Source organism: Anabrus simplex, chromosome 1 (genome assembly GCF_040414725.1).
Source record: "Anabrus simplex isolate iqAnaSimp1 chromosome 1, ASM4041472v1, whole genome shotgun sequence".
NCBI classification, from domain to species: Eukaryota; Metazoa; Arthropoda; class Insecta; order Orthoptera; family Tettigoniidae; genus Anabrus; species Anabrus simplex.
In genome coordinates, this window is record NC_090265.1 from 611,153,014 (window position 1) to 611,225,102 (window position 72,089).

The window sequence follows — 72,089 nt, forward strand, 5'->3', positions numbered from 1 at the left end:
CTCTTTAGCGTCTGGGATGTAGGCAGCCGAAATTAATCACCGCAGACCTATGGTTCGTTTGTTGACAGTACTTGTATCTGTACCATCTAACACTTCCTTAATTTAAGAAACAAAGTTTTCCTTTGCCTTGTACGTTGAACTTACGATTGTTCTATAAAGGCCCATTCGCAATGCAAGCGCAACCGTAAACTGAACGACGTAACGTGACCGTAAAATTAACGTAAAATTTGTGGTATTTACAATGGAGGAACGTAACATGAATGTTAAAGAGTATAGAGCAGCCAATCAAAACACTGCCATGTTATTTAGCACGGAAGTCGGGTTTTGAGCTATCTCCCAGTTTTATATTTTTATACATCGATGGAATCAAACAACGTGGTAGCGGAATTCATATTACTTCAAACATCTCTGCTTTGCTCCTGGGAGCTATGTACCTGAAAAAAAAAAAGAACTAAACAACGGTACAGAAAATGGGTTCATCCCTTGAATCAAAGAAGGTCATCTCAGGGCGATTTCGGTGATCTACTGTAAGAAATGATCCTCATCAGTTCGTTTTGTGCGTGTGGATGAAACCTGAACTGTTTGACACTATCTTACGATTTGATTCCCTTTTTCTAATAAAAAGAAGTGTATGATCTCCTTTTCGACATCTATGCCCCTAGCTATCACACCCCGATGACATGTTTGGATCTAATTGTTTGGATGATATCGTTTCGTAAACTAGTAGTCTGTCATAATGTTAAGAAATATACAGGGACACTGTTTTATCTATGACAGGGATTGTCACTCACCCGGTCGCCAGCGCTGCGAGCTTGTCTCGCCATTTACTGTCAGATTGCATTGCTACAACATATTTACGTACTCTCTGTCAGTAGAGCGTCTTTGTAATTTTTTTCCTTTTATCATACATACACACAAAGATTATTTTGAAAGAGGATTACAAGTGTTTCGTCGAAAGAAGTAATTATTTCGCGCACAAAATACAATGTTTATGTCTGCTCTGATTGGCTGGTTATTAAACTTAACGTAAAATTAACCGCAAGAGCTTGGAGTTTGCAATCTCTTAATTTTATGGACTCGCAGTTAAGTTTACGTCGGCGCATTGTGAATGGCTCCATCAGATAACACGGCCGCAAACTTCTAAGTTAACGGTAATTTTAAGTTTACGTTACGTTACGTTTACGTTGTGAATGGGGCTTAAGGGACAGTCAAATGAAAACCGAATACCGGCTATAACACACATTCCGTGCGAAAGAAATCCAAAGCTGTTCACGCAATTTCCAGTAAAGTCAAGATGACCAACTTCTTTGACTGCAGGGGCCCTCTGTTTGTCGACTTCCTCCAGCGTGGAACCACAATCAATGCGCAGCGCTATGAAGACACTTAGCAGAAATTACGAAGTGCCATAAAGCCAAAACGCCCTGGAATGCTGTCGGACGGAGTCATCCTATTGCATGATTATTGCTCACCCCCATACTTCCAATTCGGAGAAAGCTACGCTTCATTGATTTCATTGGGTAACACTTCAACATCCTTCGTATAGCCCGGATATGCACATTTCGCCTTGTAATTTTCACATTTTTGGTGACCTGTAGAAAGACATTCATGGGCGTCGGTTTCATTCTGACGGGGGAGTGAAAGAGTGGGTGCCGTTGTGGATCCGCCAGCGACCTACCTATTTCTACAAAACTGGAATTGATCGTCTCGTCCTCCAGTGGGCTAAATCTAGTAAGGCTTTTGGTAATTACTTTTGAATAAAACCATACCATGGTCACGTTGTAGTGGGTGTTCGGTTTTCATTTTACTACCCCGTACATTTTATTTTCGTCTGTTCCCCTTGATTGAAAGCAAATCAGTAAACCTTTGTCTCTCTCTCTCTCTCTCTCTCTCTCTCTCTCTCTCTCTCTCTCTCTCTCTCTCTCTCTCTGTGTGTGGGCAGAGAGGATTTTGGTTCTCATAATGCAGTTTAACAAAAGTCTCCTTTGCTGCTCATCTAGAGAAAACAATTCTTTCGCCACTAAAGAAGAAAGACATAGATATTACGGAGGAAATGTGGTACACTACATCTCTCCTTTGGAATCTCCTTGAGCTTGAAGTGTTTGATTCACCATTAATAAGCAATAACATAATTTGACGGTTTTGATGACATTATTATTATTATTATTATTATTATTATTATTATTATTATTATTATTATTATTATTATTAGTAGTAGTAGTAGTAGTCGCTTTACGTCACATCGACACAGATAGTTCTTATGGCGACGATGGGTTAGGAAAGGGCTAGGAGTGGTAAGGAAGTAACCGTGGCCTTAATTGAGGTACAGCCCAGCTTTTGCCTCGTGTGAAAATGGGAAACCACGGAAAACCATATTCAGGGCTGCCGACGGTGGGGTTCGAACTCACTCGGGCGTTAATTGAATTCTTAGCGTCTGGGATGTAGGCAGCTGAAATGAATCACCGCAGATGTATGATACGTTTGTTGACAGTACTTGTATGTGTACCATCTAACACTTCTTTAATGTACGAAACAACGTTTTTCTGTGCCCTGTATATTGAACTTACGATTGTTCTATAAGTGACAGTCAAATGAAAACCGAACACCGGCTATAACACGCATTCCGCGCGAAAGATGGCTACACTGTTTTTACGTATCGATACTGCCATCGCTATGGTAGGGAGGATTGCATAGTGATAACTCACAGGTGCGCGCAGTTGATGGGTATGTCTTCATTGGTGCGCGGAATAGTCTAGTGCAGGGATGGCGAACCTTTTCCAACTAATGTGCCATTTTAAGTATGGTTTATTATTCTCGACTGTATACTGTGCCACTTGTTAATTTCTTTGATATGACTACAAACACCCATCGCCCACCTCTCCATCCCCGAATTCTATCCTTAATTCCAAATTATGCTTCATATCACGTTATTACATATATATTGTAAAATAATACATTTGATTGCAAGTTTCGTGGTCGTATTTTGTCAATCCGCAATAATACATTTTTAAATATGTAAGTTTTAAGAATACCCAACATTAATTGTAAAAAAAATGTACATTGTAACACCCTTCGTCATTAGTATTAATAGATATAGAAATCAAATATATTAATATTGCAAAAGGACTTTAAGTGGAATATCGTTCTCAACTTTCGCGTGAAACTTGTTGCTAAATCTTAGTAGCCATGTCATTTATGTTAGGTTCGTAACTTGTTGTCTTCAGTAACACCCAAGAAGCACTTAGGTCTGAACCAAAACGGTTTTTTACTCTTGACTTCACAAGGTTCATTTTAGAAAACAACTGCTCGCAGGCGAACGATGACACAAACAAAGTAAGTAGTGCTGAAGCAAGTCTCTTCATGACCGAAAACATTTGTAGGAGGCTGTTCTACTGTTCAAGTATTAAGTTCTCCGGCTTCTGGAGAGAGTATTCACCGTCAACATCACACTCGATTTTCACCAATGTACGAATTTGTTCACCCATATACTGCCTTCATGAAATTCAGTCAACTCCATTTGTAAACTGTCAGTTTCTAACCACACACACACACACACACACACACACACACACACACACACACACACACACACACACACACACACACACACACACACACACACACACACACACACACACACACACACACACACACACACACACACGCGCGCGCGCGCGCACAAAAAATGACCTTAATATCACTCATTTATGCAATATGAGATTTTGAATTAAAGTGCGATAGTTTCTCCAAATCTCGAAATTGGAATTATATCTTGGCAACTATTTGTCTCACAAAATTCAAAACAATAAACAGTTACTCACTAAGAATAATTACCCGCTGCTAGCAACCACACACAAGCCAAAGTTCACTAATTGACTGGTGTGGGCGAGCGAACGGCTCTCCGGCCGCATCTGACATTTATCTCACTTGACTTTCGGACCTATCAGTATTGCCATAATACACTTCCGAATGGAACTAGAATTTGTATTTTTGGTATTTGTTTATTAAACCTGAAACACTATGACTTCTGTAAGATGCACGAGATATGTTAGTCTATAATACAAGACCTATATAAAAACGTTAATATGTGCATATTGTGTGCCACCGAAATCGTGTTCGCGTGTCATCTAGTGACACGCGTGGCATAGGTTCGCCGTCGCCCTGGCCCTGTTTCATAAAACATCTTTCACTAATATTATTAGTAAGAAACCAATAATATTAACTAATAATATTAGTATTATGTTTCATAAAATTATTAGTTAATAATATTAGTTATTAGTTTATGAGTCAAAATTATTAGTAGATGTTCCTAATAATATTAGTAAATTGTTTCATAGTCCGCCTCTGTGGTGTAGTGGTTAGCGTGATTAGCTGCCACCCCTGGAGGCCCGGGTTCGATTCCCGGCTCTGCCACGAAATTTGAAAAGTGGTATGAGGGCTGGAACGGGGTCCACTCAGCCTCGGGAGGTCAACTGAGTAGAGGTGGGTTCGATTCCCACCTCAGCCATCCTGGAAGTGGTTTTCCGTGGTTTCCCACTTCTCCTCCAGGCGAATGCCGGGATGGTACCTAACATAAGGCCACGGCCGCTTCCTTCCCTCTTCCTTGCCTATCCCTTCCCATCTTCCCATCCCTCCACAAGGCCCCTGTTCAGCATAGCAGGTGAGGCCGCCTGGGCGAGGTACTGGTCATTCTCCCCAGTTGTATCCCCGACCAAGAGTCTGAAGCTCCAGGACACTGCCCTTAAGGCGGTAGAGGTGGGATCCCTCGCTGTGTCCGAGGGAAAAGCCGACCCTGGAGGGTAAACAGATGATGATGATGATGATGATGAAATTGTTTCATAGACAACATGACTAATAAAAGTTACTCATATTATTAGGATTATTTCCATGAGTGTATTTTGACTCATAATTCATATTATTAGTGAAACCAAAGTGAGCGGTATTTTAATATTTTGGCTTAAAATCATGAAGATCACTGAAACGGTCGACTCTGATTCAAATATTGATAAGGAATGAGTGTAGGCATTCACCGTTCAATAAATGTTACGTCAAAAACAGCCTGTACTGACATGTAACAAACATATGAATACCGGTACAATGGGAGATTTAGGTTAGATTACATAACTTTTGAGTATTTGCTTGATAGGATTGGTAGGTAATAGAACGTTCCACTGCAAGGAATGAAGCATAACCTTAAAATAGCAGCTTCGCATTGCACTCCACCGGTTGGTAGTGATACACAGTATCATTGTGTTTCTCTAGTGCAGTTCTGCTCGGACACTCCTAGTATCTTTTAAAATCTTGGCTTATATCACCAGTAAACCAAGATGATGCTGGTGATGATTATTGTTTTAAGAGGAAGTAGGCTACAACTAGGCAACCATCATCTATAATAACACTAATCAGATAGAAAAATGGAAAGGATCCGACATTTTGAAAAATGAAGGTATCGGATAAAGAAAGAGAAGGGCGTGAAAATGAAGGACTCTCTCGGCCTCGCAACCTAATACTGTCAGGGTTGGAAAAGAAGAAGCGTTGACCAAGGGAGGTCAGATAGGATAGATGGAAGTGAGGAGCCTGGCAGAAGTAAGTTGAAGCAATGGCAGGACTCATCTCAGTTCCCCATGTTCGCCAACACACGCTCCCAAGTTGAGAGCCCTGGGACCCCTTTTAGTCGCCTCTTACGACAGGCAGGGGATACCGTGGCTGTTATTCTACCACCCCCACCAACAGGGGTAGTAAACAAAGATTTCGCTAGTCCATCTCAACAGAGATTTTTAAGAGCACATGAAATAATAATAATAATAATAATAATAATAATAATAATAATAATAATAATAATAATAATAATAATAATAATAATAATAATAATAAGTAAAAGGAACAAGGAGAGTTATAGTGTGCAAAAGGCTGGAAATAGGTGACAATTTAACTCAATCACTTTCCGCAAAGAAATTTTCTTCTCTCACATTATTTTCACTTCTTTTATTCATTTTCGTATGTATTCAAGTCACAACAACGAAAATATCAAGTGAGCCTTTTGAACATGTGGATTAATAGTTGGTTGTAGTCAAGCATTAGCCTACTGCTAGGAACAAACCCAAACCAAGAACATATGCAACAGACCGATTCTAACCTCCATTTTTATCAGTTGACTAATGAACTAATATTACTAGTGATTAGTCATATGTAAATCTTTATGAAACAGAATTTGGTTAACTAATAATTATTTTTATGAGTTCTAATATTATTAGCAAATATTATTAGTTAGTTTTATGAAACAGAGTGTTCGTCCAGCTGTAGAAATACATATAATAAACATAAAATAAACGCAATTATTAACCGAAATGTCCGGAATTTGGAAGCCAGAGTTCACAAAAATGGATCCCTCGAATTTTTATAGAGCATGATCATTCTCTTTCCCAGGGCGTGCACATAACGCTGCGCGCTGGTACATCTGCTTCGGGCCTTGCCTAACCGTCTGAAAACGATTAAAGAGGTAGGAACTGCACTTAGGTTCTCCAATAACTTTTCCACTGATTCTAAAATAACTGTATTCTGACTTGTATCAGAGCATAAGTACTTTATCAATAAAAACTCTGCACTTCACACTCTAATTATTAACAACTACTGGAAGACTCCCAAATGCACATTGAGAATTTCAAGAAGAAAAGTAATGAGAAACGACAGCGAGGACTGTGCTAGCATTTGTAGTGAGCCCGATGACCAATAGTTATATATATATATAGATATAGATCTATAGATATAGATAGAACCCTTCACCTTTTTTGTGTATCAACACAATTTGCCGGCTCTCGCCATCAACACATGGTATACCACTTTCATACTGTACCGCTTTAAGCAGTAACACTTGATTTTAGAGACACTTCCTCTTGCACAAACACACGCTGTTGGTCTATGCCTTGAAACCAGGCAATAGATCACCGAAAGTTGCCATGAGATATAGACGACCAAGTACATGTACTAGCTCAGTACACAAAAACAAGCGCTGTATAAGAATTCGTACATTCTTCAAACGTAAATTGTTAATAGTTCGCCGGGTCGCGTCCTTCATACGCATAAATAGACTTCCTCATCCTCTACTAAGTGTTATTAGCTGCCGTCCTCGGAGGCCCTGGTTCGATTCCCGGTACTGCCAGAAATTTAAGAACGGCAGGAGGGCTGGTATGTGGTTGAAATGGTGCATGCAACTCACCTCCATTGGGGGTGTGCCTAAAAAGAGCTGCACAACCTCGGGATGAGGATACGAATTTACGTTATTAAGTCTCGATATCGTTCGGTGTGTCTGTCCAATCATGAGAGAGAGATTTCCAGCTCAATGGTACCCACGTGGCTATTTATTAACCACACGCGAAGCATAGACTACTTGATTCGTAGCTACCTACGAGGTTGACCAGTATATCTATGTCCCAGACCAAAGACTTAAATACACTGACTGACAGAGCAAATGCAACACCAAGAAGGAGTGGTCAGAACTTTATGCCAATTGCAGGGTAGACTGACGTCACTGAGGTATGCTCATGATGTGAAATGCGCCGCTGTGCTGCGCACGTAGCGAACGATAAATGGGACACAGCGTTGGCGAATGGCCCACTTCGTACCGTGATTTCTCAGCCGACAGTCATTGTAGAACGTGTTATCGTGTGCCACAGGACACGTGTATAGCTAAGAATGCCAGGCCACCGTCAACGGAGGCATTTCCAGCAGACAGACGACTTTACGAGGGGTATGGTGATGGGGCTGAGAAGGGCAGGTTGGTCGCTTCGTCAAATCGCAGCCGATACCCATAGGGATGTGTCCACGGTGCAGCGCCTGTGGCGAAGATGGTTGGCGCAGGGACATGTGGCACTTGCGAGGGGTCCAGGCGCAGCCCGAGTGACGTCAGCACGCGAGGATCGGCGCATCCGCCGCCAAGCGGTGGCAGCCCCGCACGCCACGTCAACCGCCATTCTTCAGCATGTGCAAGACACCCTGGCTGTTCCAATATCGACCAGAACAATTTCCCGTCGATTGGTTGAAGGAGGCCTGCACTCCCGGCGTCCGCTCAGAAGACTACCATTGACTCCACAGCATAGACGTGCACGCCTGGCATGGTGCCGGGCTAGAGCGACTTGGATGAGGGAATGGCGGAACGTCGTGTTCTCCGATGAGTCACGCTTCTGTTCTGTCAGTGATAGTCACCGCAGACGAGTGTGGCGTCGGCATGGAGAAAGGTCAAATCCGGCAGTAACTGTGGAGCGCCCTACCACTAGACAACGCGGCATCATGGTTTGGGGCGCTATTGCGTATGATTCCACGTCACCTCTAGTGCGTATTCAAGGCACGTTAAATGCCCACCGCTACGTGCAGCATGTGCTGCAGCCGGTGGCACTCCCGTACCTTCAGGGGCTGCCCAATGCTCTGTTTCAGCAGGATAATGCCCGCCCACACACTGCTCGCATCTCCCAACAGGCTCTACGAGGTGTACAGATGCTTCCGTGGCCAGCGTACTCTCCGGATCTCTCACCAATCGAACACGTGTGGGATCTCATTGGACGCCGTTTGCAAACTCTGCCCCAGCCTCGTACGGACGACCAACTGTGGCAAATGGTTGACAGAGAATGGAGAACCATCCCTCAGGACACCATCCGCACTCTTATTGACTCTGTACCTCGACGTGTTTCTGCGTGCATCGCCGCTCGCGGTGGTCCTACATCCTACTGAGTCGATGCCGTGCGCATTGTGTAACCTGCACATCGGTTTGAAATAAACATCAAGTATTCATCCGTGCCGTCTCTGTTTTTTCCCCAACTTTCATCCATTTCGAACCACTCCTCCTTGGTGTTGCATTGTCACTGTCAGTCAGTGTATTACTTATCCAGACTCACAGAGCGCGCTGATGCTAAGCGGAATATTGAACACTTTCGCGCATCGCCATGTTGCGGGCGCTTCAGCTTCGAATACATGGCTAGCACGTGGTAATGCTTACAGACTCTTGCATATTTTCGATTTGAATCATGCCTGTTAGTGGATCTGGTTTGGTATTATATGTGACGGAGTGTTAATATATTGTCAAATATTTTCAAGGAATGTGGGAGCTGATACATTACGTTAGTTAAATTGAACGGCAATATTAGGCCTTACCTGTGGAATAGAAAGATATTCACGAGGGTGAATTCGTGTGCAGTCTTCATTTGTACAGATTGATTTCAGAAGGGATCTGGTATTTCTTTTCACATGTGAGTAGAAATTGAACTGTTAAAAATAACTTTCATTTACCATAATCGAGAACTAAACAGGTTATAGGGTGGTTGATTCAGAGAACGCATGGACATGAAATTTAGAATATTTAGGCTTCTTTTTCTTGTTTGGCTTTTTCCAGTTCTTGGGGATAATTGTTTAGAACTAAAATGCTGTGTAGCGGTATTATAAATTTGAGAAACCTGGGCCAAGAATCCGTAAGATATGATTGATACAACTTGATGAAACCTTCTAATATTACGGCAAGGTATTGCTTCAAATTATCAATTATCTGAAAAATGATTTATTAGTATCGTATTTTTCCCACTTGCTTTATAATAAAAAAAAAATACACTTGTTAATACGCTATTCCAGAAAAATCTGACAATATAAAGTCTAAACAAAGCTCATTACAATCTTGTCAATCCTAGTATGCATTAGAAAACGGTAATCAAATTAACTTTTCACTATGATATTAATCTTTTTTGTTTGCAAGTGCTTTACTTTCTATTTCATTTTATTTTCTTTCTGGTGTAAATCATGGTGCTCATATTAGAGAAAAATTAGAACGCACTTTCAACTTTTATGTGGTCAGATAATGTTCATTCAGAATGAGTTTTTAAAAGGAGTAATATTTAAGATAGTATTATGAGGAGGGTTTTACGTCTTAAATGATAACATTCTTACTTAAGCCTAACCGGGCGAGTTGGCCGTACGGTTAGGATCGCGCAGCTGTGAGCTTGCATCCGGGATATAGTGGGTTTGAACCCCACTCTCGGCAGCACTGAAGATGGTTTTCCGTGGTTTCCCACGTTCACACCTGCCAAATGCTGGGGCTGTACTTTTAATTAAGGCCACGGGCTCTTCCTTTCCATTCCTAGGCCTTTCCTATCCCATCGTCGCAATAAGACCTATCTGTGCCGGTGCGACGTAAAGCAAATTCTAAAAAATAAAACTTAAGCCTAAACCACGCAGAGAAACTCAAACTAACCCTAGGTATTAATTTCATTTTAAGAAATACACAATAGAAGACCAGCACCAGTGTAACGAATGTCAGGCAGCATTTAACTTAACTAAATCCAAACCACACAAATATGATAATTCAACTTCTACTCATCCAATTACGTTATATCATATCCAAACCAAACCAAACCCCATAGCACAACAGGCCAGAAAGGCCATGGCATACCAAGCGACCGCTGCTCAGCTTGAAGGCCTGCAGATTACGAGGTGTCATGTGGTCAGCACGGCGAATCCTCTCGGCCGTTGTCACCGTCAGATAGCTCCGCAACTGTAATCACGTATGCTGAGTGGACCTCGAACCAGCACTCAGATCCAGGTACAAATCTCTGACCTGGCCAGGGACTGAACCCGGAGCCTCCGGGTAAGAAGTAGACACGCTACCCCTAAACCGCAGAGCCGGCATTTCATATTCAGAAAATGATAAAACAAGTATCTGATTGTTTTAGAAAGATTTCTTCAGTCAGGTACTTTTTAAACAATCTGTTCAGATAATTGAGTAAAATTTGCTGTAATGACTTATCAGAGAGGAATCATATGTACCTTTCATAATTTAATTTTATTTCACAGGTTTCCTTTTTTGTTGATATTGACGATTATTGTTATCGGTACAGGAGTTTGTAAATATTTAATTTATGTGTTTTCCAGTCAGCTGAGAGACAGGTAACTTTTATCTCATGATATGTAATTGTACTGAAGTTGTACACAGCTTTTTGAACATGTCTTCATATTTTCAATGAAGCTAAATAGTTGTTGATCCTAGGTTTCTCAAGAGACAGATTGCCACGTTATTCTCGTCCTTTGAGTCTGGCCTTTTTGCCATACGTACAATGTTCGAACACATCAGTTACAAACATGACCCTTATATTATATTAACAGGGAACTGGAAATCAAGTAGGGATGACATAAAATTGTTAGTGTTAAACTGTAGAAGTATTGTAAAGAAAGGAATAGAATTAAGTAATTTAATAGATATGTATTTACCAGATATTGTAATAGGAGTTGAAGCATGGCTGAGAAATGATATAATGGATGGAGAAATTTTCTCACAGCACTGGAGTGTGTATCGTAGAGATAGGATGGGAATGGTGGGAGGGGGAGTGTTCATTCTGGTGAAAGAAGAATTTGTAAGCTACGAAAAAGTTAAAGACGAGACACATGAAATTCTAGGTGTAAGGCTCATTTCTAAAGATAATAGGCAACTTGATATATTTGGAGTGTACAGATCGGGAAAGGGTAGCACTGACGCGGATTCGGAATTATTTGATAGGATAGTCGGCTATGTGGGAAACGACATGGAAAGAAATGTGATTGTAGCGGGAGATCTGAATTTGCCAGATGTCAATTGGGAAGGAAATGCGAACGACAGGAAGCATGACCAACAAATGACAAATAAGTTAATATGTGAAGGACAGCTGATTCAGAAAGTGATGGAACCACCCAGAGGTAAAAATATCCTGGATGTGGTGCTGATAAAACCAGATGAGCTCTATAGGGAAACTGAAGTAATAGATGGTATTAGTGATCATGAAGCTGTTTTTGTGGTAGTTAAAATTAAATGTGATAGAAAGGAAGGTCTTAAAAGTAGGACTGTTAGGCAGTACCATATGGCTGATAAAGCAGGTATGAGGCAGTTTCTAAAAAGTAACTATGATCGGTGGAAAACGGTAAATAAAAATGTAAACAGACTCTGGGAGGGGTTTAAAGAAATTGTTGAGGAATGCGAAAACAGGTTTGTACCTTTAAGGGTGGTAAGGAATGGTAAAGACCCACCTCATTATAATAGAGAAATAAAGAAACTAAGAAGGAGGTGTAGACTGGAAAGAAATAGAGTTAGAAATGGCTGTGGAAGTAAGGAGAAATTGAAGGAACTTACTAGAAAATTGAATCTAGCAAAGAAGTCAGCTAAGGATAACATGATGGCAAGCATAATTGGCAGTCATACAAATTTTAGTGAAAAATGGAATGGTATGTATAGGTATTTTAAGGCAGAAACAGATTCCAAGAAGGACATTCCAGGAATAACTAATGAACAAGGGGAGTGTGTATGTAAGGATCTTCAAAAGGCGGAAGTATTCAGTCAGCAGTATGTAAAGATTGTTGGTTACAAGGATAATGTCGAGATAGAGGAAGAGACTAAGGCCAAAGAAGTAATAAAATTTACATATGATAACAATGACATTTACAATAAGTTACACAAGTTGAAAACTAGAAAAGCCGCTGGAATTGATCAGATTTCTGGGGATATACTAAAGACAATGGGTTGGGATATAGTACCATATCTGAAGTACTTATTTGATTGTTGTTTGGTCGGAGGAGCTATACCAGATGAATGGAGAGTTGCTATAGTAGCCCCTGTGTATAAAGGAAAGGGTGATAGACACAAAGCTGAAAATTACAGGCCAGTAAGTTTCACATGCATTGTATGTAGGCTTTGGGAAGGCATTCTTTCTGATTATATTAGACATGTTTGTGAAATTAATAACTGGTTCGATAGAAGGCAATTCGGTTTTAGAAAAGGTTATTCCACTGAAGCTCAACTTGTAGGATTCCAGCAAGATACAGCAGATATCTTGGATTCTGGAGGTCAAATGGACTGTATCCTGATTGACCTGTCTAAAGCATTTGATAGGGTGAATCACGGGAGACTACTGGCAAAAATGAGTGCAATTGGACTCGACAAAAGAGTGACTGAATGGGTTGCTATATTTCTAGAAAATAGATCTCAGAGAATTAGAGTAGGTGAAGCTTTATCTGACCCATTAATTATTAAGAGGGGAATTCCTCAAGGCAGTATTATCGGACCTTTATGTTTTCTTATATATATATAAATGATATGAGTGAAGGAGTGGAATCGGAGGTAAGGCTTTTTGCGGATGATACAATGATAAATAAGTTACAAGATTGTGAGCAACTGCAACGTGACCTCGAAAATGTTGTGAGATGGACAGCAGACAATGGTATGTTGATAAACGGGGTTACAAGTCTGGTTGTGAGTATCACAAATAGGAAAAGTACTCTCAGTTTTAATTACTGCGTGAAAGTTTCTTTTGGGATCATTGTAAGTATCTAGGTGTTAATATAAGGAAAGATCTTCATTGGGGTAATCACATAAATATGATTGTAAATAAAGGGTACATATCTCTGCACATGGTTATGAGGGTGTTTAAGGGTTGTGGTAAGGATGTAAAGGAGAGGGCATATAAGTCTCTGGTAAGACCCCAACTAGAGTATGGTTCCAGTGTATGGGACCCTCACCAGGATTACCTGATTCAAGAACTGGAAAAAATCCAAAGAAAAGCAGCTCGATTTGTTCTGGATGATTTCCGACAAAAGAGTAGCTTTACAAAAATGTTGCAAAGTTTGGGTTGGGAAGAACTGAGAGAAAGAAGAAGAGCTGCTCGACTAAGTGGTATGTTCCGAGCTGTCAGCTGAGAGATGGCGTGGAATGACATTAGTAGACGAATAAGTTTGAATGGCGTTTATAAAAGTAGGAAAGATCACAATATGAAGATAAAGTTGGAATGCAAGAGGACAAACTGGGGCAAATATTCATTTATAGGAAGAGGAGTTACGGATTGGAATAACTTACCAAGGGAGACGTTCAATAAATTTCCAATTTCTTTGAAATCATTTAGGAAAAGGCTAGGAAAGCAACAGATAGGGAATCTGCCACCTGGGCGACTGCCCTAAATGCAGATCAGTATTGATTGATTGAAAGTGAGCGACATGATCATTTTCGAGGTACCGCTGGTGTATTTTTGTAGTGGTGTATTTTTCAGTCTTCTTATTCAGTCCGCTAAAGTTTTCTTTTTAGGTGCGCCACCTATAAGCTATCCAAAGGATTGTTCAGTTTTACACAGAAGTATATTTTAATATTTCCACAGTCTTAATATTATGTATATTTATTGTGTGTGTACACGGTAGTCGGTGTAGGCTGTCATTAATTTTATAAGGCGAATGTTTTCATGTGTGCGAAATGTAAGTTAAAGCATGAATTCCATACGATCTCCGCGTCAACTGAGGAGCGCCCGCAACATGGCGGTACGCGCATGGACATGTCTTCCCCAGGTACACGCTTCTGCGCAGCCAACGGTGTGGGGCCTTGTCCTAGACTTGGATTCTCCGTATAATTCACTAAAACATTCTCTGGATGTATTTCCAAACCTCGAAATAGCTGCTGTGTTTCCCAACTGTCTGTTCAAAATAAACTACTAGTATCTAATATGGAGACCTTCCAGCTTGAAATAATCCTACATTAACACACGAATATAATAATAATAATAATAATAATAATAATAATAATAATAATAATAATAATAATAATAATAATAATAATAATAATAATAATAAAAAATGAAAATGAAAATCCACAGCCTATTACCAGTCATTTGACCGGGCCAGGAATGGAATGAATTAAGCCCTCATCTAGCGGCGAGGCTAGGAAATGTGCCGGCTGCCGAAGACTTTCGCACTCCTCTGGGGTAATGATAAATGACTGACAGATGAAATGAAATGTTAATGGAGAGAGTTGCTGTAATGAAAGTTGACAGAGAAAACCAGAGTACCCGGAGAAAAACCTGTCCGGCCTCCGCTTTGTCCAGCACAAATCTCACATGGAGTGACCGGAATTTGAACCACGCTATACAGCGGTGAGAGGCCGGCGCGCTGCCGCCTAAGCAACGGAGGCAATAATAATAATAATAATAATAATAATAATAATAATAATAATAATAATAATAATAATAATAATAATACGTTATATGATCAATAAAGGGCGGAGGTGCTGTATATGCACCATCACATTATTTCTGTCTTAAATGGAAGATAATAATTGTCTTAGGGACAACCACCAAATTCGGTGACGCTTAATAAATATTATTAACACAGAAATATATACTCCTATGTATATACGACAAATATTTCACTGCAGAAGCGACTTTCTTCTGTGGAATTGTGCTTGATTGTGCCGTCTTTTGTTACCCATCTCTTGGGGTTCAGGGCTGGCAGAAACGAATGCCGAGTGCTATGTCTGAGAATTCTAAATATCCTTATCCATCATGATTAGCGTGGAAAGTTCAAAGCGAAAATGGAGGTGAGAAGTGTCGAGGGTATTGCAACAACCTTATTTAGCAGGGACAATGAGCGCATTTTACGAAAATTGCAAGACATAAGACCAAATGATGTGTTTTACCAACAATAGGACGACCCCTGGATCAATAATATTATTTACTGAAATATGGACACATGTCAGGAGATCGGCAAGGATCGGAAATCTCAATTGCAGAAAGGCTTCAGAAACAGAAGTCCAATACATACTAAAGCGCAGTGATGTAATAAGTTGCGATGTACAGTCTAAAGTTCGTATGTATACATTTGTATTTTAATATTATTTAGAAAGCGTCACCGAGTTTTACTCTTGATTTATCTGGAAACAATTATCTTCCATTTAAGACAGAAATAACAATGAAATTCAATGTATACTATGCGCTCATGTAACCGTGAAATGTAGAAGTTTGGCATTAACGGCGCTTTGCTAAACAACGTATGACTCGCATACGCTTTTGACGTTAATTAAGCTAACCACCGAGCTCGATAGCTGCAGTCGCTTAATTGCGGCCAGTATCCAGTATTCGGGAGATAGTAGGTTCGAACCCCAATATCGGCAGCCCTGAAAATGGTTTTCCGTGGTTTCCCATTTTCACACCAGGCAAATGCTGGGGCTGTACCTTAATTAAGGCCACGGCCGATTCCTTCCCACTCCTAGCCCTTCCCAGTCCCATCGTCGCCATAAGACCTATCTGAGTCGGTGCGACGTAAAGCAACTAGCAAAAAAAAAAAAAAAAAAAAAAAGCTAACCATGGGTATTACATATTACAAAGAGCTATTTGAAAGGGAGATTGAAAGCAATGAGCAAAATATAAGAAAAATATGAAATATATTTCTAGAAATATAGTGCCTCGTCTGGATTAGGTAGAGCAGTAGGATTAGATACATCTTAATGTAAACCACTTCTGCTGGTTCATTAATTTCTTTTTTACCGTTCGTCTTCCCCAGACCAACAATCAGTTTCGCATCTATCCGATTCACAAGTAGCTCATGAATCTTCGCTTGGATCATACGTATCGCTGGGTTTTGTATATATCGGAACTTCCAAATTTTTAGGCTCATATGACTGGCTTTAACTAGAACTTTCCGGAGGTATTTGGAAAGGTCTCCACTGAAAATCATCATCATGTGTCTCATGAGTACTTTCAGTTTTCGAAGTTATATTTCCTTCAGAAGAAATATCTTCTTCTTCTTCTTGTTCATCTTCATCTTCATCTGGAGATTTACTGTTTCTGTTCCATCCAGTTGGTCGCCTGCCTCTTATGGGTTTCCTTCCGCCAGATTCATCTGATTGTTCAGTCTCATCTATTGCTGGTATATTAGTTTGTGGAGTACCGGCAGGCATCTCTTTACGAAATCTGTTTGCAAATCGATCCCAGAAAGGTTTTCTACTAGTAGGAGTACGGGGATCGCTTTCGACTGACGTAGAAATGATACCAGTGCTGTCGGTCGGCTCTTCTGATGAATACTCAGGGACTGCTGTTTCGATCTGATCATCTTTCATATGGACATGTTTATTACTTCTCACTGATCCTGCTTCTGAGGTTGTAAGTGTAGGAGCAATCGTTGAGGTATCGTCTACTGTATCAGTATATTCTTCCGGCTTATTATTACTAGAAGTTCGAGATGTCCTCTCTGTTGTATCAAGATCATATGGAGGTGCTCGATATAAGGAAATAGGCGTTTTCTTCTCAGTCACATCAGGATATCTCGAAGATGAGTGACTTTCAGACATTGGTGAGGTCTTGTCTGTCACACTAGGCTCTGCATACGTTTGAGGCGAAGTATACGTAGGTGACACTTTCGACAGTTTGTCTGCTGAATGTGGATGTTGTCTTAGAGGAGTGGTATGCTCTGGAGGTGACACCACGTTCTTTGGTGCATTAGGAGCTTTTCGAAGTGGAGTGAACTTGGAAGGTGAAGACATCATGTCTGCTGAATATGGGTATCTCAAAAAAGAGGTGGCCAACGTCCTTTCAATAGGAGCAGACGCAGTAACCTTGGGTAATTCCGTTTCTTCACCTTCTGGAATCTTGTTAAGTTGTTTTTCTGCGTAGCGATCGGGAATCTGGCTTGGATCAGAAGAAACGTCTCCTGAAACGGTTGTAGAAGGAAGATCCTTAGGCGGGAGTAACGCCTCAGTAGACGTTTCCGATTTGACATCTTGTTTCTCAACCTTTTCCTCGTGACAAACGACAGAATCGGCAGTTGGCAATTCTGGATCGACCATTGTTCGTGAAAAACAGACTTGTGCAATCTGAAAAGAAAACAGGCCAGAAAAACCTTATCACATAGTGTAGAGGTTATACAGATTTTTTTTTATAAGTCCGGTACATATTGTTACGTGCTCATGCAACCGCTCGAAACCCCTTTCTGCATTTCCCAGAAAGAATGAGTGAGTCAGGCCGGAGATATCCAGCCGTCCTGAGGGTATATGACGTCTTCTCCTTACATTTTATCTTTTGTCTGATATCTCCGTGGACTTTCTGGAAGGAGAAAATAGAAGGTTACTATCCTGGGCGCTCCTCGGAAGTATCAGAACTTCCTTCACCAGGCATATAAAACAGGATCGCCGCGGCAGAGTGAATTTTAGTTGGAGCAGCGAAGTAAGTGTTGAGAGAGTGTCCTCATGGGGAAGTGTTGAAGCAGTTGTTGTTGTTGTTGTTGTTGTTGTTGTTGAGTGTGTCGTTGAGTGTTGGAGAGCAGCTGAAATAGTGCTATGTTGCTTGTCGAGTGATACGTGTTGAGCAGTTCATTGTGTGGAGCCTCATGAATTGTTTGTGTGAGTTATCGGCCTTGTCTGGAGTTGAGCCAGTGTACAGTCGTCATGGTGCGTGATATAAGACTTTGTTCGAACCTATCTGTGGGGAACTTCTGAGCGAACATTCTATTACTGTATTTATTTATTAATTTATTTATTTACTTATTTATTTATTTCTTCTTCTTGTTTTCGAATAGGTCTACTATGGACCACGTTAAGCATCATTCATTTACGGTTCTTCCTCTTTCGATCGGCCCAGTACTTCTTCATCCTTTCGGAGTGGGCTTCTTTACGTTCTCGTGACCAGTTGTTGCCAGTCCGTTTTTTGCTACTTTGATCTTGGAATCCCTTAATTTTGTTGATGATTTTTCTGTATTCCTGTCTGTTGTATACTGCCTGCTGTGATATATTATTTTCCTCCATATCCTCCTTGACCCCTTTAAGCCAGCTAGTTTGTGTCTTCCTGTTCTCCATGTATTCCAGAATTCGCTTGGCTGTTCTCTCTGGTGGCATTCTTTTAATGTGTCCGTAGAAGCAGAGTCTTCTCTTCTTGAAGGATGTTGTGATTTTTTCGGTCCTTTTGTATAGTTCCTCATTTGGCCGCAGTCTAAATTCTTGACCCACTTTCCTGGGCCCTAGTATCTTCCTCAAGATCTTCCTTTCTGTCTTTTCAATGTTTTCTAGTAAGCCCTTCCTGTTCAGTGGAATACATTCGATCGCATATAGACTTTCTGGTTTGATGACAGTGTTGTAATGTCTGATTTTTGCAGTGAATGAAACTGATTTTTTATTGTAGACATTTCGACATAACTGGTATGCTGCTTCCATCTTTCTTGCCCTTTCCTGTAATGCTATTCCTGGTAGTCCTGTTGGGGTTATCCATTCCCCTAGATATTTAAACTTCTGTACTCTTTTAATTGTTCCATATTTGGTGACAATATTTTGTGTCGGATCCTTTTTGTCCTGAATCATTAGTTCCGTCTTTTCGAAGGATATCTGAAGTCCCGTCTTTACAGCAGTCTCTTGAAGTGTTTCAATTTGTACCTTGGCTGTTTCAGTGTCTTCTGCCAGTATTGCCATATCATCTGCGAATGCTAGACAGTCAATTTTGATTCCAGATCTTCCCAGTGATATTCCATTTTTCACCCCTAATTCCATCAGTCTCTTCCTCCACTCTCTGACCACTTTTTCAAGTATAACATTAAACAGAAGTGGTGACATCCCGTCCCCTTGTCGGACACCTGTTTCGATCTTGAATGGTTTTGACAACATACCCATAAACTTAACCTGTGATGTAGTGTCAGTGATGGTTTCTTTGATTAAATTTCTAGTTTTTTTATCTATCCCAAACTCTTCTAACGTGCTTATCAAGGTTGCTCTGTCGACTGAATCATAGGCTTTCTTAAAATCCACAAATACAATCACTAGATTTTTGGCTGTGAGTGCACGTAGTTGTATTATGGAGATTAGGTTGAAAATTTGCTCGCTGCATGATCTCCCTTTCCGGAATCCTGCCTGGTATTCACCAAGTTCTTTTTCTATTATCCCTTCAGTCCTGTTTTGTAGTGCCTTGGATAGAATTTTAGAGGCAACTGGTGGCAATGATATTCCTCTGTAATTGTTAACGTTTGTTCTGTCTCCTTTTTTGTGCAGCGGGTGTATTAATGATGTCTTCCATTCCTTTGGGATGCTCTCCGTCTGCCAAATCTCCTCAAACAGTGCTTCTAGCTGAGTCACTAAGTGTTCTCCGGCATATTTCAATAACTCTGCAACTATTGAATCTTCACCTGACGTCTTATTGTTCTTCAGTCCTGTTATTATTCCCCTGATTTCTTCTTTATTAGGTGGTTCTGAGTCCGGTGTCTGGTTCTTGGGTTTCTCAAACATTAGAGTTTCCTCTGGTTTTTTACAGTTCAGTAGTTTCTGGAAATAATTTGCAAGGTGTTGGCAATTCTGTTCATTTCCAGTGATTAGATTTCCTTCGTCATCTTTGAAGCATAGGGTTGGCGGTTTGTATCTTGTTAAGTTCCTCCTGAATGTCTGGTAGAAATTACGTGTATTGTTTTTCACGAAATCTTCTTCTAGTTTCTTTAGTTGCTGTGTGTCATAATGTTTTCGTTCACCTCTTATGGTTTTAGCTGTTGTTTTCCTTTGTGCTTTGAATGACTCCCAGTCTTCTGGTTTCTTAGTTGAGTTCCATTTCTTCCATGTCTGAGCCCTTCTTTGTAGTGCTTCTTCGCAAACTTCATTCCACCAAGGATGTTTCTTCTTTTTACTTCGTAGGATTGTTTGTTCCGCTGCTTGTTGTATTGATGTTGCCATCTCAGTCCAACTGTGACTTTGAATCTTATTTATCCTGTTCTGGTATTCATTCACAGTCTGCTGATTGAACTTCAGATCTTCTATTCTGTATCTTGTAATTTTTGTACCACTACTTTTTCTCCTTTCTGGTGTTAATTTCATCTTAATTTTTGTCAGATAGTGGTCAGAGTCGAAGTTTGCTCCTCTAGCTACATGTACATCTTGAATTTCTCTGGAGTTTTCATAACTGATTGCAACATGGTCAATCTGAAATTCGCCCAATAATTTGTTAGGTGATATCCATGTTGTTTGTTTCTTTGGCTTCTTCTGGAACTTGGTGGTCATGATGTTCAAACTGAATTTTTCACACAACTCTATCAACCTCTTACCATTCATGTTTGTCTTGCTGTGAGCCGTGAATTTTCCTGTGGTTCTTGATGGTTCATTCCTTCCAATTTGTGCATTGAAGTCTCCTAGCAGAATTACAACATTTTTCTCTGGAGTATTTCCTAGAATTTCTTCCAGACCTTCCCAAAATTTTTCTACTTTCTGTGGATTTTGTTGGTTGTCCTTATTTATTGGTGCATGTGCATTTATTATTGTGCATTTCTTGTTCTTGTTTTTGAAAGTTAGTGTTGACATCCTTGGTGAGGTGGATTTGAATTCCGTTATCTTGTCTGCCATTGAATTGTGTACTACAAATGCTGTTCCAAACATCCAGAGACCTTTAGTGTTTTGTATTTTCTCTGCTGGTTTACCTTTATAAATCCTGTAGTTGTGTGTTTGTACCGTATTTTCGTCTTGGTATCTTGTTTCTTGTATAGCTAATATTTTCATCTCTTGTTCATCCATCATTTTAGTCAGTTCCATTTGTTTCCCTATTTTCAACATCGAGTTTACATTCAGTGTCCCTATGAACGTTCTGTGTTTACATTTGTGATTTGTCTTTGGGATTCTAAGACCCTCCGACTGGTCTTGACTTGCGCAATGCTGCTGGACCCCCGGATCCGAATGCCCAGCTTCGGTAGCTTCGCCACCACGAGGATATGAGTTACTCATTGCACCTTTCATGACTGATACTTGTTTAGAGCTTGTGCTTCTAGAAATTTGCATTTCCATCTGCTACGACTTGGTTCGCTGCACCAAGAAGTTTTCCAGGCCGCCCCTAACATGGGGAACAGACGCTACGGGAATGGCAGAGTGCTTTTTAGGCGGCACTCACTCGCCTTGTCACATTGCCGTCACTGGATATATGTGGCATTTTTTAGAGACTATGGTGCCCTCCACAGTCCCACCACATCCTGGTGGCAATGCCGCTGTTGGTCCGGGACTGCTTATTTGTCAGGTTTCCCTGCTTATATCGCAGCTGCCCTCCATATCTGGAGGGATGCCCACTATCCGCCACCTGTGGACCCGCCTGGTCGCAGTCAGCTCTGCGTCCCATACACTGGGCAGGTATTTATTTATTTATTTATTTATTTATTTATTTATTTATTTAAGGTCCGTGGCTCAGGCGGCAGCACGCTAGCCTCTCACGGCTGGGTTTCGTGGTACAAATCCGGGTCACTCCATGTGTAATGAATAGATTAAAATGAAAAGGAGAATCACTTCCAGTCAAATGTGCTACCATTTTATTTCAAAGAATCTATACTAGATGATACAACAACATATCCTAACAATGCTCGTAGATGTTCAGAGAACACAAGTCCCTGTCATAGAGAATGCAAAAATGGATCAGTTTCAAACTCCCACATCCTCCCCACCCTGGTCGACCTCCAGTGGGATGACCAACTGCACTGGACGTGTAATCTGATGTCCGTCAGTCGTGCGGAGTATCAGTGTCCTGATGTGGCCGTCTCATCCTTCTCGTAACTCTTGGATGAGTGCTTTCTCCCACATATGATGGCTGTGTGAGTCGTTTTGTTGAAGAACTACATCTCCCACTTGTAAAGGAACGGATTTTCCACGTGTCTGCCGGACATGATGATAGTTTCTCAGTTCCAAGAGATATTCTTTGGTCCATCTTTTCATAAGATTGTTTGTTGCCTGTTGCTGAAGTCTGAATTGACGTTTCAAGTTTTTGTGCAGAAGTGGTTCAGATCCAGTAGGGATATAAATCAATCGTCTTCCGAGGTTTAGGAAGTGAGCAGGAGTTAAAGTGCTAGGGCCTTCATCCTGGAGTAATGGACGTGAATTTATTGCGGCCTCCACACTGGCCAGAATTGTATTAAGTGTTTCATGGTCTACTTGTCTGCGTCCTAAGACCTTTCTAATACACCGCTTAACTGTGCAGATCATACGTTCCCACCATCCTCCCCACCAAGCAGCACGTGGAGCAATGCATTTCCAGTTAATTCCATTGGTTGCAAAGTATTGGGAAGTTTTGTTTTTGTTGAAGGATAGTAGTTACTTCTCTGAGTTCCTTATTGGCTGCATGGAAGGTAGTAGCGTTGTCTGAATACACTGTGTGTGGAATTCGTCTACGACTGGTGAAGCGTTGAAAGGCGAGTAAGAATTTGTCTACAGTCATGTCGGAAGTAAGTTTCAGGTGAACAGTTCGAGTAGTGGCACAAGTGAGTAATAACATACATACATACATACATACATAATCATCGAGCACGATAGCTGCAGTCGCTTAATTGCGGCCAGTATCCAGTAATCGGGAGATCGTGCGTTCGAGCCCCACTGTCGGCAGCCCTGAAGATGATTTTCCGTGGTTTCCCATTTTCACACCAGGCAAATGCCGAGGCTGTACCTTAATTAAGGCCACGGTCGCTTCCTTCCGCTTCCTAGGCCTTTCCTATCCCATCGTCGCCGTAAGACATATCTGTGTCGGTGCGACGTAAAGCAAATAGCAAAAAAATAAAAAAAAATAAAAAAATACATACATAATCATTATAGACTGTTATGCCTTTCAGCGTTCAGTCTGCAAGCCTCTGTGAATTTACTAAACGTCGCTACAATCGTCGATTTGCAACTAGTGTTGTGGCCTCATTTAGTTCTATACCTCTTATCTTTAAATCGTTAGAAACTGAGTCTAACCATCGTCGTCTTGGTCTACCTCTACTTCTCTTACCCTCCATAACAGAGTCTATTATTCTCCTAGGTAACCTATCCTCATCCATTCGCCTCACATGACCCCACTACCGAAGCTGGTTTATGCGTACAGCTTCATCCATCGGGTTCATTCCTAAATTAGCCTTTATCTCCTCATTCCGAGTACCCTCCTGCCATTGTTCCCACCTGTTTGTACCAGCAATCACTCTTGCTACTTTCATGTCTGTTACTTCTAACTTATGAATGAGATATCCTGAGTCCACCCAGCTTTCGCTCCCGCACAGCAAAGTTGGTCTGAAAACAGACTGATGTAAAGATCATTTCGTCTGGGAGCTGACTTCCTACAGAGCTCGATAGCTGCAGTCGTTTAAGTGCGGCCAGTATCCAGTATTCGAGAAATAGTAGGTTCGAACCCCACTGTCGGCAGCCCTGGAGATGGTTTTCCGTGGTTTCCCATTTTCACACCAGGGAACAATTGTCGAATGACTTGGAACAGGCTGTAGATTTTCATGTACTTTTTTATTTATACTTCCCTAAAATTGTACATGTACAATCTAAGTAGGGGATAGAGAAAGGGCAAGCCCCACATACACTTAAGTGCCTCCATCCCCATCCCCTTGTGCATGCATAGTGAAGTCAATCAAGATTACAGAAGGATCGGCCGTTCATAGTGCAAACTGCCAGGCCGGAGATGTGCTGTGGGGGCTAGAGAGTTTGTAAGTAGTCACTAATTACTGAACTCTTGTCATTCTTTGTCAAGATAAATATGTGTATATGCGCATGTTCTACCTAAAATAATTAGGTCAATGAAACAGTGAAGTTTTTATTCGTAACAACACATCGAATAGCATATAGGTGTGGTAACTGACGAAAGTTTGTTTCTTCATCGGAGATTTAGACATACGTAGAACGATTAATGAGACCATAAATCATGCTATTATCCCATGATTTATTTTGTCTTTGAGAACCTACTCAAATCCAGATTAGAACTCGAAAAGCTGCAACTTCATTATATTGTACCCTTCCAAAAGGTACCTTATGAGAACGAAAGGATATTTGATTTACTTTGCATTTTATTCATGCATACGCACGGCCTAGTTATCAGCTGATGGCCAGACCGTCCCGTTGAGGGTATTGTGAGCTGGAACTGGGTTGAGCGGTCATGGGCACGTGGGCTACGTCACAAAGGTGTGCTAACGTCATGCGAGAAGTTTGGAGAAAGAGGTGTCTGAATTCTAGAAAGATCCGTGCTCTCGTAAGAGGGAACCAATCACAGTTAAGTTGAAATCTCGACCAATAGTAACTCTAATTGGGAGATTACGTCACTGTACTAGTTCATTGGTCGAGAGGTATAATGTTAAGACAGTGTCATGCAACGAACATTCTTCTTCTTTTCTCTTTCTGAAGGAGTAAGAAGATTTTTGAGACACTCTAGATGATATAACTTCGTCTTGTATATTACATCTGGAAACTTTGAATACGTCTACGTAATCTTATGGACTTGGTCTGTAAATGTCTTAATGTCTTTGAGTTTGAATTTCGTTCTACGATTTCGTGTGGATTACTTCGTTCTGAAGTAAACTTGGGACATTTAAAGTCGTTGGGAAGAAATGATTATTTCACGAGTGAACTTGTGAAGCCGGCCCCGTGGTGTAGAGGTAGCGTGCCTGCCTCTCACCCGGAGGCCCCGGGTTCGATTCCCGGCCAGGTCAGGGATTTTTCTCTCGACCGGAGGGCTGGTTCGAGGTCCACTCAGCCTACGTGATTAGAATTGAGGAGCTATCTGACGGTGAGATGGCGGCCCCGGTCTTTTCTCTTTCTGAAGAAGTAAGAAGATGTGAAGGAACGAACATTCTCTTTTTGAGACACTCTAGATCAGGGCTGTCCAACATTCGTTTCTACGCGAGCACATTCACATGATAACTAAGGGTATGCGGGCGGCAGGTACGATTCCACTAATTCGACTACTGTTATCGGTACTACAACGACTATATAATAATAATAATAATAATAATAATAATAATAATAATAATAATAATAATAATAATAATAATAATAATAAATCTAGAATTAAAAATTATATGAAAATATATTTACTCACATAATTAATGTGAAATCTGGCACTGCATGCTCGCTGCAAGTTGAGGAAAGTCTGGTGTGTAACTGGAACAGGCTGCTCTTAACGCGTCATACAGGTGTGAGTCTGTCAGGCAGGATCGGTATTTGTTTTTTATTATGTTCATAGTCGAAAACGCGACTTCACAAAGATAGGTTGAACCAAAACAAGATTGCATCTTCAGAGCAACACTGCGGGTAATGGGATATTTTTTGCCGTCCACCAGAGTCCAGAAATTGGTACATGTTGCTTAGGAGGATTTCAAAGAAAGGTCTGACTGAAGGCTTAAAATTTACATTTCTAATTCTTCAGGATTATAATTTTCGAATATTTCACACACCCCTCCTTCCAAGCTCACAACCATCAACAGAAGCGAAGGAATTATTGACAAACATGATCACTGATTCAAGCATTGCAAACTGGCTAAATCTACTACCGAATTCTGACCCAAGAGTTTCAAGATGTTTAGCAAGATATGAAAAATCATGCTTGCCGCCATTTACTGTATCTGCCATAGATTTCAAATTTGGAAAATGTGAAAGGAAATGTCTATTTAAATGGACAATCCATACCTTAAGTTTCTTTTCAAATGCATTGACAATACTTATAATACCTGAAATATTATGATCTTTTTCTTGCAATTCGAGATTTAATTCATTTAATTTTGAGGTGATGTCTGCCAAGAATGCTAATTCGATTAGCCAAGATATATCATCAAGTTCATGATAATATTTCCCAAGGGATGATTTCATAAAGTAGCGTATCTCATCCAACAGGCAGCAAAACCGTTCGAGTGTTTTCCCCTTACGTCTGCATGAAGGATGACGTCACCATACTCCGAATCTGACATACTTAAAATATTTCTGAACAATCGATGACGAGTAGATGACGATCTTATATAATTCACGACATGAGTTACAATTTTCATGACATGATCGAACTTTAAAACATTTGCGCATAAAGCTTCTTGGTGAATAATACAATGATAAGAAAGAAATTTTGGAAATGATTCATCCTTAGCGCAAAGAGAAAGAAATCCATTATTTCTACCAGCCATGAGACGGTGCCCCATCTGTTGTTATAGCGACAAGCTTTGACAGTGGTAAGTTACTCTCTTTGGTGAATTTAACGAAAGCATTAAATATGTCTTCTCCCCTACTACGTCCATGAAGTGGCAATAGCTTGACAAATTCTTCCTTTACTACAAAATCATTAAAAACCATTCTAGCAAATACACACAACTCAGCAGTGTCAGACATATCAGCACTTTCATCAAACTGGAGTGAACAATGTTCACACGATTTCGAATCCTGATGTAATTGAGATTCCATATTATTAGAAATCTGTTCAACCCGCCTAGCAACAGTTTGGTGAGACAACTGAAGTCCTTTGATTGAAGATATCAGTTCAGATGTATCTTTGTGAGATTCGAGCAGAGATTCAGCGGCATTTAGCATAGCTTCTTTCACTACTTCCCCATCACTGAAAGCTTTTTTCCTTTTAGCTAGGACGTAACAAACTTTGTAAAAAGCTATTGTCACGTTACGCGTTTGCTGAACTGGCTTCTTAAACGCACATTGTTGCAATGCTAATTTAGATTTTAGGTCTTTCACTTTGTGTTTTCTTAGTTCAGAATTAACAGGAAATTCACTGTCAAATTCTTTGTGATTAGTCAAAAAATGTCGCTGTACATTACTTCTTTTAGAACCAGACACACTAGCATTACACAATAAACACAGACTTTCCTTTGTTTTCAATAAAGTAATACTGGTCCTCCCATTCACTGTTAAAATTATAATTTCTTTGCCTTTTAGCCATGTTAAGAAGAGTTATGTTTAATGAAATATAACTGATTATAAACTGAATCATTTAAAGTTTAAATAGTAATGAAAAAAAAAAGCACACGAAACATGTTGAATGTACAACTTATCACAACACAAGGCACTCAAAACGTATTCTATAAGCCCTGCATAAGCTCACAAGTAATACTGAATTTTCGCCTGAAAGCTAGGAACTGGGAATATTCCAATTGCAAGACTTTCATAAATCGTTTGTTCATTGTTTACGGCACAGCTTTGTTGGGATTAAAGTTACTTTGCGGGTAAATTGGGTGTCCCATTGTCGTCCTGGTGAAACTCTGTCATGGTAGGTAGTTTATGGCATTGCAATCAAGTGAATCATAAGGAAGCGGTTCTGTTTGGCAGAATAAATATGCGGCTATATTTGGCTCCGTGAGTAGAGAGGGCCTTACACCTGGCGCTAGCCCCCCACAGTGAGAGGTTTGTGGAGGATTTCCCTTTGTCGCAACTACTTACATGTCGAATAGCTCTCTTTCTGAACCTTTCTTCTATCTCTTCACTAATTGCGGACACGAGTCAGTTAGGCCTAGATCATATTTATGGCTTACTCAAAGCTCTTTGTGTATTCGGAGGTACGGATATAACAAATTTCCTGACTTTGAGGACGGCATTTTTAAGAGAAAAGTAAGAATATTTATTGAAATGCAAAAGTATTGTTTACAATAATTCTTCACACCGCGGAAGCTTCACTTCTAAGATACGAAACCTTTACGGGGAGGATATTCTCAAAGCTACTAGACAGTTCGACAACCTTCGAAAGAAAATGAGTAACTACCTGGCTCAACTCGCCTTTCTGAAACGCTGCAGGGACAACAGCATTATACCAGCATGTGTGAGACTGAAATATCACACCAAGAACCGACGGACTGACCGTATTCTTCACGAAACCAGCATATAACTCCTCAGGGAACGGATCAGTGACACAAGACAGACTCTGGACTACCTCAACAATAAATTATTTCATCTCCACCTGCAACTTGCCAGCACTTTGTCGCTCAATGACTGGACCACGTTAGACAGCATTAGCAACACACAATCCCAGCGTACACTGGAACTAGCCACTGCCAAGCAAAACAAGAAATTCAACCACCTCTTACTAAAACAGAAACCGAAATCACCTGCTCCACTGAAGAAGAATGTAATAGTAAACCTCACAGACAAGCCACTCAGTGAACCTACTACCTCGGTCTTGAGAAAAGGACTCAACTACGCAGTAGCTCCGAATAGTATACCGGTAGAAGAAATAATTAGCAAAGTAGAAATTGCAATCCGGCACCTTCCTACCGAATCTGCAGAGGAGATCAAACAGGATATATCATGTCTACTGAGATCCACAAAGCCGCCGCCATCCAATTTGACTAAAGAAGAAATTCATACCCTAAAAACACTACGTCAAGATACCCGCAGATAAAGGCAACGCTACGGTGATAATGACACGCACAGACTACACTCGGAAAATAGAACAATTACTCATCGATTCTACATACAGGAAAATTAGGAACCCTACCAACCGCATTAAGAACAAACTCCACACACTAGTAAAAAATTCCAGTATCCCAGCCGAAATACAGAAGAAACTGGTATCCTCGGACCCGATACCTCCAAAATTGTATTGCCTGCCTAAAATACACAAAGAAGGCATACCTCTGCGACCTATTGTGAGTGCTATAGGCTCTCCCACGCACGATATCGCCCGTTACCTAGCTGGACTACTTCAGCCACATACAGGAAACACTGGAACCTACGTGAAGGACTCCCGACATTTCATCCAGCTCCTTAAGGACCAATCAATTGAAAGTACGGACCTATTAGTAAGTTTTGACGTCACGTCACTTTTCACCAAGGTGCCGCTAAACAGAAGTATTCCCGCTATTAGACCAGAAACTTCCAGAAGACCTGTCAACACTAGCTAAAGAATGCCTTAGCGCCACTTATTTCTATTTCAACGGGGAGTTCTACGAACAGACAGAAGGGGCCGCGGTGGGGTCGCCACTCTCTCCAATAATAGCAAACATGTATATGGAACACTTCGAACAGAAAGCCTTAGCTACATCTGCCCTGAAACCGAAATGTTTTCTCCGTTTTGTGGACGACACTTTTGTAATCTGGCCTCACGGGAGCAATAACCTACAGCTATTTCTCGACCATCTCAACTCCATACACGTAAATATTCAGTTCACCATGGAAATAGTAGACGGAAAACTACCGTTCCTGGATGTGCTAGTAATACGTAACCCCAATGGGACGCTGAGTCGCGCAGTATACAGGAAACCCACTCACACAGACAGGTACCTACACGCCTCGTCTCATCATCACCCATCACAAAAGCAGGCTGTCCTAACATCACTAGTGAACAGGGCCATAGAGATATCTGACGCAGAGCACCTCGAGGAAGAAAAAGAACACCTCACGGAAACCCTTAGGAAAAATGGCAACTCGTTCAATAACATCCGACGAGTCCTTAAAAAATCAGAAGAGAACAAAGAAAAGGCCGCCGCAGGAGAAAACAACGCTAAAGAAGAACTGACCCGCCAGAAAACAGCGATACTGCCATACATAAGAAACACTACAGACAGGATCGGCAAGATACTGGACAAATACAACATAAAAACTATCTATAAGCCTCACCGTAAGCTAGCCCGTTATCTACCACCAGTAAAAGACACAATAGAATTACAGGCCCCTGGAGTGTATCACATTGAATGTAGCTGCGGAGCTTGTTATGTAGGTGAGACAAAACGTCTGATCTCCACCCGCCTAAAAGAACATATCCGTCACAGCAAGAACCAAAACACAGATATTTCAGCAGTAGCCAAGCATTCCTACGAAACTAGGCACGGTATATCATTTGACAAGACCAAGATCCTAGCAGCTATCCCTTGGAATCTGGAAAGGAAAATCCGCGAGGCTATCGAAATCAAGAAACATCCGAACAACATAAATTTAGAAGAAGGATACAAAATCAGTAATTCTTGGATGCCTATCATTCATAGTTTAAGACATACAGACCACAACATAAACACACGGGCCGCAACCCCATTACATAACAGCGCGGGCAAGCCCCCACTACCTGGCTCTACATATAGGCCTACCTTCCAGAACGCTCACGAGACAGCCAGGGCTTACGTCAGCCAGAAAGGCTAGGATATAAAAGGCCAAGATCAAGGCCACTCTAGTAGTGTAATTTCTGCCTGGGAGACTGATTACCTCGGATCGAGTAGGGGTATTTCAGTCGCCTTGACAAAGAATACTGCAATGTATTCGAAACGTCGGCAAACTGTACGTGATATGCGTACAAGTACAACACGGTTCATCCCGGAAATTAAATTAAATAAGTAAAATTTAATTTGGAAATTAATTGCGAAGGGCTCCATAAAAGGGCATCTCGGGCGCCGCGTTGGACAGGGGTGCTCTAGATGATATAACTTCGTCTTGTATATTACATCTGGAAACTTTGAATACGTCTACGTAATCTTATGGACTTGGTCCATTACGAACCCTCGTAATCTGCAGGCCTTCGGGCTGAGCAGCGGTCGCTGGGCAGGCCAAGGCCCTTTCAAGGGCGTTAAGTGCCGTAGGGTTTGGTATTTGGTTTGGAACTTATGAACCCGTTAAACATGAAGTGGATCAACATAGAAGACTTCCGCAGTGCGTGTCAGCTAGAGACAATTTCAAGCAGCGTGTGGCGAGTGTTCTGTAATTGTAGGACATTGAATCGAGATATTAGCTAGGAGTTATACGTACTGGACATTATTTCAAGGTGCCAGATGATAAATGGAGTGTTAAATGTTGTACAGTACATGTTTGCGTCAAGAAATATACAAGTTAAGTATAATAGTGCACAACTTAGTGATGTAATGCAAGTGGATCAAATTTCTAATTTGAATCTTAGTCTCAGCCTAACTACGAGGGCAAGATCATCAGTCATGGATCGGCGAGGGGCGATCTCCACAATAATTTCATGGAATTATCGCCACAACTTCGTATTGCTTGACTTTGTGGAAATCATGTTGCGTACTTCTAAGCTGTGATTGTGTAAGCCAGCACAATGAACTTGTTCCATCCAACTTAATCGAGAGATGAGACTTGTCTTCATGTCTACACATCCCAGCAGAATCTGTCTGCATCGAAAAACGTGAGTACCATAATAATAATAATGGCGTATGGGCTCCGGAGAGGCCTGATGCAGGTCTTTTTCTAGTAGACGGCCTATTAACCAATTAAGGTTAAAATCCCCGACCCGGGCGGGAATCGAACGCGGGACCCTCTGAACCGAAGGCCAGTATGCTGACCATTCAGCCAACGAGTCGGACATGAGTACCATTTAAATATTTTCCTTTTCTGTAGATTTTCAACAGATTGTATTCTAGATTAATTAATTTCTCTACTATTAGATAGATTTGATATTTCTGTCATCTTAGCAAAGCAAAGTCACCTCCGTACCGGCCAAAAAGACCCTTGGAGTGGTGGAAGGTAAAGGGTTTCACTATCCTTAACCTCGGCACTTGGTGGGGTAGAGTGGTTAGCTCTACGCCCGGCCGCCTTTGCCCCTAGGAAATAATCTGGTACTCATTTTTGGTGTTGGCTGAGTGAACCTCAGGGCCATATGCACCTCCGGAAGTGGAAATCTCTTTTCTTAAATTTTCGACTTACTGCCATCTTGGTGTTGGTTAATTGGAGCATGGGTGTTGGTAGTTTATTGTGTGAATACATGTGTGTGAATTACGATCTTCAAATATTATCAATGGAATAGCGCGGCCATAATAATAATAATAATAATAATAATAATAATAATAATAATAATAATAATAATAATAATAATAATAATAATAATATAAAGGAATATTTTAATTAATATTTATTTATTTATTTATTTATTTATTTATTTATTTATTTATTTATTTATTTATTTATTTATTTATTCGTATCAGAAGCATTAATACTATAAATACATATATACTCTTACTGAATTATATACATTATGTACAAAGTCACACTTATAAAAAAAGTCTATACTACTTTTGCCCAGAAATTGGCGACATCCAGTGCATTTTCTGTTGCCTGAAGTAGATCTTGTACTGTGCATGTTTTAGGGCATTTACTACACTGCAACAAATGAGACGTCGTCTGGATAGCACCAATCTGTTCAGTGATCTCCAAGTACTCCATTTCTCCATATGACCAGGTGGTAATTCTTCACTTGGTGTCAACCATTCTTCGGAGCGAGTGCAGCTTGCGCGCCACATATCAATTCGAGACTGCTGAGGTGTCCTATTAAGAGCCTCTTGTTCTGAGGAAACTTTTCCTTGATTTGAGTCTTGGAGTAACTGGCCTGTCTGTATCCATACAGAGAGTGAGCTTCAGATGTTTCCGGCTTCTTCCTCTCGTTTTTTGCTGCAACCTCTCGACGGATATCATGAGGGGCAATACCAGCAAGGCTATACAATTTGTTCAGCGGAGTAGGTTTTAGACAGCCGGTAATGATGCGACAGGTATCGTTTAGAGCAACATCTACCTTCCTGGCATGACTTGACTTGTACCATACTGGGGATGCATATTCCGCTGCAGAGTAACATAGAGCAGTGGAAGATGTTCTCACAGTATTGGGATGTGCCTCCCCCCCCCCCCCCCAACGTAGTACCCGTTATCTTCCTTATAATATTATTTCTGGCTGCCACTTTTTGCTTGGTGTTCGAGCAGTGTTTCTGGTAAGTGAGAGCGCGATCAAGGGTAACTCCAAGATATTTTGGTGTGATGCAATGTTCTAATGTGGTTCCTTCCCAAGTGATTTTGAGAGTTCTGTTTGCCATTTTATTTTTGAAGTGGAAGGCACAAGTCTGAGTTTTACTGGGGTTCGGTCTCAAATGCTTCTCCTTGTAATAAGCAGATAGCACTGAAAGTGCATTAGATAATTTCTGCTCAATAGCGTCAAAGCAGGTGTCTTGAGTGGTAATGGCACAGTCATCTGCATAGACAAAGCTTTGTGTTCCTTCGGGTAGCGGCTGGTCATTGGTGTAGATGTTGAACAATGACGGAGAGAGCACACTTCCCTGAGGTAAGCCATTCCTCTGTGATCTCCACCTGCTTCTTTTCCTCTGAAATTCAACAAAAAATCTATTTTCAAGGAGGTTTCTAATGAAGCATGTAAGCTGGTAGTCATTAGTAGCATTGTATAGTTTCATAAGGAGTCGTATATGGTTGACGTTATCATATGCAGCTGTAAGGTCGACAAATACAGCTCCAGTGATCTGTTTCCTTTCGAAACCATCTTCGGTATGCTGCGTTAGCTTCAACACTTGAGATGTACAGCTCTTCCCAGTTCTGAATCCAGCTTGCTGTGGTATGAAGATTGCCTCTAACTTCTCCGTTAGCCTATGGAGTATGAGTCTTTCAAGGATCTTGTACAGATGACAAAGGAGCGAGATAGGCCGATAACTCTTTGGATCATTTGGATCCTTACCTGGCTTACGGATAGCTATAACTCTGGCTTTTCTCCATAATTTTGGGATCTTGCATAATTGGATGCAGTTGTTCATCAGCTCTATTAGCCAGTGCTTTGTGGCTAGGCCGAAGTTCTTAATTTGCTCAACTCGTATGTCGTCAAGGCCAGCAGCTTTACCATTCTTGGTTTTGCTCAATGCATAATCAAGCACAGCCTGAGTGAAAGGTTGATATAGAATGCTGGTTTCTTGATCAGGTTTTCTCTCATATGTCTTCTTACTAGTCTTGATGGTTCTAGTAGTTTTCCCATTTCGATGAGCTGGTGTGCAATTTCATCAGTTTTGACATTTGCATGTGTACTTGTTTGAGAACGGTCATTATTTAGGCGCCGTAGCAATCTCCAAACCCCTTGGCTGCTTCTACTCATATCACAGTCTGCCATCAGTTTCTCCCATTGGTCTCTCTTTGCCTCAGAGATTGAAGAGAGAATACGCGTTGCAACGTTGAAGGTTTCCTTACTAAATAGGTTTTCGTTGTATGATTTGTAATATTCATCTAGTAATACTGCTGTCTCTGCAGTTACCCATTGGAGATAGTTTGTCCTACAGCCTCTTGGAATACATGTTCGAGAGCATAGATTCACAACATCAACAAAACGTTCATATTCTTCAGGTACAGCTGGGAGAGTCCGAACTTTCTCATCCACTATTTCGGAAAACTTAGACCAATTAGCCTTTCTAAAGTTGTATCGTCGCCTGAAGCGAGTTTCTTGAGGTCTTATTACAGGAAGTAGCTGACACATTATTGGTCTATGTTGTGTTTTGGGGATCGGTGAGCACACAGATTTATGACAATGTTGTGCTATACTCTCGCTTACGAAGAGGAGGTCGGGATTAAATTCTCGTTGCCATCTTCTACAATTGAAGGATGGAGGTAGTTTGCTGTCATGGATGACAGAGAGGTGGCTCCTTTCAGCCCAGGAAAGAAGAGCTTCTCCGTTTTCATCTTCATGTGTGTATCCCTACACATGGCTGTGACTATTGAAGTCTCCTATTACCACAGATGTCTTCTCTGAATATAAATTTTTAGGTGGGGCATAGGAGAATCTTTCTGAAGGAGGCGTATAGACTGAGGTGATTACACAATTGCTGAGTTCTAGGGATATCATCTCAATGTTGTGGTTGATTGTACAGTGGACACTCTCAGCTTGGATCTCTAGTATGACAAAAACGGCACTACCATGTTTAGGGTGTGGTATTTCTGCAACTAACTTCAGGCCTGATATACATGGTCGATTCTGATGATTATCTATATGAGTTTCCTGAATGCATAAAACATCGCATTTCTGTTCTTGGCATAGTTCATATAGCAATTGTTGTTTCGGTGATGACAAGCCTTCGAAGTTCACTGATATTACAGGCAGAGTAGGTTCTGAAAAGAACCGTTTATCAAGTCCCATGATTGGATCTATATCTTTAGTTTAGTGCTTCTGGTATGCTGACGTTCAGTTCAGTAATGGAACTTTAATTCCAACTACCTTAGCAGGGGCACCACGAGCAGGAATCAGCTTTCAAAAGTCGACATTAAAGCAATGACTTAAATTAGAAAATTGATTGAATTTGAGACGTATTCTAACAATTTAAATCAGATCGTAACATTAATTTCAGTCCTTGGCAGCCACGTGATATTTATTTCTTCGGAATATTTTTCATGAGATCTTCTAACTTCTATCTTAATCTGTTTATCCTCCAGGGTTGGTTTCCCCTCGGACTCAGCGAGGGATCCCATCTCTATCGCCTCAAGGGCAGTGTCCAGGAGCTTCAGATATTGGGCCGGGGGATACAATTGGGGAGAATGACCAGTACCTCGCCCAGGCGGCCTCACCTGCCATGCTGAACAGGGACCTTGTGGACGGATGGGAAGATTGGATGGGACAGGCAAGGAAGAGGGAAGGAAACGGCCGTGGCCTTAAGTGAGGTATCATCCCGGCATTTGCCTGGAGGAGAAGTGGGAAACCACGGAAAACCACTTCCAGGATGGCTGAGGTGGGAATCAAACCCACCTCTACTCATTTGACCTCCCGAGGCTGAGTGGACCCCGTTCCAGCCCTCGTACAACTTTTCAAATTTCGTGGGAGCCGGGAATATTCATTTTGATTTTCAGAACTCTGTGCGTATTCACGTAGCGAGAGATTCTGATCATGTCGAACTCAGGATTATGATTTGTGATGGATTATGCTCTATATTTCCAACAAATGGTTTAAATCAGTAAAATATAATTGTGTTTGATGATGAACTAGATTGAATACAATCGAGTGAGATCTCGGAAAGGAGGGAATAAATCAAAGAATCTGATGAGTAATCTGATAAGAATAGAAATTGATAAAAATGAAGGTAGTAAATAATGGAAATGTGTTGTCAAGAAATTGAGCCATAGGGATATAATATTCTCAGTCCCAGTTGACTTATTGAAGTGAGTAAGATAAAAGTCTCTTATTATAAATAAATAAAACAATTAATGGTTCGCCTCTGTGGTGTAGTGGTTAGTGTGATTAGCTGCCACCCCCGGAGGCCCGGGTTCGATTCCCGGCTCTGCCACGAAATTTGAAAAGTTGTACGAGGGCTGGAAAGGGGTCCACTCAGCGTTGGGAGGTCAACTGAGTAGAGGTGGGTTCGATTCCCACCTCAGCCATCCTAGAAGTGGTTTTCCGTGGTTCCCACTTCTCCTCCAGGCAAATGCCGGGATGGTACGTAACTTAAGGCCACGGCCGCTTCCTTCCCTCTTCTTTGACTATCCCTTCCAATATTCCCACCCCCCCGCAAGGCCCCTGTTCAGCATAGCAGATGAGGCCGCCTGGGCGAGGTACTAGTCGTTCTCCCGAGTTGTATCCCCCAACCCGATGTCTGAAGCTCAAGGACACTGACCTTGAGGCGGTAGAGTTGGAATACCTCGCTGAGTCCGAGGGAAAAACCGACCCTGGAGGGTAAGCAGATTAAGATAAGATAAGAAAACAATTAATGAGTGTAAGGTTAAAATGCAACATAAATTGACAGTAGGAGTAAACGTTGCCTATAATTAGTTTAGAAGTAGAAATGGTAACTTATGTTATGACATAAAAGAAGCATAACTGAAACTTAAAATAAAGCCTAAAGCAATTACATTAGTTCAGATTTAACTCGAATCTTTATGTATAAAATGTACAGCAGCATAGGAAAAAATTAGGACATAGAACTAAATAATACTCTTATTTCTTAAAGGATGAAATAATAAAAAAATAATAGTGAGGCATAATAATTTCTAACCCAGTGTTGTCTTTGTAAGGCAGACCCTCCGATGAAGGTGGGCGGCATCTGCTATGTGTAGGTAACTGCGTGTTATTGTAGTGGAGGATAGTGTTATGTGTGGCGTATGAGTTTAATGGATGTTGGGTACTGCACAAATGCCCAGTTCCCGGGCCATTGAAATTAACCAATGAAGGTTAAAATCTCTGACCCGACCGGGAATCGAACCCGGGATAGATGTAGAACTATACACGGTTTATTGAAATACTAAATAAGTAGGGTGCTCAATTTCTCAGAAAAATAAAATGTCATTGGAAGCAAATGAATTTATTTTGAAACTAGCTGATGTACCCCTGCTTCGCTACGGAATTCTCAGAAATTCTGTCTTTATTGTTTTTCTAACTGAAGTCAACATAGGTCATTACATAAACGCCAGTAGGAATGTAGCGATAAAAAAACAATTTTATCACATAAAATACTTGATCAAATGAAACACCGCACATTTTCTCACTTTTAACGAACAGTACTACGGTGCCGATCTAACAATCCAAAGCTCCAGAGCTGGAATGACCAGACCGCAGCGAGCCGCGAACACTCCTCTGCCATTGTTCCGTTTAATATGCACATCGATCATTCCAATCAGTACCTCAGAGTAGGGATGGAAAATGCACATCGATCATTCCAATCGGTACCTCAGAGTACACATGGAATAGCTTGAATGCCATGATGAACCAGTATCAGAACATTTATGAACCAGAGGAATGGCATTAAGTTATCTAACTACCCAACTACTTTCCGCCAAGATTCAGGCAGGCTGTTACACTCAGTACAACCGGGCGTGCTGGACATGTGGTTAGGAGCGCGCAGCTGTGAGGTTGCCTCCAGGAGATAGTGGATTCGAGTCCCACTGCCGACAGCCCTCAAGATGGTATTCCTTGGTTTCCCATTTTCACACCAGGCAAATGCTTGGGCTATACCTTAATTAAGGCCAAGGCCGCTTCCTTCACATTCCTAGCCCTTTCCTATCCCATCGCCATAAGACCTAAAGTGTATGTGTTGGTGCGACGTAAAGCAAATTAAAAAACAACTCTGACGCAGCAGTAATCCCATCTATCGGCAACAGAAGACACAAAGACAATCACAACAAACAATGGTCATTGTAATGTTATTGTTGATCAATTTTATGAGCTTTCTATATTGTAGGGCTTCACATTTAATTTTCTTTCGACTCTGCGATATTAGAGCGTCTTATAAAACTATTAATAGCGTAGACTGTAGTTCCTTTTTCTCCGACTTTACATACCGATTTTCATTAAATCCCGTTTGCCCATTTTCTCGCGACTCGGTGTGTGATATGGACTTAGTAACAAAAATCCAAAGTCATGAATATCTCTGTGATCATAGCCGGTACGGTAACAATGTATAAGTTATAAATGATTTCAAATTTAATACTATACAACATTAGTTATGTTGTATTTATCGATAAGACCACTAATGACATAATTATTTGAGAATTAAATTTTAGGCCTTCCCCTAAACTAACATTTTACTCAGCGTGAATAAAATTATTTACGACCTAGATTATGCCCCGACTTTACATACCGATTTTCATTAAGATAGGACCATTAATAACACAAATATTTAAGAATTAAATGTTAGGCTTCCCCTAAACTACCGTTTTTCTTAACATGAATACAATTATTTATAGCCTAGATTGCAGCAACTTATTCTCTGACTTTACGTACCGATTTTCGTGAAGATACGACCACGAATAATATAAATATTTGAGAATTAAATTTTTTTTTGCTAGTTGCTTTACGTCGCACCGACACAGATAGGTCTTATGGCGACGATAGGACTGGGAAGGGCTAGGAGTGGGAAGGAATCGGCCGTGGCCTTAATTAAGGTACAGCCCCAGCATTTGCCTGGTGTGAAAATGGGAAATCACGGAAAACCATTTTCAGGGCTGCCGACAGTGGGGTTCGAACCTACTATCTCCCGAATACTGGATACTGGCCGCACTTAAGCGACTGCAGCTATCGAGCTCGGTGAATTAAATTTTAGGCCCTCCTCTAAACAACCGTTTCATTAAGCGTGATTACAATTATTGATGGCCTAGATTGTAGCGACTTATTCCCCGACTTTGAATACCGATTTTCATTAAATTATCTTCAGCCGTTTTCTCGTGATGCGTGTATATACATACATAAATACGGAAATACGGAAAATTAAAAAGTGCATTTCCTTGTTACTGTGGGCACGACTGACACGGAAATGTCATCCTTTTTAAATTCTGAGCAATGTGCAGACAAAATTATTATTTTATATATATAGATGTAACAGTTGTTATCTGAGATGGTAAGAATTTTCACTAATGTTGAAAATTTTGATTGATTTTCAGATAATATGATTCACCTTCGATGCCTGTAAGTTGAGTACACAGACGAAATACGAAATTTTTAAATCATGTGTTAAAAATCTTTGGGAAGTTCAAGAAGTATACATACTTGTAAATTTTCTTCTTCATCACATTCAAGAGAAGAGTTCAAATTTCATTTCATGAGAATAATGTCCAGAATTTCTTTGTGTTCAATAAATACCCATTTTATTTTTGTGTGTTTCTTGTGTCAGCCATCGCCTATCCTGCCACCTATGCCCTGCGAATATATAATTTTATTAAAAATAGGTCCTGATAATTTCGGCTCTACGAACGTTCCACCCTGGGAACTCTCGTGCAGCCGACTGAGATGATTCCACAAGGTGATAGCAAGTTGAGGTGGATCAAAGTCAGAAATTAAAATGTCTTAAAGCATACGTTGGTAATGTTCTCTATGTTTCGCTGTTGATGATTGATTTGAATCGAAGATTACATTTATATTTCGTACTTTCGGGTGAGGGTTGGCTTTCGTAAATAGGTTGTCGTTTGTTTCTGAGCGGCAAATTAAATTAATTATAATTTTCTACACTCAGTTACCTCAAACTAAGTTCTTTGTCTAACTTTTTGTCTGTATGAATGGAATATCTTAATCTTGATAGTTGTGTATAAAAATTGGGCTTGGCTCTGTTTTACGACCGTAAGCCCTTTTTGGCGCCAGCCTCAAGTGGAGGTATATATTCAGTGTTTCTATGGTGATTTGTAGTGCGTTGTGTTATATGTCTATGACAGTAGCGTGCACTGAACCCCAGCTACCCCAGAGCTGCTGGAGGAAAGAAATTTATGTTTATATTTTCCTATTATTTCATAGAACGCTTCTTTATCAAGTTAAAAAACTGCAAACAGCTAAGTCAAGGCAAGTACAGGTGTCTCGATAACCCATTCGCTTTATCGCAGTTCAGGACTCTCCACCGAGTTGGATTTCTTTTCTGGCGCAAAAGAGAGCTACCCCAGCGAAATTCAAGTCGCTTGGTTGACCCATGAGCTTCAAGCCTCCTTCTCTTGGGGTGGCGCGGTGACAGCTGTTGGCCTCGCTCGAGATACACAGCATGTTATGCCGGCAGAGCAGCTAGCTTGGGTAAATACTTGCTATTTGCTTTACGTCGAACCGACACAGATAGGCCTTATGGCGACGATGGGGTAGGAAAGGCCTAGGAATGGGAAGGAAGCGGCCGTGGCCTTAATTAAGGTACAGCCCCAGCATTTGCATGGTGTGAAAATGGGAAACCACGGAAAAACCATCTTCAGGGCTGCCGATAGTGGGATTCGAACCCACTATCTCCCAATTACTGGATACTGGCCGGAGTTAAGTGACTGCAGCTATAGAGCTCGGTGCTTGGGTAAATAGTAGTTGTTGCAGTTAACATTCAAATTGTTCAGCGCCACACATCAGGGGCTACAGAAAAGAAAAAAGAAGACAGTGTAGCCACTTGCAGGTAGTGTTGCTAATAGAAGTAACCATTTTATGAAATCAACTGTAATTGTTTATTTTATTTGAGGTTTTCGGCATGTATGAAGTATTTGGGAGCGATTCATTGATGGCACGTGTAGAGTATGTTTCTCGACGCACGCGGAGAAAAATATGTAGGTTGCCCAGCATGAATACGGAGCCAAGCCCGAAGTAAAATAATTTTATATTTGGTATATTACGAATATTTGTTACGTTCCTCTTCGCGAGTTCTGTAGCATTCTTCGTGAATATAACGGTGATATACGTCGTGAGGAATATTTACCCTCGCTTGTTCGTTGCTGTACCTACGCTCAGTAAGAGAGTGAAACTGTAAAACTCCTGCGACAGTAAAAGACCTGCTAAATTTTGCTCATTAACTTTAAGTTAGGCTCTTTAATTTATAAAACAAAAAGTTAGTCCCCATATATTTCTGTGAAAACCATGACTGTACTATTACCAAGCGGCAGTGGTTCAAACTCTAAGTACATTTTTAAAACTCTGCTTTTGCTTAAAATAATTATGATGGTGTCGTCACTACTGTGAATACCAATTTGGAAATATGTGTGACTAAACTCTGCTTTTCCTTAAAATAATTATGATGGTGTCGTCACTACTGTGAATACCGATTTGGAAATATGTGTGACTAAACTCTGCATTTGCTTAAAATAATTATGATGGTGTCGTCACTACTGTGAATACCGATTTGGAAATATGTGTGACTAAACTCTGCTTTTCCTTAAAATAATTATGATGGTGTCGTCACTACTGTGAATACCGATTTGGAAATATGTGTGACTAAACTCTGCTTTTCCTTAAAATAATTATGATGGTGTCGTCACTACTGTGAATACCAATTTGGAAATATGTGTGACTAAACTCTGCTTTTGCTTAAAATAATTATGATGGTGTCGTCACTACTGTGAATACCAATTTGGAAATATGTGTGACTAAACTCTGCTTTTGCTTAAAATAATTATGATGGTGTCGTCACTACTGTGAATACCAATTTGGAAATATGTGTGACTATGTGATTGAAAATATTCTTTTTCAAGTGAGTTATAATAAATAAGTTCTTAAATACCTAAATTATTCAATTATTTATTGTCCGATCTGTATACGTGTTATATTTCTACTTAGTTATTGAGTGAGTTTCTAAAATAGTAATTTTGGCTTTGGACAGAGATTACTGGGGCTGCGATTGCTTTTAAAAATGCAGCTGGCGTAACGAATGTGTTCATCGAACGCCCCTGTTATACGAAGAGAACTGTATTGGGACAAATCGAAGACCCTATCTTCGGATCAGAGGAATTAACCAGTCACAGTTAAGTCCCCGATCCGGCCCGAAATCGAATCGGGATCGAGGGCCTCGGCGATGCACAAAGGCCTATCCAGCGAGATTCACTGAAAACAGTAGTGATTGCCTGCAAGGCGAGTGACGTCACTGCAAAGACCCGAGCGCACTATGGGACTTGCTTGTAGCTCCAATATAACATAACAATACGCACTTCTTGGGATTGATTTAGGCCAGAGGTGCTCAGCTGGGTGCCCGTTGAGGCTAGCAGAGTGCGGCCGGGCTGGCGTGACGCAGATGAGGGCAGCTCACGTAACAAGCATACGTCGCAGTGAAGCGAGAGAGTGAACGTACTTTGCAGGAAAGCGGGGGAGCATTGACGTTCGATTGTGATTACGAAGCTCTCCTCCACTATTCAGCGAAGTGCTGATTATACATCATTTAAAATGAAACTCTTATAATCGTAACAACCAAAAACTGACCTTTTCAAGATATTCTGGTTTGATTTATACTGCGCTCGATATAAACAAGCAATTTTATTTTATACTAGCAAGATACCCGTGCTTCGCTACGGTATTATACTGACATTTATAATTGAATGCTTATTGTCTTAGATATATAATCCGCCGAAATTCCTTATCTGACTCTTTTTCTGCGAGAATCCACCAAAATTCCCGATCTGACTCGTTTTCTATTAGATTACGGCACGTTTCCTCCCATTTTTCAATCTTCCTTTCCAGCAATCGATTTTGTACTTCCCGGGCTAGGCTCAGGAATTCCTCCCGGTCAGTTGGGTCAGTAAATCTTTGCCATCTTTTCCTATAACTTTTTTAATATGGATAAAATCCTTCAGGAGATCTGGCGTGGTGTCATATTGGGTGCCTTGGCGGCACTGAACACGCGGCCGGACTGCATTCTTAGTCATTACCCCTCCAGGAGCCGTTTCCATCGCGGTCCGCAATTTGACGACGGTCCGGAATATTATTATTATTATTATTATTATTATTATTACTATTATGTGTTGCTGGAATGGCTGATGACAGGGAAAACCGGAGTATCCGGAGAAAAACCTGTCCCGCCTCCGTTTTGTCCAGCACGAATGCCACATGGAGTGACCGGGATTTGAACCACGGAACCCAGCTGTGAGAGGCCGGCGCGCTGCCGCCTGAGCAACGGAGGATCCTTATAAGTACATTGATAACAGTAAAATCAATTGGTCGCACCTCCTTCTACACCCCACCGCCGTTAAGTTTATTTACAGCCACCCCCCCCCCCCTCGAAAAAGAATTAAAAGGATGCTTGTTTCTTTATGTTTAAGGGAGATTCTAAACACCAATGTTCACGTCTATTACCTTCAGTTTTGAGATATAAGTATCCACATAAAAATAATTTACTTTTTTTCACTTCATTTCACAATAATCTCTCCTCCCCCTAAATGAATTTTCCAGCAAAAAAATACTTGTTTCTTTAATAGTAAAGGATCTTCTAAATACCAATTATCATGACTCTAACTTCTTCAGTTTTTGATTTATGTGTCCTCATGAAAGGAATTCAACTCTTTTACACTCCGCCCTCCAAGATGGTTTCCCCACCAAAACGCCTTTTTCATTGTTTTTAAAGGAGATCCAAATACGAATTTTCACGTCTGTAACAACTTTAGTATTAGATGTATGTATTCTCATACAATTAAGTCAACTAATGTTTCAATTCTTTCACCCCCCCTCCTTCATTGGATTTTCCGAGAATACGTGTTTCTTTACTTTTAAAGCAGATTGCAAATATCAAATTTCACATCTGTAACATCTTCATTTTTGAGATATCAGTAGCCTAATTAAAAGAATTCATCACCATTTTCAGTCACTTTTACCCCCCCCCCCGCCCTCCACCCAAGTGGTATTTCCGAAAACTAAAAATACACTTTTCTTTATGTTTAATAGAGATAAAAAATACCATTTTTCACTTCTGTAACATGTTAAGTTTTTTTAGATATCCGAAAAAATTCTCATTTTAAAATTTCACCCCTTTTGGGTTCCCCTTAAGTAGAGTTTCCAAAACAAATAACCTATATTTCTTTACATTTACAGGAGATTTACACCCACTTTTTACGTCTGTAACATTTTACGATTCCAAGATGAAATGGCGTATGGCTTTTAGTGCCGGGAGTGTCCGAGGACACGTTCGGCTCGCCAGGTGCAGGTCTTTTGATTTGACTCCCGTAGGCGACCTGCGCGTCGTGATGAGGATGAAATGAGGATGAAGACAACACATACACCCAGCCCCCGTGCCGTAGGAATTAACCAATTAAGGTTAAAATCCCCGACCCGGCCGGGAATCGAACCCGGGACCTTCTGAACCGAAGGCCAGTACGCTGACCGTTCAGCCAACGAGTCGGACGATTCCAAGATATTCTGTAGATATAGTCTTTCAAAAAATTCACCCCAATTTGTCACTCCTGTTTAACCGCCATTAATTGGCTTTTCCAAAAACTAAAAAATACGTGTTTCTTTATTTTTAAAGGAGATCCCATATGCGAATTATCAGTTCTATAATATCTTTCATTTCTGAGATATGTGTATCCTCATTAAAGGCATTCAACACATTTTTCACCCTTTTACACCCCTCCTATTAGGACTTACTGGAAACAAAAAATACGTGTTCCTTTATTTTTAGAGGAGATTCTAACCACCAATTTTTACATCTGTAAATTTTATTTTAAGATGTAGACACACTCATTTTAAAAAATTCACCCCCGGTTTCACCCCCCAATATTTGGATTTTCCAAAAACGAAAAAATACCTGTTTCTTTACTTTTAAAGTAGATCCAAAATACCAATTTTCAGGTTTGTAATATCTTCAGGTTCTGAAATATAAGTATCCTCATGAAAGGCATTCAACCCATTATTCACCCTTTTACACCCTTCCTATTGGGATTTTCCGAAAACAAAAGAATACGTGTTTCTTTATTTTTAAAGGAGATTCTAAATACCAATTTTTACATCTATAAACTTAAAAAGTTTTGAGATATAGATACACTCATTTTAAAAAATCACCCCCATTTCACCCCCCCATTAATTGTATTTTGCACAAACAAAAAATACGTATTTATTTATTTTTAAAGGAGATCCCAAACACCAATTTTCAGGTCTGTAATATCTTCAGGTTCTGAAATATAAGTAGACTCATGAAATGCATTCGACCCCTTTTTCAACCTTTTCCACCCTTCCTATTAGGATTTTCCGAAAACAAAATATACGTGTTTCTTTATCTTTAATGGAGATTCTAAATACCTATTTTTACACCTATAACCTTTAAAAGTTTTGAGATATAGATACACTCATTTTAAAATATTACCCCTTTTTTACCCCCCTTAATTGGGTTTTCCAAAAACAACAAATACGTGTTTCTTTATTTTTAAAGGAGATCCCAAACACCAATTTTCAGGTCTATAATATCCTCATTTTCTGAGATATAAGTAGCCTCATTAAAGGCATTCAACCCCTTTTTCACCCCTTTTCATACCTCCTATTGCGATTTTCCGAAAACAAAAAAAAATACGTGTTTCTTTATTTTTAATGAAGATTCTAAATACCAATTTTTACATCTGCAAACTTTAAAAGTTTGGAGATATAGATTCACCAATTTTAAAAATTCACCCCCTTTTCACCCTCCCATTGATTAGATTTTCCAAAAACAAAAAAATACGTGTTTCTTTATTTTTAAAAGAGATCAAAAGTACCAATTTTCAGGTCTGTAATATCTTCAGTTTCTGAGATATAAGTACCGGTATCCTGATTAAAGGCATTCAACACATTTTCCCCCATTTTCACCCTTTTTCACCCCTCCTATTGGGATTTTCTGAAAACAAAAAAATACGTGTTTCCTTATTTTCAAAGAAGATTCTAAATACCAATTTTTACATTTGTAAACTTTTAAAGTTTTAAGATATAGGTGCACTCATTTTAAAACTTCACCCCCCCTTTTCACCCCCTTAGCAACGGAATATCCAAAAATTCTCTCTTAGCGAGCACCTACATCTTAATATGAATGCATCCCCAAAATTTCATTTCATTATGTCCAGTAGTTTTGGCTCGGCGATGATGAATCAGTCAGTCAGTCAGGACAAGCTATTTTATATATATATAGATTTATTCATTAAAAGAAAACTAACATGTTATCATTTTTGTGTTGCAATCTAGAAAGGTACAGGGTTTAAGTGTACAAGCTACGGTTTACAATTCCTTGGATGGGAATGCCAGTATTTTCATTTAAAAAATTAAAATTTCTGTTATTCATTAAGCAAAAAATAATGTAATTATACAATGCAACAATGATTTTGCACAGTGTTGAAGTGTTGTGTGACTTTCCCTGTTCGCTGAATTCCTGAAAATAGTATTTAAAATTTAACAGGTGTCCGGTGATAATAGCTAGCCTCTAAATGACGAGAGGGAGTTTCATTACGAGTGAGGACACAGATATTTACTATCTAAGAATAAAGTACAACAAGAACAAGAACAACAACAACAACAACAACAACAACAACAACAACAACAACAACAACGCAAATGTATCTACAAGATAAGATGTACAGTATGCCTTCAAATAAATAACCTCATTGATTTTATTCCCGGTAAGCATGATTGGATTGTTGGTGAGTTTATCAGATAATTTAAACCTAAACAACCACAAGCCACAGCTTATCCACCTGAACTCCGTATTATATTAGAACTGTTTCTAAAACGCCTCTTAGGTCCTGTACTACGACTGTCAGATAAACAGACAGATACGTAGGCTCCAGTTTAGCAAACTAGAAGTTAAATATTTTCTTGCATACTGCCAACGGATTTCAACGACGATGTTGTTATGCGGAAGATGAAGTAACATTTTTATTGTATTGGTAATAAAGTTACTGAAAATATAATGGAATTTAGCGCCGTGGTATACTTGTTCCCTGGTGTTTTCATTTGTTTAGCGCTATTCCTTTTGAAATTGTATTACTAGAGTCCAATATCAGACTCTTATTAAGCTATAATGTGGAAGTTCAGGTCAAAAACAGAATTAGGACTGAAATCTACACATACGAAGAAATGTTCAAATTAATTAACTATGTAATGTAACTCAGAAATTGTAAAGAAAAAATAGACAAAGAAAAATGTAACCTGGACGCAAAGGTTAATATTCGGGTGATTATCTTATCAAATAATTCCTATCACACGGTATAATTTTGTTTTTTGTCTGATACTATTTACGAAGATGCGCTAAGTAGGCCCTAGTTAATTTATTTTATTCCAAGACAATGTTAGAATAGTAACTGGCAAACATTTATCTCAGTTTAGTGTGAATACTTATTAGCAAGCTGTTATGAAGTCAAATAAATATAATAACCTTAACGTCCTCATTTGACGGACGAATCACCATGAACAACGTCGTATACCTTTACTCCATATGTGAGCAGCGGATAGATTTGGAATAGAACCCACGCTTTTGACATGCACCTTAATGATTAGGAAATGTGTACTATCACCTCTAGTACCGTACCGACTAACATTTAGAAGGTAAAAAAGTAAGCTGGACTACTGGGACTCGAATCCATAAATAACTGCGTGGCAGCATCAAACGACTACGGCTCTACCTAGGAAGCTAGATGTTGAATTGCTTGCGTGCAATTCATATAGGCAGCAGCAACAACTTGCTAGCTGGGGCAGTCTTTAAAAATTCTGTGATAGCTGGACATGATGCATGATGTATACTGGGCACAAAAGTTAGGGGAACAAATGTTTGACATGCTGTAAAAGTTTTATGTCGTGGAGAATGAAATATGTACAGGTTTATACGAATATCTACACACCACAGTAACGCAGTCACGGTGATTTAATTGCGTAGAGGTTATCCTGTTTAACATAAACATGCTTCCAGTCCTGTCGGGTCTTAATACAAAGTAGTTCGCAGTACACGAACCACTCTCGCCACACTATTGGTGACGTTAATACGCCTTGTTCGAGTATGAGGCATCTAAGGGAAGCGGAAGTGTCCCGAGTTGTTGCCCTACGTCAAGAAGGAAGAACAATGCCCTATGCGGATAACGACCTCAGAGTGTCTCCATTCGAATGTGCACAGACTCTGGCATCGTCATGCGGAGACAGGAGAATATGTTAGACGCCGTGGACAAGGTCGCAAACCGGAAAGTACTGTTCAATAAGACAGATTCTTACGGTTATCAGCCCTAGGCCATCCCTCCAGTAGTGCCAGGGAAGTGCGAAGTGACCTTACAAGAGCCTCTGGCGTTCAGTTATGTGTTCAGACCGTACGCAGTCGATTAAGAGAGGATAACATACCCTCTAGAAAACGTGCTTGTGTAACCCCCTCACTAGGGAATACCGCAGAGCTCGTCTTGCATTTGCTAGTGAACATCGTCACTGGCAAGTGAGACACTGGCGTCAGGTAATGTTTACAGATGAGTCCAGGTTTACCTTCAATGGACCGCATGGCCGTCAACGGGTGTGGAGACGGCGAGGACAGCGATTCGTTGAAGGTCTTATGCAGGAAGTGCATAGAAATGGTGGTGGATCGGTCATGGTGCGGGGAGGGATCATGATTGATAATCGTACGGATCTTGTGGTGGTACCTGGCCGTCTGAATGCTGTGGTGTAAATCAGGGATATCGTGAACGACCATATTGCTCCTGCTGCTCTTGGTGTAGGGCCTCATTTCTTGCTGATGCATGACGATGCGACAGCTCACCACTGCACGAGACACCAGAGGTCATCTCCAGCGATTGCACATCTCTGTGATGGAGTGGCCTGCAAGGAGGCCCAACCTAAATCCACTGGAGCACTTATGGGATGTATTGCAGAGACGGATTCGGCAGCGCGAAAATGCTCCACAAACATCAGTGAAGCACTGGTTGGGGAGTGGGACGCCATTCCACAGTCATCCGACGTTATATACGCAGCATACCACGCAGGTGTGCAACTGTAATTGAAGCTAGGGGAGGTGCAACACGGTATTAGACAACTATCACTCAGGTATGCAGACTGTTCAACAAGAACTTTACATTGTGATTGTAGTAGTTCATCTGTTGTGTTGCGAACTGTGGTGAATAGTTAAATGCAGTGGCGATGGTTTTGTTGTTGCTATTTAAATAAAGCATGCAGTTCCTTCACCAATATGTGTTTCTTTTCACAAATCCATATGTCGAGATTCTACACAGCATTAAAAACCTGTTCCCCTAATTTTTGTGCTGAGTGTATTTTATAAATTACATTATAACTTATTTTTCGTAAAGCAGCATGCAGATGTAGATTCATCTTGATGTGTAGCCATCTTGATACTTACAGTAGCGTCCCCGATAAGAGCAAAGTCGAAGATAACAGCGTTAACTGCCTCTCCGAATTCGGCATAGCTAAACTCGAGAATATTCTCCCAGATTGCACATAAACGAAAGTCGTAGTACGAGTTTTCAACCGAACTTCCAGATGAATGTGCAAACTGTCACATAAATTTAAACCGCACTTTTATCTGGCTGCCGTAGTACAAGCCCACCTGTACCATCTCAAGGGCAGTGTCCGGGAGCGTGAGACATTGGGTCAGGGGATACAACTGGGGAGAAGAAACAGTACCTCGCCCAGGTGGCCTCATCTGCTATGCTGAACTGGAGCCTCATGGGATATGGGAAGATTGGAAGGGATCGACGAGGAAGAGGGAAGGAAGCGGCCGTAGCCTTAAGTTAGGTACCATCCCGCCATTCGCCCGGAGAAGTGGGGAAACCACGGAATCCACTTCGAGGATGATTTAGGAGGGAATCGAACCCCCCTCTTACTCATTTGACCTCCCGAGTCTGAGTAGACCCCGTTTCAGCCCTCGTACCACTTTTCTAATTTCGTGGCAGAGCCGGGAATCGAACTCGGGCCTCCTACGGTGGCAGCTAATCATGCTAACCACTACACCAAGAGGCGGACCATTACGTACAATATAAAAATATTTGAGGTTGTAGGCCTAAAATCTTTATTGCATCCGGTCAAAATACATCAACTGCAATTAACATAAATTAACTTATTTCTTACAACATAAATTAAAAATGACGTGGATTTCTGTTCTCTTTCTTTTATTACTTTCTGCCGCAATTTCAAACTCGGGTATTGCAGCTGTGACCGAGAGCATTGCCCTCTAGGTCGAGAGTGAGTGGGAGAACTTCGCCCAACCTTCACGGCCTGTGACGTAGTCACAACGTCACTGTGGTTGAATAGCGTAACAAACGCTGCGCTCATCGCCTTGCAGTCCGCCCACTTAGGGATGATTCACACTATGGCTACGATCACGGTCTGCTCACGCCACGGTCACAGTCCGATCATAAACAGTAGGTATTCACATTAGGACGAGCAGCCTAAGGGCAAGCACCGGTCTTGACCACTCAGTTGAAATCAGGCCATTGTTGCTGTACAATGTCAGGCGAGTTCTCTACGAGAGAGTTGGCAATTATTGCGATTGCGCTGGATGAAGAAGAAATGTGAACAAAAAATATAAAAGGAGGACATGTTGGATACATCCAATTTTAATTAATAGGAAAAATGAAGGGGAATATTATACTCTCTTTCCTCATTTGATGGACGATGAAAGTCAATTTTTACAGTACTTTAAGTGGACATTGGTACCTTCGAAATGAATCCTGTCAAAAATTGCTCCCGAACTTCAGAAAACAAACTCAACATTTAGAGAAGGCATAACTCCAAGGCAGAAGCTGGGGTGAGGACTGAAACGCGCACGCACTACTGTACGCTCGCATGTGCGTTGCTTGCACGTGGTGTATTCACACTGCCGGTCCGCTCATGGAACGGTACGATCACGCTCCGGTCAAATATTCTTTGAGATCTTGCTTGCTCGCGCTCGTACCGTGAGTGTGTACAGTTCCCATCCAATCAGTTCAATAATATCTGACTGGAGCGCGCACGTGGCGCGAGCGTACCGTGATCGTACGCATAGTGTGAATCATCTCTTAAGCAGACCCTACACGGTCAGTAATACTGATCAGTAATACTGAGTCAATAATACTGACAGTACGCATCAATATTGTAGCGACCTTACACGATCATTATTATGGTCAATATTTTGGTCAGTACCAACAAGTGCACTAGCTTACCATTGCGGCATTCTCACTTTACAAATAAAGTCAATAACCGTAACAGTAGTATAATAAGCGGGTTCGGGCGCCGCCACCCCCACCGGCTCCCAGAGGCCACCTCCACCACCACCACAGCCAGATGCCTCCTCCACCACCACCACCACAGCCAGAGGCCTCCCAGAGGTCTCCTCCACCACCCGCGGGAAATTTGAATTTGTAAACAAAGCCACGTGCTTTTTGACAGCTATCATTGACAACAACGCATCGCTAACCTCAGTACTGCCATCTTGACGGGCCTAAACCGCAGTAGTACCAACTTAACCTAACTAGCGCGTGGTAAACAAAGCCACGTGCTTTTTTTGACAGCTGTCATCCGCCATCTTTAAACTACAGACCACCGTGCTGCCCTCTTTATCGCAGTAGCTGCAAATTCGTCACCTGTCATCCGCAGTGCTGCCATCTTGGCGGGCCTAAACCTTAGTGCTACCAACTTAACCTCACTAGCGTGAGATAAACAAATCCACGTACAGCTGTCATCCGCCATCTTTAATCCATAGAGCACAGTGCTGCCCTCTTTAGCTACTTACCTTTGAAATGTGGTACGTCACAGCTGTCATCCGCCATCTTGCATCCGAAACCTCAGTGCTGCACTCTTTAGCTAGATACCTTTGAAATGTAGTGGTGGCGATTTGAAAAATTCTTTATGCTCTTGTTTGGAAACAAAGCCACGTGCTTTTTTGACAGCTGTCATCCGCCATCTTTAATCGAGAGAGCACAGTGCTGCCCTCTTTAGCTACTTACCTTTGAAATGTGGTACGTCACAGCTGTCATCCGCCATCTTGCATCGCAAACCTCAGTGCTGCACTCTTTAGCTAGATACCTTTGAAATGTAGTAGCGGTAATTTGAGAAATTCTTTATGCTCTTGTTTGGAAACAAAGCCACGTGCTTTATTGACATCTGTCATCCGCCATCTTTAATCCAGAGAGCACCGTGCTGCCCTCTTTAGCTACTTACCTTTGAAATGTGGTACGTCACAGCTGTCATCCGCCATCTTGCATCGCAAACCTCAGTGCTGCACTCTTTAGCTAGATACCTTTGAAATGTAGTGGCGGCAATTTGAAAAATTCTTTATGCTCCTGTTTAGAAACAAACCTATGCGCTTTTTTGTCAGCTATCATCCGCCATCATTAATCCAGAGAGCACCGTGCTGCCCTCTATGTGGTGGTGGTAAATTCTACACGCTCTTGTTTGGAAACAAACCCATGTGCTTTTCTGACAGCTGTCAACCGCCAGAGAGCACCGTGCTGCCCTCTTTATGCCGGTGGCAAATTCCACGTGCTTTACAAACTCACGTGCTTTTTGACATCTGTCATCCGCCATCTTTAATCAAGAGAGCACCGTGCTGCCATCTTTAGCTAGATACCTTTGAAATGTGGTGGCGGCAAATTCCACGTACTCTTGTTTAGTAAACAAAGCCACGTGCTTTTTTGACAGCTATCATCCGCCATCTTTAATCAATAGAGCACTGTGCTGCTATCATGCGGGTAATTTCGTCAGCTGTCATCCGCCATCTTTAATCTACAGAGCGCCGTGCTGCTCTCTGTAGTAGCGGGCAATTTGAAAAGTTATGTTACTTGTCATCCGTCATCTTTAATCAACAAAGCATCGTACTGCTATCTTTAGCTACATACATTTAACATGTGGTGGCGGATAATTTGAAAAAAACTTCCGTTAGCTATCATCCACCATCTTTATTCAACAGAGCATCGTGCTGCTATCTCTAGCTACATACATTTAACATGTGGTGGCGGCAATTTGAAATTCTATCTAGATCCCATCTTTAATCAACAGAGCACCGTGCTGCTACCCCTTTGAATTCTGGTGACGGATAATTTGAAATTCCGTTAGCTATCATCATTAAACATTAGTGCATTCGCTAACCTAACCTCTCATCTACTATCTTGAAGGAGACTATACGACACCTCCTCTACCTCCTGCTCTTCCTCCTCCTCCTCCTCCTCCCCTACCACCTCCGCCTCCTCCTCCTCCTACTCCTCTGTCAAGGCATAGCTTTATCGAACACGCATCGCGAAGGCAAGAGTGTACAGCGATATGCATGTTTAGACTTGCGGATTACGAAAGAAACATAACAAGACTTGAATCGAACACTGCACTCGATGTCGTTAACTTCAACATGTGATTAAAACATTGTCTGGTGTGTTCAGAACACTACATAAGTAGAATCGAACGCTGTACAACATGTTAGGGGATACCTTTGTTCTAAGAAGATCAGATTGAAACATAACAAGACTAGAATTGAACACTGCACTCGATGTCGTTAACCTTAACATGTGATAGAACATTGATTGACGTGTTCAGATCACTAAACAAGTAGAACCGAACACTGTACAACATGTTAGGGGATACCTTTGTTCTAAGAAAATTAGATTGAAACATAACAAGACTAGAATCGAACACTACACTCGATGTCGTTAACCTTAACATGTGATCAGAACATTGATCGATGTGTTCAGATCACTAAACAAGTAGAACCGAACACTGTACAACATGTCAGGGGATACCTTTGTTCTAAGAAAATTAGATTGAAACATAACAAGACTAGAACCGAACACTGTACTCGATACAACATGTTAGGGGATACCTTTGTTCTAAGAAGATCAGATTGAAACATAACAAGACTAGAATTGAACTCTTTTTTTCTCGAAACACACACACACACACGGATAAGAATGTTGCGAGATACTACATACTTACATGGTAAGTACACATTATATGTACACATGTTGTCTCCTCCAAGTTGTAAGACGAAATAGACGCAGTACTGCGATTTTCCGCTATAGCTGGCGAAAGGAAGTAGCATGGTATCTCAGCAAAAAAATACGCGTGAGCTTGCATACACGCAAGTCAGACACAATGATGGATACCGCGATTCAAATCCTGGCAACTTATGCCGTCACGAAGGCCATCCGGCGAGCATCTAGCTGTAAATCCCCGATTCTTGTGGTAGAAAGGGCAACTTGTTGTAAAACATTCTTAATCCCAGTTCTTTGACGTCAGGAAGGGCAACCGGTCGAAAACAATAGTGTATGATGTAAGAGGCTAGATACTGCCAGTTTTGCGTCAGGAAGGGCAACTAATCTTAAAACAAATTCTTCTGATTTAAAATCTTAGTTTTGCGTCAGGAAGGGCATCCGGCTGTAAAACAATAGTTTGTGATACAGCGATTTAAAATCTAAGAAGTGCATCTAGCTGTAAAACCCCGATTCCCGTGTTAAAAAGAGCATCTAGTTGTAAAACAGATTCTTAATCCCAGTTCTTTGACGTCAGGAAGGGCAACCGGTCGAAAACAATAGTGTATGATGTAAGAGGTTAGATACTGCCAGTTTTGCGTCAGGAAAGGCAACTAGTCTTAAGACAAATTCTTGCGATTTAAAATCTCGCGTCAGAAAGGGCATCCGACTATAAAACAATAGTTCGTGATACAGCGATTTAAAATCTTAGTTCCTGCACTAAGAAGAGCATCTAGCTGTAAATCCCCGATTCTCGTGTTAGAAAGGGCAACTAGTTGTAAAACAGATTCTTAATCCGAGTTCTTTGACATCAGGAAGGGCAACCGGTCGAAAGCAATAGTGTATGATGTAAGAGGCTAGAAACTGCTAGTTTTACGTCAGGAAGGGCAACTAGTCTTAAAACAAATTCTTGCGATTTAAAATCTTAGTTTTGCGTCAGGAAGGGTATCCGACTGTAAAACAATAGTTCATGATACAGCGATTTAAAATCTAAGAAGTGCATCTAGCTGTAAAACACCGATTCTCGTGTTAAAAAGAGCATCTAGTTGTAAAACAGATTCTTAATCCCAGTTCTTTGACGTCAGGAAGGGCAACCTGTCGAAAACAATAGTGTATGATGTAAGAGGCTAGATACTGCAAGTTTTGCGTCGGGAAGGGCAACTAGTCTTAAAACAAATTCTTGCGATTTAAAATCTTAGTTTTGCGTCAGGAAGGGCATCCGGCTGTAAAACAATAGTTCATGATACAGCGATTTAAAATCTTAGTTCCTGCACTAAGAAGAGCATCTAGCTATAAATCCCCGTTTCTCATGTTAGAAAGGGTAACTAGTTGTAAAACAGATTCTTAATCCGAGTTCTTTGACGTCAGGAAGGGCACCGGTCGAAAACAATAGTGTATGATGTAAGAGGCTAGATACTGCCAGTTTTGCATCAGGAAGGGCAACTAGTCTTAAAACAAATTCTTGCGATTTAAAATCTTAGTTTTGCGTCAGGAAGGGCATCCGGCTGTAAAACCCCGATTCTCGTGTTAGAAAGGGCAACTAGTTGTAAAACAGATTCTTAATCCCAGTTCTTTGACGTTAGGAAGGGCAACCGACCGTAAAACAATGTTGCGAGATACTACATACTTACATGGTAAGTACACATTATATGTACACATGTTGTCTCCTCCAAGTTGTAAGACGAAATAGACGCAGTACTGCGAGTATCCGCTATAGCTGGTGTGTGTTTCGAGAAAAAAAGAGTAACGTGTATCAGTGTTCTAGTCGTGTTGCAATTACTAAGCGAGTGACCGAGCGAGTTGGCTACACTCGATGTCGTTAACCTTAACATGTGATCAGAACATTGATCGATGTGTTCAGATCACTAAACAAGTAGAACCGAACACTGTACAACATGTCAGGGGATACCTTTGTTCTAAGAAAATTAGATTGAAACATAACAAGGCTAGAACCGAACACTGTACTCGATACAACATGTTAGGGGATACCTTTGTTCTAAGAAGATCAGATTGAAACATAACAAGACTAGAATTGAACACTGCACTCGATGTCGTTCACCTTAACATGTGATCAGAACATTGATTGATGTGTTCAGATCAATAAACAAGCTGAACCGAACACTGTACGACATGTTAGGGGATACCTTTGTTCTAAGAAAATTAGATTGAAACATAACAAGTCTAGAATCGAACACTGCACTCGATGTCGTTAACCTTAACATGTGATCCGATACAACATGTTAGGGGATACCTTTGTTCTAAGAAAATTAGATTGAAACATAGCAAGACTAGAATCGAACACTGTAAGAACATTGTTTGATGTGTTCAGAGCAAAAGTACAACTTCAATGATTTACCTAGTGTAAAAATCAAAAACACACACTGTGCACATATCGCATAGCTATCTCGCCTATCACTTGCCTAGTATGAAAATCAAAAACACACTGTGCACATATCGCATAGCTAACTCGGCAACACTTCAAATGATTTGCTTAGTACGAAAATAAAAAAAATCTATACCGCGCAGCTAACTCGGTCATCGCACTGCTAAGACGCTTAGTAATTGCAAATACACTGATATATGTCATACGAAAATCAAGAAAGCACACTGCGTAGCCAACTAGCTCGGTCACTCGCTTAGTAATTGCAACACGACTAGAACACTGATACACGTTACTCTTTTTTTCTCGAAACACACACCAGCTATAGCGGATACTCGCAGTACTGCGTCTATTTCGTCTTACAACTTGGAGGAGACAACATGTGTACATATAATGTGTACTTACCATGTAAGTATGTAGTATCTCGCAACATTGTTTTACGGTCGGTTGCCCTTCCTAACGTCAAAGAACTGGGATTAAGAATCTGTTTTACAACTAGTTGCCCTTTCTAACACGAGAATCGGGGTTTTACAGCCGGATGCCCTTCCTGACGCAAAACTAAGATTTTAAATCGCAAGAATTTGTTTTAAGACTAGTTGCCCTTCCTGATGCAAAACTGGCAGTATCTAGCCTCTTACATCATACACTATTGTTTTCGACCGGTGCCCTTCCTGACGTCAAAGAACTCGGATTAAGAATCTGTTTTACAACTAGTTACCCTTTCTAACATGAGAAACGGGGATTTATAGCTAGATGCTCTTCTTAGTGCAGGAACTAAGATTTTAAATCGCTGTATCATGAACTATTGTTTTACAGCCGGATGCCCTTCCTGACGCAAAACTAAGATTTTAAATCGCAAGAATTTGTTTTAAGACTAGTTGCCCTTCCCGACGCAAAACTTGCAGTATCTAGCCTCTTACATCATACACTATTGTTTTCGACAGGTTGCCCTTCCTGACGTCAAAGAACTGGGATTAAGAATCTGTTTTACAACTAGATGCTCTTTTTAACACGAGAATCGGTGTTTTACAGCTAGATGCACTTCTTAGATTTTAAATCGCTGTATCATGAACTATTGTTTTACAGTCGGATACCCTTCCTGACGCAAAACTAAGATTTTAAATCGCAAGAATTTGTTTTAAGACTAGTTGCCCTTCCTGACGTAAAACTAGCAGTTTCTAGCCTCTTACATCATACACTATTGCTTTCGACCGGTTGCCCTTCCTGATGTCAAAGAACTCGGATTAAGAATCTGTTTTACAACTAGTTGCCCTTTCTAACACGAGAATCGGGGATTTACAGCTAGATGCTCTTCTTAGTGCAGGAACTAAGATTTTAAATCGCTGTATCACGAACTATTGTTTTATAGTCGGATGCCCTTTCTGACGCGAGATTTTAAATCGCAAGAATTTGTCTTAAGACTAGTTGCCTTTCCTGACGCAAAACTGGCAGTATCTAACCTCTTACATCATACACTATTGTTTTCGACCGGTTGCCCTTCCTGACGTCAAAGAACTGGGATTAAGAATCTGTTTTACAACTAGATGCTCTTTTTAACACGGGAATCGGGGTTTTACAGCTAGATGCACTTCTTAGATTTTAAATCGCTGTATCACAAACTATTGTTTTACAGCCGGATGCCCTTCCTGACGCAAAACTAAGATTTTAAATCAGAAGAATTTGTTTTAAGATTAGTTGCCCTTCCTGACGCAAAACTGGCAGTATCTAGCCTCTTACATCATACACTATTGTTTTCGACCGGTTGCCCTTCCTGACGTCAAAGAACTGGGATTAAGAATGTTTTACAACAAGTTGCCCTTTCTACCACGAGAATCGGGGATTTACAGCTAGATGCTCGCCGGATGGCCTTCGTGACGGCATAAGTTGCCAGGATTTGAATCGCGGTATCCATCATTGTGTCTGACTTGCGTGTATGCAAGCTCACGCGTATTTTTTTGCTGAGATACCATGCTACTTCCTTTCGCCAGCTATAGCGGAAAATCGCAGTACTGCGTCTATTTCGTCTTACAACTTGGAGGAGACAACATGTGTACATATAATGTGTACTTACCATGTAAGTATGTAGTATCTCGCAACATTCTTATCCGTGTGTGTGTGTGTGTTTCGAGAAAAAAAGAGTTCAATTCTAGTCTTGTTATGTTTCAATCTGATCTTCTTAGAACAAAGGTATCCCCTAACATGTTGTATCGAGTACAGTGTTCGGTTCTAGTCTTGTTATGTTTCAATCTAATTTTCTTAGAACAAAGGTATCCCCTGACATGTTGTACAGTGTTCGGTTCTACTTGTTTAGTGATCTGAACACATCGATCAATGTTCTGATCACATGTTAAGGTTAACGACATCGAGTGTAGTGTTCGATTCTAGCCTTGTTATGTTTCAATCTAATTTTCTTAGAACAAAGGTATCCCCTAACATGTTGTACAGTGTTCGGTTCTACTTGTTTAGTGATCTGAACACGTCAATCAATGTTCTATCACATGTTAAGGTTAACGACATCGAGTGCAGTGTTCAATTCTAGTCTTGTTATGTTTCAATCTGATCTTCTTAGAACAAAGGTATCCCCTAACATGTTGTACAGCGTTCGATTCTACTTATGTAGTGTTCTGAACACACCAGACAATGTTTTAATCACATGTTGAAGTTAACGACATCGAGTGCAGTGTTCGATTCAAGTCTTGTTATGTTTCTTTCGTAATCCGCAAGTCTAAACATGCATATCGCTGTACACTCTTGCCTTCGCGATGCGTGTTCGATAAAGCTATGCCTTGACAGAGGAGTAGGAGGAGGAGGAGGCGGAGGTGGTAGGGGAGGAGGAGGAGGAGGAGGAAGAGCAGGAGGTAGAGGAGGTGTCGTATAGTCTCCTTCAAGATAGTAGATGAGAGGTTAGGTTAGCGAATGCACTAATGTTTAATGATGATAGCTAACGGAATTTCAAATTATCCGTCACCAGAATTCAAAGGGGTAGCAGCACGGTGCTCTGTTGATTAAAGATGGGATCTAGATAGAATTTCAAATTGCCGCCACCACATGTTAAATGTATGTAGCTAGAGATAGCAGCACGATGCTCTGTTGAATAAAGATGGTGGATGATAGCTAACGGAAGTTTTTTTCAAATTATCCGCCACCACATGTTAAATGTATGTAGCTAAAGATAGCAGTACGATGCTTTGTTGATTAAAGATGACGGATGACAAGTAACATAACTTTTCAAATTGCCCGCTACTACAGAGAGCAGCACGGCGCTCTGTAGATTAAAGATGGCGGATGACAGCTGACGAAATTACCCGCATGATAGCAGCACAGTGCTCTATTGATTAAAGATGGCGGATGATAGCTGTCAAAAAAGCACGTGGCTTTGTTTACTAAACAAGAGTACGTGGAATTTGCCGCCACCACATTTCAAAGGTATCTAGCTAAAGATGGCAGCACGGTGCTCTCTTGATTAAAGATGGCGGATGACAGATGTCAAAAAGCACGTGAGTTTGTAAAGCACGTGGAATTTGCCACCGGCATAAAGAGGGCAGCACGGTGCTCTCTGGCGGTTGACAGCTGTCAGAAAAGCACATGGGTTTGTTTCCAAACAAGAGCGTGTAGAATTTACCACCACCACATAGAGGGCAGCACGGTGCTCTCTGGATTAATGATGGCGGATGATAGCTGACAAAAAAGCGCATAGGTTTGTTTCTAAACAGGAGCATAAAGAATTTTTCAAATTGCCGCCACTACATTTCAAAGGTATCTAGCTAAAGAGTGCAGCACTGAGGTTTGCGATGCAAGATGGCGGATGACAGCTGTGACGTACCACATTTCAAAGGTAAGTAGCTAAAGAGGGCAGCACGGTGCTCTCTGGATTAAAGATGGCGGATGACAGATGTCAAAAAAGCACGTGGCTTTGTTTCCAAACAAGAGCATAAAGAATTTCTCAAATTACCGCTACTACATTTCAAAGGTATCTAGCTAAAGAGTGCAGCACTGAGGTTTGCGATGCAAGATGGCGGATGACAGCTGTGACGTACCACATTTCAAAGGTAAGTAGCTAAAGAGGGCAGCACTGTGCTCTCTCGATTAAAGATGGCGGATGACAGCTGTCAAAAAAGCACGTGGCTTTGTTTCCAAACAAGAGCATAAAGAATTTTTCAAATCGCCACCACTACATTTCAAAGGTATCTAGCTAAAGAGTGCAGCACTGAGGTTTCGGATGCAAGATGGCGGATGACAGCTGTGACGTACCACATTTCAAAGGTAAGTAGCTAAAGAGGGCAGCACTGTGCTCTATGGATTAAAGATGGCGGATGACAGCTGCACGTGGATTTGTTTATCTCACGCTAGTGAGGTTAAGTTGGTAGCACTAAGGTTTAGGCCCGCCAAGATGGCAGCACTGCGGATGACAGGTGACGAATTTGCAGCTACTGCGATAAAGAGGGCAGCACGGTGCTCTGTAGTTTAAAGATGGCGGATGGCAGCTGTCAAAAAAAGCACGTGGCTTTGTTTACCACGCGCTAGTTAGGTTAAGTTGGTACTACTGAGGTTTAGGCCCGTCAAGATAGCAGTACTGGGGTTAGCGATGCGTTGTTGTCTGTCAAAAAGCACGTGGCTGTCAAAAAACACGTGGCTTTGTTTACCTCGCGCTAGTTAGGTTAAGTTGTTACTACTGAGGTTTAGGCCCGTCAAGATGGCAGTACTGAGGTTAGCGATGCGTTGTTGTCGATGATAGCTGTCAAAAAGCACGTGGCTTTGTTTACAAATTCAAATTTCCCGCGGGTGGTGGAGGAGACCTCTGGGAGGCCTCTGGCTGTGGTGGTGGTGGAGGAGGCATCTGGGAGGCATCTGGCTGTGGTGGTGGTGGAGGTGGCCTCTGGGAGCCGGTGGGGGTGGTGGCGCCCGAACCCGCTTATTATACTACTCGTAACTACGGAATGAGATTTATAACATGCAATTGCGGTATTCTATCAAAATGGATCGCAAAAGACGGGCATTTTGTAGCTATCATATTAGTACTGCACGAAACGCAGTTTTAAACGTAAACGATGGGTTAAAGATTGGCTTAGGAAAAGAGAAGAGTATTCTCATAAGAAGTGTTGAGGGAAACACAATATACCGAAGCAGAAGATTATCAGAACTATCTCCGAATGCGTGAGGGTACTTTTGCGAAATTACTACGAATGGTAGAGCCTTTTGTAATAAGGCAAAATACAAACATGCGGTGCTGTTTATCGGTGGAAGAGAGATTAGAGGTGACAGTGAGGTATCTCGAAACTGGTATAAATTTTGAAGATTGGTAGAGCCTTTTGTAATAAGGCAAAATACAAACATGCGGTGCTGTTTATCGGTGGCAGAGAGATTAGCGGTGACAGTGAGGTATCTTACAACTGGTATAAATTTTGAAGATTTAAAGTTTTCCGCTATAATGTCACCAGTTTCCATCAGTACAGCAGTTGTGGAAACACGTAAAGTATTGTGTTAAGTACGTTTATTCTGGCAGCTTTTCATATAGCTCGATAAACTTTTGTAATTGGCCCACTTGACGGTTCCACAAGCACCTCTACTTGGCCTTGGTGAGAAACGCATTTGTCGTCCACCGCTGCTCCGTTGATACTGACAGAAATAATGACAAGCGCACTCACACGGTCAGTATAACTGTCAGTATCCCCACCACTCTACAGTACTGACGCTCGCAGATCAGGAAATCCGGATCTGCTTCAGTACTGGCCTTCATTCCATCATTCCAGTCCACACGCGATCAGTATTACTGTCAATATTTTTCGGTACTGACAGTTTTATTGATCGTGTAGGGTCTGCTTTACAGTGCTGGGTGCCCGCGGGACGGATTGCCCGGCGTGAGCACCTCTGATTTAGACACTAATGAAATTCGCATTTATACAGTTCGTAAATCTCCTAACAGACCATAAAAGAGAAGGACTCACATGGTTTTGATACACGTTCGTTCGTAATCTGTTTACCCTCCAGGGTCGGTTTTTCCCTCGGACTCAGCGAGGGATCCCACCTCTACCGCCTCAAGGGCAGTGTCCTGGAGCTTCAGACTCTTGGTCGGAGATTAAACTGGGGAGAATGACCAGTACCTCGCCCAGGCGGCCTCACCTGCTATGCTGAACAGGGGCCTTGTGGACGGATGGGAAGATTGGAAGGGATAGGCAAGGAAGAGGGAAGGAAGCGGCCGTGACCTTATGTTAGGTACCATCCCGGCATTCGCCTGGAGGAGAAGTGGGAAACCACGGAAAACCACTTCCAGGATGGCTGAGGTGGGAATCGAATCCACCTCTACTCAGTTGACCTCCCGAGGCTGAGTGGACCCCGTTCCAACCCTCATACCACTTTTCAAATTTCGTGGCAGAGCCAGGAATCGAACCCGGGCCTCCGGGGGTGGCAGCTAATCACGCTAACCACTACACCACAGAGGCGGACGTCTTGATACACATCCCTTGAAATATAGGTTGGAGATCCAATACGGCGGCGGCTGCAACAACCTAACATGCACTCAACAGGCTTGCTAATGTCGGCACATTATACGAGGGTTTGAACTAGGGAGAATTATGTAAATAAGATAATTTGGGTAGAATTTAAACCAAAAAGGAAATTAGTAAAGAAACAAGCGATTTTGGACTGTTTTTGTGGAACTGCATTTAGGCCGAAGTTAAGCAACATTGGGCGTGGTCAGGTGTTGGATGGGTTGCCACGCGCTGTTGGTGGGGGTAAGGAAATGGAGGAGCGGAAAGGAACTGGCCACTCTACCGCACGTAAACTCAGGCTCAGGAACACCTCTGCGGAGGTTCGGATCTGCCTTCGGGCAGAATAACCCTTACCCTTAGCCCTTCAACTTTCGGCACAATTGGAGAAATTGCTTAATTTTACGTTTTTCGTAGTATGGGGACCACTTTTTTGTCTGCTAAGAAATGTGAAGTTGGGTTCGATTTTAAACTAGGAGGAATAAAAGGAACAAAAAGAAAAACTAACCCGTCAACGACGGGTAAAACAACTATAATCTAATAATCAACATGCTCTACTCAGGCATAACATTGTGGAGGACGGAACGAGAGGAACTATGTGTTTAGTTTACTGAGTGCAGATTAACTGCGATTGAAGTTACAGCTCGACAACTTGTTAGGTAATAAACTGACACTCAAAGGGAGAGTGACGGACGAGTTCATTACAAAGGCTAAAAGTTGAATCGGGGAGATAGTGGGTTCGAACCCCACTCTCGGCAACCCTGAAGATGGTTTTCCGTGGTTTCCCATTTTCACACCAGGCAAATGCTAGGCCTGTACCTTAATCAAGGCCACGGTTGCTTCCTTCCCATTCCTAGGCCTTTCCTGTCCCATCGTCGCCATAAAACCTATCTGTGTCGGTGCGATGTAAAAGCAAGTAGCCAAAAAAAAAAAAAAAAAATCTTGAATCTATGCGCAGGTCCTATAACTTCACAATTCTACTCTTATACATGGGTAGATAATAATAATAATAATAATAATAATAACAATAATAATAATAATAATAATCGTATGGCCTCAGCTACCGTGTGCAGACATTTCAATTTGACGCCATCTGGCTGTCTGCTCGTCAATTTCGACGTTCCGTTTTACTCTAGGCCCCCACTAGATGGCAGACCGAGTAAACCGAAACTCTCTTGGGCGTCTATGGCTGAGATTTAATGAATTTTGTCGGGTAAACACCAAATGTGTCACCAGAGATCTTTTACATGCCGACATCGTACGACATTGAGTGTCGAATGGACTTTTTTCCGCCCTTCAAAAATCCGACTACCTCTGCCGGGTTTGAACCCGCTATCTTGGGATCCGGAGGCCGACACTCCACCGCTGATCCACAGAGGCAGCTTACATGGGTAGATGGTACTGGTTCTACTCAATTTGTAAGGAAATACATTTCAAGTCAATGAAATCTGTGGTTACCTGCATAATTCCCATGGATAGGAAAAGTATAGCCATAATCAAGGCGACGAGAGATCGTTGTTCCACGAGTGCTGGAGCACATCCTTCCTGGTTGATTGTATCCAAACCAACACCATTCAAGTCGCTCTGTAGACATGGTTTCAGGATGTTGGTCTTACAGCAACTGAAAGGCACATGCGAACGCTCGGACTCTCTGTAAAGGAATGCATAAACATATTTCTTTCTACTTTCAGTTAACCTTTATCCATCGAATTTGTTTGGCTGGTCACATACCTCTACTAGTATTTACTTTTATGGAAATGTATACTGCTATGTGTTATTAAGGCTAAAACAATTTATTTTGAAAAAATCTAGCTGGAATAAATGCCTTGACATGCTTATACAAACACTGAATATTAAGTATTTACAAATGTTCCTCCCTGCATCACTTGTTAAATTATGCGGGAAATTCATAAAATCAGCGTGGGTAGGCTTGCAGTTTACCCAGTCAGAGCAATAATTTTCATCCACTCAAATGTAGCCTTCTTCAACATATTCACTGAATATTTCTCAAGCAACCCGATCTTCACTTGCAATATCAAGTTCCGAAAGACAGTTATCTTCACTCGAGTTCAAATCATTTGCACTCACGGACTGTCTGCCCAAATCACTCTAAGAATTTATTATATTCAGAAAGCCATGGATTATCTAAAGTATAGGTATTTCCCAAGAATCGCTTGCTACTTAAATTCTTCCGTTAAAACACGTTTTTTCCAGCAGTAAACCTTATGTCAGAACATTAAAGAGTTAGAACAAGTGTTTAAAAATCGAATCAGCAAAATATTATTTATCTGTACTTCCAAACGCTCCAGTTCCAAACCAAGAACAGTTAAAATGTAAGCTACAAGAATCTCAGTTTTATTTCGCATGTGACGTGGTTGTTCTTTGACTTCCCATCAACTACTCTATAGTCCTAAAAATTACCCGATCGTCCAAGCAAGTATTTTACATTGAAGAGAGTTGTGAGTCTATTGACAGCATTCATTAGTATTTAATGATCTACTGAAGTACTGCAAACTTAAGTGATGCAGTGATATAGTGATTATTGCATTAGCTCACTGACTGAACCGACCGATGTTTGGTTCACGATAACGACAGGGAGTTCATCTTTGGCCCTACTAACAGAGTTCCTCGTGGTTAACTCAGCTGGTTCTGAAAGTACTTTCTGGACGTATTTTCTATGTCTAAGGACTTCCTCAGCGACTAAATGCTGAAGGTGGTCTGGTACTTCCATTAACTTTATTTCCCTTCCTGAATATCAAATCATCATGGAGAATAACCTCCACATTTTCCACCGTTTATTCAGTCAACCAGGTCAGGTACCCAACTATGTCCTATCTTAAGCATGTAAGAAAATGTTTACAGCTGATCGCTAAATGTATTAAACATAAGTGTTGTACCAATCTGAGAGTTTAAATTATGATTTTCATAGACTTTTACTCAGTGAGGGCATTATTTTGGACCAAATTGTATTTTTAATTTCATTAAATTCTTTTTTTGTTTAGCTCAAAATTTAGTGGAAGTATTTAACTTGTTTCATTTCCGACGCAGACCACCATACCAAACAGTTATCTTACCTATTGTACGAAGGAGGTTTCTTGGTGAAGAAGATCGTGGTTGAGGTATCCTGGACTACTTGCAAAGCTAAACGGACCTCTACACACTGCTATTCTACCCTTGTGGATCTCAATTTTAAGTGCGACAAGAACTGCACATTCCATTGCATATCCTCTAGGTTTATAGTACTTTTGTGTGTAATACAGAAGTTTATAGAAAGTGCCGTCTGCAAATTACCGGATATATAAGAGAAAGAACTTGGAATCACTGCTTTGGAAGTTAGTAACTTCCTCGTGTGCACTAAGAGTGAAATGCGTTCCGCTTCAGTTAGTGAACTGACCGTCAAGAACTTAATTCCAGGTATTGAGATGTTTACCTTCACCAACACCGGAAGTGATCGAAAAACCGTAATACTTAAATAGCAGACCCTTAAGCCGCAAGTTCTGCGTGTGTGAAGTTGCCGTTTCGAGTCGAGTCATACTGCAAGGGTCGGTACAGTATTATTTATTGTAACTCGTACATACGCTGGATATCATACAGGTCATCTAAGATACATAGAGTAGAATTCGGAAAAGATCTTTCAGGAATCTCACAAGCACTACCGTCTGTTACTTGTTAGGTCCATATTGGCACTGTCTTCTCTGTAATTTCGACGTTTGTAGAAGAAGGCAGAGAAAAAATACCTTTTTATAACTTTAATCACTCATACTGAAAGCAGCAGTTCTGCAACCTAGCGTGTCCTTTGCTCCTGACCTTCGTCGTAATCCACTAAAGAACAGTTCAACACAATCAGAATTAAATCAGCTTGGTAAAATGTAGTGAAAACCGTTCTTGATGAGATAGCTTAATTTTGATGCTGCTATTATTATTATTATTATTATTATTATTATTATTATTATTATTATTATTATTATTATTATTATTTTAGATACTGGCTACAGAGGCCTGTAGAAGTGTACATATCGAAAGGCTTCTACTATACGTAATCTTGGCTATAGGTAATTTAACATTTCACTATCTTCCGAATGAAAGCACACAGCTACGCAGTTCTAACTACATGTCGAACTCGGTTGAGATATTCTCTTCCTTACTGTGTATGTATTTGAGTATTCAGCATAAAGGTAGGTTGGATCTAAGTCGTATAACAACGATAGGACAACAAAGAGATAGGAGTAGGAAGGAAACAGCCATAGCCTTAATTAAAGTACAGCCTCAGCATTTTCCTGGTGTAAAAATAGGAAATTATGAAAAACCAACTTCAGAGCTGTCAGTAGTAGGCTGCAAACCCACTTCTTCTCAATGCATGCTTACAGCTGCGCGTCCCCTAAATGCACAGCCAGCTTGCTCGGTGTGTGTGTTTGTGTATGTGTGTGCGCGCGTAAACTCATTAGCATCCCGAAAAGTGTATTAGTTATAAGTAGGCTTAAAATTAATATTATTAAGGCGTAAAACTACACTGCCTGACAAAGAAAGTTAAGCACCCAGAAGGAGTGGTTGAAAATGAATGAAACTGCATATGCTGAAAGTCCATGTGCCTTTACTGAACTGACTACAGTATGGGACAAAAGAGACAAGGCCGTTGGCAGTTACAGATGGAATGTTGGCGCCAGGTCAGTAGGGTGTCGCACCTCCCTGGCCGCAATGCATTCCCTTATGCCGTTCGGAATGGTGTCAAACAGACTTTGGATCCTCTCCTGAGGCAAGTTCGTCCACAATCGTTGCAGTTGTCATCCAGATCCCGCAGGATGTTACTGGGGCGGAGTCCCCTTCCAATGACATCCCACACGTGTTCAGTGATGGAGAGGTCCGGAGACCTTGCTGGCCACGGGAGGACCTCAACATGCTCTGGGCTGTTTATAGACACACGTGCTGTGTGTGGACGTGCATTATCTTGCTGTAACACTGTCCCAGGGAGTTGTGCCATAAGGGATAGGACGTGCTGACGCAGAATGTCTGTGACGTATCGCTGTGCCGTCAAAGTCTGCCGAAGTAGTATTAGAGGTAACTTGAACTCATGTCGTTTGGCTCTCCACACCATGATGACAGGGATTATGCCTGTGTGTCTTTCCACAATATGGGCAGGATCTGCCCTCTGCCCTCGACGCCGCCAAAGCCACACACGATGTTCATTGGAGGTTATGAAGAAGTGGGACTCATCACTGAACGTGATGAAATGTCAGTCGTCAGACATGCCTCCCCGGAAGGACACCACTCCAAACGCAGGCGTTGGCGTTCTTGTGTCAATGGTAACCCACACATGGGGTGACAGGACCCCAATCCGGCGGATGCGAGTCGTCGAGACACTATGTGGGAACTCACGGGATGTTGTAGTCTCCAGTGTTCGTGGATGGCGCGTGCCGAAGTTATGGGATCACGCAATGCTTGGCGCACCATACGACGGTCCTCCCTCGGGGTGGTGTTTATTGGTCGACCCGAACCTGCACGACGTGGTTGGGTGCCCTCATGTACCCACTGAGTCCAACATCGGGCCACTGTGACATCTGAATGGCCCACATGCCTGGCAATTGCACGAGACGACCAACCTGCCTCATGCAGTCCCACAATGCGGCCTCTGTCAAATGCTGTCAATTGGTGGATAGGCTGTCTAACGCGTCTGTGAGGCATCGTGGGTGCTTCTTACTGCACGTACTCCTCTCTGCGCGTCTTACTTAACTGTCTGACTCACAGCAGTTGACTGGTAACAACTTATCAGCAACAGGACGGTGCCGTCACGAATGCACTCTGGTGGGTGTTCTACACATTACAGATCCTTGTAAATCTAATCATTTAGTTAAAAATCAATGATATGCATGTATACCGACATGGCTTAATATTGGACCTCTCCTTCTGGGCGCTTATCTTTCTTGTCAAGCAGTGTATTATTGTTATTGTTATTATTATTATTATTATTACTATTATTATTATTATTATTATTATTATTATTATTATTATCACCAGAGTTCGATTCTCAGTCGGATCGAGAAGTTTTTATTATTTAATCTATTTACGCTCCAGAGTTGGTTTTCCCCCTCAAGTTACACTCATGTTCATAAAAACCAGAACACATTGAAAGTCTAGAGATAGGAAGTTCATATTCACAGGACATGTGCGTTAGTATGTTATGAAGAAATGATTAGCATTTTAACCACGTGGCTCTAAGGTTCAAGGTCCACATCGATATCTTGGCGCACCACCGACTGGTAAAATGAGCCGGCGGCTCCCGTGTCGCTGTAAACCGAAGGTATGGGCCAGGGTGACGTGAGTAGACGTGCAGGTTGCCTCGCAGACATATGCGATAACCGTACCGTCAAATGAGTGAGTTTGAAAGATGACGTATTATTGGCATGAGAGAACATGATGCATCCATCCGGGAAATTGCTGCTCATGTAGGACGTGCTAGTTGCTTAACGTCGCACCGACACAGATAGGTCTTATGGCGACGATGGGATAGGAAAGGCCTAGGAATGGGAAGGAAGCGGCCGTGGTTAATTAAGGTTCATCCCCAGTATTTGCCTGGTGTGAAGATGGGAAACCACGGAAAACCATCTTCAGGGCTGCCGACAGTGGGGTTCGAACCCACTATCTCCCGGATGCGAGCTCACAGCTGCGCGCTCCTAACCGCACGGCCAACTCACCCGGTAATGTAGGACGAAGTGTGTCGGCAGTGCAACGGGTGTGTAGAGAATAGTTCACAGAAGGCCTTAGAATATGACGAGATCAGTATGGTTGCACCACCCAGACTTTCCCCCGAGAAGATCGACACATCATCCGAATGGCATTGCAGGACAGTTCTGCGTCCTCCTCGTCTCTGACGCAACAGTGGAACAGTATAGCACATCGTACGCTATCAGTAGTGAAAATCCGTCGCCATTTATAACGGTCTGGGTTACCGCCGCGTCGTCCACTTCTCCGCCTACCTTTAACCAATGTGCATAAACATGCTAGACTGCAGTGGAATCTAACGACGTCACTAGAGACAGGAATGGCAACAGATAGTGTTTTTAGACGAATCCAGGTTCTGTTTGTTTGAAAATGATGGCCGAATTTTGGATCGCCGTAGACAAGGGGAGAGGCATCACATTCACTGCATTCGCACAAGATATACAGCGCCAACTCAAGAGCTTATGGTGTGGGTTGCTATTAGGTACAGCTAAAAATCACAGTTGGTGCGTGTTCAGGGCACTGTGACCAGTTTGACATATGTGAATGACATCCTGCGACCCGTTACCATACCCTTTCTGCACGACTCCTCAGACGCCATATTTCAGCAGGACAATGCGCGACCACATGTTGCTGCACGAACATGTGCCTTCTTGTTGTCACAGGATGTCAGACTGTTGTCCTGGCCCACCCGATCACCGGACTTGTCACTGATCGAAAACGTGTGGGATATGATGAAACGATGGGTGCGGCGCTGTGACCCAATGCCACCACCAAAGATGGACTGTGGAACCAGGTGAATGCAGCATCGATGGTTATACCCCAGGAGGCCATTTGCGCCTTATACGCGTCGATGTCATCACGCATGGAACAAGTTATCAGTGCCCATGGAGGACCCAGTGCCTACTAGGCAACAGGACATATGCTAAACCTAGGTGATTGAAATGCTAATCGTTTCTGCAGAACATGTCCTGTGAATATGAACTTCCTATCTCTAGTCTTTCAAAGTGTTCTCTTTTTTTATGAACATGAGTGTATAAGTAAGACGTAAAACTATTATTATGATTATGATTGTTATTATTACAATATTCAATTGTCAGTCAGATTAGGAAGCACCGGGCAAGTTGGCCGTACGGTTAGGGGCGTGCAGCTGTGAGCTTGCATCCGGGAGATAGTAGGTTCGAACTCCACTGTCGGCAGCCCTGAAGATGGTTTTCTGTGGTTTCCCATTTTCACACCAGGCGAATGCTGTGTCTGTACCTTAATTAAAGCCACGGCCGCTTCCTTCCCACTCCTAGGCATTTCCTATCCCATCGTCGCCAAGAGACCTATCTGTGTCGGTGCGACGTAAAACCAATTGTAATAATGATAATAATAGATTAGGATGTTTTTGTTATTCTTTAATCTATTTAACCTAGAAGGTTGGTTTTCCCCTAAACTCAGCAAGATATCCTATTAAGATGACTTATAGCACGCAAAAGAGTCCGCTAATGCTCAAAGAAAATCTTATGAGTCATTTCCCTAGTACGTTTCTTCAGTGTTGCTTACGACATCCACAGTATGACAGCTAATAGTAGAGCTGTTGAAGATCCAACCAGCCTTCAAGCTGTAGGCTAAACATACATACATACATACATACATACATACATACATACATACATACATACATACATATTAATCATGTTAGGTTATGCCCGCGCACGTGCTCCAGGAAACTAATTTTATACGTAACCTTACCTCTTGGTAATTTAACATTTCACCGTCTTCCGAATACATGCAAACAGCTACACACTTCAAACTATATGTCTAACTCGGTTGGGTTATTTTCTTTCTTATTGTGTGTGTTGAGGATTCAGCACGAAGGTAGGTTTGATCTTCAAAATTATTAATGTTATTATTGTTATTACTTGCGAACTTTTCAAATGTTTGAGTCTTAAAAACTGTCACAGATTTTATGCTCAATTTCGCACCGAAGTTTGATTAGATCTTCAAAATAATAATAATAATAATAATAATAATAATAATAATAATAATAATAATTTATTATTATTATTTGCGAACTTTTCAAACGTTTGAGTCCTATAAACTGTCACAGCATAACAACCCATCCCCGATTGTTTCTTTTCAAAGTTTTGTGGTAAAAATTCCTTTATAACGTTAAAAATATCTTAAATGATACTTCAGATAAGTTTTAGAGTAAGAAGTTGGTTGGGGTATAAACACTCAT